Source organism: Mixophyes fleayi, chromosome 2 (assembly GCF_038048845.1).
Source record: "Mixophyes fleayi isolate aMixFle1 chromosome 2, aMixFle1.hap1, whole genome shotgun sequence".
NCBI lineage: Eukaryota > Metazoa > Chordata > Amphibia > Anura > Limnodynastidae > Mixophyes > Mixophyes fleayi.
The window spans coordinates 110,452,253-110,524,341 of NC_134403.1; the positions used below are offsets into that span (position 1 = coordinate 110,452,253).

Genomic DNA, 72,089 nt, shown 5'->3' on the forward strand with positions numbered 1-72,089 from the left:
CCAGTAAAACCTCAGTTGCTTGTATGTAGCTTGGGTGAGTAGATAGACATAGTCATTAGAAGATGGGTAGACTGTGGCCATAAAGGGAACCCCATGGTCAACAACAATACTTAGGTAGGCTGTTGAATATGAATGATGCCCACTTGGTATTAAACGGCTTAATGTGTGTCAAGAAAACGTTCACCACACTATTACACCACCAGTCTGTACCATTGACACAAAGTGAGATGGATCCATGGATTCATGTTGTTTACACATTTTGACCCTAACATCTTCATGTTGCAGCAGAAATGGAGATTCATCATACTAGCCAATGTTTTTCCAATGTTCAACTGTCATGTTTTGGTGAGCCTGTGCCCACTATAGCCTCAGGTATCTGATTTTATCTGACAGGAGTAGAATCCAGTGTGGTCTTCTGCTGTTGTAGCCCATCCTTTTCAAGGTTCCACATGCTGTTAATTAATTGATGTTCTTCGGAATATTCAGTGGCCACTGAGTGATTAGTAAAACATAATTGAAATATATTATTTTGTATCATTTTGTTAATGATAACTCTGGTAGATTTTATACTTTTATTGTAGAGGATAATGGGGGATTTTTGGAATAATTAGTAAGTGTGTGCTAATTTTTTTTAATAATTGTTAGACAAACCAGATGGTTTTTCTGTGATTAACCATTTGCCTGCACATGTTGTTCAGACTCAATTGAGTGCTGTTTGTGAAAATGTACATAGTCACTAAACTTAGTGTAATGTGACTCTCATTTTTTGCTGCACCCTGATATTATGGACAATGGACGTGCATTTTCTTTCTTTGCTCCCTGATTTTTGTGTAAATTGGTACACAGCATTGCCAAGTCCTTAACAAGGTTATATCTCTGGTAGCAGCACTTCACAAAGTGTCTTATTAGATTTTGGGGAAGGGGGGGTAAGCTTCCCTTTAGCATATCTTTGTAGGGGTAAAGCACCCCAAGATGGCCAGAAAGAATGTCTCAAAGGTGTTGCTTCAGATGTGTGTCTATTTTTGTCCTGCTGCTGAGCCAATAACCCTCTGTTTTTGGGGTGATCTTTGCTCTGCCAACACTTGGCCAAAAGCTGATACTCATGCATAATGAACTCACTTTTTTTTACAGCTCAAATCATTATATAAGCTTACATGCTTACATGGTCCTTGTTTGTTCACAGTACCTCCTGGGTGTCTCTCTGAATGAACATTCACACTTTCATTCAGCTTACATGCATGCCACAATAGCATTCTGCCCTGACTTCACACCCAGTATTATATTTGTATAATCTCAATATCGACCTCTGTTATTGCACCGGTCTATCTGTATGGGAAAAATCAGACACACATAAATCAAAGCACAGACTCCACTCAGACTGGCTCACCATGTCAGCTCTAAGTTTACTCCGAAGCTCAGAGACAGTACTCCCAAATGGATTAAACTTAATTGTTGTTATAAATGCCATGATGCACATTATGACTCACACTAACACTCTGTCCTAGCTGTTGCTAAGAAGTTGGGATGCTATGTCCTGTTTGCCGCCTGCCTGTTATATAAGCCACCATGCTACTCACTAAGACTCACACTGATTCTATGTCCCGGTTATTGAAAAAATGGTTTATCTCTGCTCCAGTGCTTGATCATTCCATGCTTTTGATGTTGGTGCTGGAGCCATTTTCTCTCAAGTGGATCCAACAGATAAGAAGTTACATCCTTGTGCCTTCCTTACCCATAAGTTTTCTTCAGCAGACTCAAATTATGTTATTGGCAATCCTGAATCTTTGCATTTAATTAGGCCTTTGAGGACTGAAGACATTGGCTAGAGGGAGTCAGCCATACCATTACCATTTTAAAGACCAAATATAAATGTGCCATATTGAGTCAGCCAAAAGGTTAAACTCCAGACAGGCACGTTGCTCATTCTTCACTAGGTTTAATTGTATTATTACTTTAAGACATGGCTCACAAAGTTTATCCTCTGTATATCCACTTCAACCCAATGGCCAATTTAAGAGGTTGAATCAGTCTTTGGAGCAGTATCTTCATTGCTATATTTCCAAATTTCATAATAATTGCGCTGAATTTTTGCCACGGGCAAACGCTTCTATATTTTTTTCTGTGCTAGCTCAGCATGTCAGGTATAACTCAATGCCACATTAATACCCAATAATCTCTCCAAGGTCCAAATTTAAAAGGACAATATCTTGAAAGGCAAAACTTATTGGCAATTTGCATAAAGCACTTTTTAATACATTTACCCCCAAGAATTTGTTGTGGAGAGAAATTTGGATTCTAAATGGGTTCATTGTAGAATTCAGTATGTGGATTGTCTAAGGACCTGATGAGAAATCTTGGATTCCTGCTAAAAATCTACATGTGGAGAAGCTGAAGAAGGCCTTTTATAAACAATTTCTGAATAAACTCTGATGTATGGGTCCTTTAACCCCTCCTTAAGTGGGGGTGACTGTTATGAGCTGTGGTGCTACTCGCAATGGCTCACACTGAGCTTCTGCCCCAGCTGTTGCTAAGCAGCCAGGATGCTATTTCCTGCCAGACAGACTGCCTCTTGCATCCCGTCTGGTTGCCAGGCAGCTGCAGACTTTTCGCACTGGGATTTCAGTCACGTACCTGCAATCACCAATTACGGTAGGGAGGCTCACTCCCAATGGAGCATTCTTATTTGCCTTAGTTTGAATAGCAGGGAGGGCTTAGCCTCCCTGACCAATATAGCATTTGTGCCTACATCTCATGAAGCCTGTTGTTTGCTGAAGTTATATATTGACTACCTGAATCCTGACCTTTTGCCTGTTCCTGGATATTCTCTGTCTGCTACCAATCTTGATCCATGGCTTTTTTTCTGGACTAGTCCAGCTTGCTGCTCGCCTCGACCTTCTGTCTTATCTACTGTTGTTCCTGATCGCTGTCTACCCTGGACCATTTGCATCTTTATTGGTTTTGCCTTCCATGTACCTCCTGGTGTTCTATATTCCCAGGGTCTATACCTCATCAATATCAGTAACCTCTGATAAACATTTACTACTCTGGATTTAAATCCTGGGACATCTGAGTGCCTGTGAGAACATCGATCTCTAGGGTAAAGTTTGGTTATTATAGGTGAAGATTTCTCTCACAGCCTGTTCTAAAAGTTCATCAAGGTTCTCAATGGGAGCCATTACAGTTGTGGACACTTGGATATCACGAAATCTCTTTCTTCCATCTTTAGGGAATCATTAACGTCTCAGGGGGCTGGAGAGAGTTCAACCTTCAGTTGGGTGTATTATCTGTATGGGGTAAAATAACCAGCAATAGCTGTTTGTTGGGAAAATGATAATTTGTCTTGTTATTTGCAAACTCAAGTATTTGGGTTTCTAGAGAATGCACATGCAAAAGGGCTGGTTGCTAATCATTCTATATTCCAATCCACACTTTACAACCAAATTTCAGGCAAAGTATTTTTTTTTACCTGAGGCTATAATAAACAAAGTCAGATCTTTGCAATCCCTCTAATGCTGGTGTCAGTAAGCAGACCTCTTTAGGTGTAAAGGTGGGAGCTTCTAAGGCCTTGGTTATGCAGTTTCCATAGAGAGACTACTGTGAACGGTTGTGAAGGAGAGCTGTGACTGCATCGTGATGCAGGTAAAATAATTCCAGTGAGTAACAGAGAGCATTACCTATTGTGTGTTCTTTTTTTACTAGTGGCCCAGGGCTAGTTAGGGTGACCTAAATATATGTCTGTTACCATGCTGAGGACATTTTCATGTTGTGCATTATGTATGAGGCAACCTCTGTATAACAGAAGTTGCCCCTTTTGACAAGTTCTTGTAAATAAATTTAGACAGACCCTGAAAAAAATGTGGTAGCTTCATGGGTCTCCTTTAAAAAGGAGCCTTTAAAAATAAACATCAGCTAATCTTAGACAGGCAGACAGTCTGGGAGACACCTCACCACATCATCTCGTGCAAGAAGCCAGTTCTTCAACTGTCCGTGCTAGAGAAGTGGAGGGAAGAGTACAAAGCAGAGCAACTATTCTAATTACTGTGGGCCTGATTCATTTTTGAAATGAGTCCTTTTGTGTAGTGCATCTTACATGAAATAGCTCTGTGCATGCTCAGTAACTGACCTTATACCAATGAAGGCAATTGCATGTAATTCATATCTGAACACTAATGACACTTATGACTGCCTATCTCCAGGTGCACAATGGGGGAGGGAAGGGGCATATTAACATAGGCAAAGTACAGTAAGAGCTTGCTGAGGGCATTTCAACATAGATGCAGATGATTCAAGTTGTGGGTTTCTCGTAAGTACACTTGGTTTCACCCGTATCATTTGTACCAGCTGCAGGACAGGTGTAAGTTGCACAGCATAGTCTTAGCTATAAAAACTACATATATATGTTCCACTAGATAGAACAGAACATGAGTCCTTAAGGAAAGTAAGACAAAAAAAGGAGTAAATGTTCTCCGGGAAAAAACAATGCAAGAGGTGCAAATTAGTTTATTATTTTGCACATGTTAAATACTGGCTGTTTTTTTCATGTAGCACACAAATACTTGATAGCTTTATATTTCCACTGAAATGTAAAGTTAATTTAGGACATGCCCTATCCCAACTATAAATCTGTCCCCATATTTTAAATTTACCTTCCCCTCCAATGCAACATGGTTTTGTCAAGGTGCAAAATCACTCCTTTTTTATGCTTTACTCTCCTTAATGACTCAGGCCCTATATGTGCAAGTCAGATATACTATAAAATACCTTGTATGTACTGTACACATTAAAAGCTAGATTTAAGAGAGGAATCAGGATCTTGTCCCAAATGCAAATATTCATAGGCTTCCTTGTTTTACAATATAAGGAAATGATGGAAAATCCACAAATTTTGGAACAAGATTTTACATCTCCTCAATGGCTTTTTGGGTACCTCCCTGCCTCCTGACAAAGTTGCCATCCTTTTTTGTAACTTTGATCATGGGACCGCATTACTACCCCCAAGGGAGATCCAAGATGTAAAAGTATTCCTAACTGTGGTACTTACCATTACCAAATTAGATATACTCCGACATTAGATTACTGCTGCTCCTTCTTGTCACGCCTGAGGATCTGTCTGTACCCAGACTTTGTGGTGTCTCTGGAGTTAGGCTGGTGACTAAATACACAAAGCTGTTTGGCCTGATTATGTTCCTTTGCAAGTAGATGAAAGGATACGTACAGGTGGAGTTGAGCTAGCAGAAGAGACCTGACAGGAACTGAATTGCTGAACCCGGAAAGGAACCAAAATGCTACAATTGGAATGGAACTGGAATGCTGAAAACTGGAATGCTGGACCAGAATGCTGGAACCGGAATGTTGGAACCGGGATAGCAGAACCAGAACTGATTGCTGGAAATAGCCTGGAGCCGGAATGCAGACTGCACTGTCTGAGCTGGAAGGATAGAAAGACTGCAGACTGCTGGGAGCCAGGTTGGCATTTGGAAATACAACATTGAACTGGCAACAGGTAAGTGCTCCAGGAATTCCTTTTACAATTGTTGCTGATTCCTGATGGGAGACTGTGGTCGGCTGGGCAGAAGCAGCACTCTGAGTTGCTGAGATGGATCAAGTGACTATATCCAAGATGGCAGCTCCCAGGAACTGGTTTTGGAGGGAAACTTGGAGAGGAGGCTGCTATCCCCTGATTGGCTGAGAGGAATCATGTGACCGAATCAAAGATGGCAGCACTCATACCCTGATTCTGGAGGGATCTCTGGAGTGGAGACAGACTGGACAGCATCTTGCAGAGAGATCTGAAACCAGCAGAGCCTGAGGACCGCAGGGACAGCTTGGAAAGACAACATAGAGGTAAGCGACAGGACCTGAGAGCCTGGTGTTTGACACGCCTTCACTTTCTGAAGTTAAAACCTTTTGGACTCATTATATTTTGACAGGAGGGCAGCCCTTCCTGATATTGAGAAGGGAGTGATAAAATTCTATGCTAAATGGGGCCGCTTTATCGCTTCAATATCCAGGTGGTATTTTCAAAAAGTAGTATTATAAAACTTTTAGAAAATGCCACCTGGTTTTTACATAAGGCGCTGGGGACAGCACAACCCAAACTAACCTAATCTAGTTTCCACCAACATATACTCATCATCAACTTTAAAGTACACCTGAGATTTGGCATTGATTAGCTTAAAAAATGGACCTTGCTGTCACCCCCATCCCCACCCCCCGGTCCAGTCTCCTTCTTCCGTAAGGGGATATGGGGACTTATGTGACCTAGCTGACGGTATCTGGTGTGCTTAGCAGGACTGGTATACTATATCTATCTATCTATCTATCTATCTATATATATATATATATATATATATATATATATATATATTATATACTATATCTGTCATTTATAGCTACTCAGGACATTCACTAGAAGTTTGATTGTTTTTATTGTTTTGGTTTGCTGTAAATGTATATGTGTACACTTGGGCATGGCATCAATATTTCATTATTTCTAAATGGCTCTGAGATATAATGATGTCATTCTCTTAGGACATTGTGTCGCAATAATCTTAAGTATTTTATAGTTTGAACATGTTTTGAATGTCTTGTACATTATGTACTTGATCGACACAATTTGGATGTCTGTATGCTTTGTACTTTATATGAAAATCAATAAAGCAGAGGTTTTTTAAAAAACAAAAATACCAAATTGTGCAACTACAAGATATGTTACCTACAATGCCGAACAGAAATAAGAGGTGTCCCTCCCCTTAGTATCGATAAAATAAACAGAACATTCTGGTGCAAAGTAGGATAAGGTGTAGTAGGAATGAATGTAATGATAGGTAAATAGCCTGATGCAGATTAAAACAAGATAAATGTGAACTCAATGATATATATATAAAAGCAATAATAATAAAATAAAGAATATTTCATATCAATCAAAACCAGTGCACTGATCAAATGCAGCGAAAGTTGACAAATAGAGGTAGATGAATCACTCACCCATGGAGTTTGGTAACTGTCTCGCATGCGTGATAGGACTTACTGGAGGACACAGGAGCGTGACGCCCGCTCACACACCTGGGAGTTCAGACGGATGCTATGCAGAAGAGGACCGGATCTCGACAGGTAATCACAGCAATCAAGCGCCACACAGCCCAAGGTAAAACTCAGCAGGACTGATCTGTCCGAGACAGTTACCAAACTCCATGGGTGAGTGATTCCTCTACCTCCATTTGTCAACTTTCGTTGCATTTGATAAGTTTCATTGCATTTGATCAGTTACCATTCCAGATCAGGACTTAGATGTTTTCCATCAAATTTTCTAGAGCAGAGGCGATTGACCTTTAAAGGATACAGATACCAGATCTGTTTCTTTAGAGCCAAAAACATTGACATTTTGCTTACATCTGCATGCACACTTATGATACGAGTGTTCATGTTACATAACGGTTGCGGATATTCATCAGTCAACCTGTATAATACTATTTTTTATGTCCATATGGCTATTTTTATGGTCTAATTGTGTATATTATATACAGTTTTCTACCAGTGCACTGGTTTTGATTGATATTAAATATTGTTTATTTTATTATTATTGTTTTTATATATATCATCCAGTTCACATTTATCTTGTCTTAATCTGAATCAGGTTATTTACCTATCATTACATTCATTCTAACTACACCTTATCCTACTTTGCGCCAGAATGTTCTGTTTGTTTTTTTAAAAAAAGCTTGATTTATGTATTTAATGTAAAAAAAATGTTTTTTTTTCTTTGAAAATCAATATTTATATTATTAATTATGCTGTTATTAGTTGTTTATTTATTTTATAATAGAATTTTTTTGTAAGCCTTCTGATGTGACCGTGTATTGCAAGTACGCTTGCAATGCGTGTCTTGTCTGTCTAAGTAAGGCCAGTGCGGTTTAGACAGAGCGTACTTACACCCTGATTCAAATCAGGTACCTTGAGAACAACTTTGATTTGAATATGATCAGAACTATGCACACATTTTATGTTCTTTTTTCACATACAACTTACGTGGCAGTTGCGTTTGGACATGAATCAGGCCTTGTGTGTTTGGAGGGTCATAAGGCACGACAGGAGGGAGATAAAGAGGGAGAGGAGGAGATGTAGAGGGAGAGTAGGTCGATGAAGAGAGATAGGGTGTGGGAGTCCCAAGAGATAATGAGCAAACCAGATAGTTGACTAAAAAATAATTTTGCTAAACTGTGTTTCTAGGTGGAATTAAATTTTGATGAATGAAGATAAGATAAGTGACTTTGGGAAAATATTGACCATATAATTTAGTTCAAAAAAACATAATTTCCTTTAGGAATAACACTATCAAGCGTTATTTTGTTTCTAATGATTGCCATAGTACAATCTGTCCAATCAGTGGGACAATATGCATAAGGACACCTTAAATTCTTCCTCTTGTCAGAGTCTAATGTTGTAAATAAGAACATATGTGCCGCTGGACCCGTAGGCTGCTACAGGAGCTACAAGAGCTGACAGGTATGAATGTACCTGCAGCGTCCTGTGTAGTAGAGCAGGGAGGGGTTTTAAAATACACCCGTAGTCAACAAGGAATGGATCTTGAGATCGTTTCTTGTTGACTACAGGTGGAAGCAGAGTATATTTGCGACCAAAAAGGCACTTACATGCCTAAATGGCTCAGGCCATCATAGCATTGTCACTGGGCCTTAGGGAATGCCCTCACATCATGTAATACACATATGGGTTATTCCTGTACTCTAGAGAAATGACAGAACACATTTTGGGTGAACTTATTGCATATCCCGTGCCAAGATTATTTTCTTCTTATATTAACTTCCATTGAACTTTAGGAAAAAAGTGAAAAATTCCACATTCAAAATAGAAATATAAGAATTGATTGAGGAGTATATATTTCTATATAAAGAGATTGATCTTTTTGTTCTACAGAGGTAGATTGCAGTCATAGTATGGTGTTAGAATGTGCACGCTTGTTTACATAACATGTAACAAAGATGCCTATACGTGGTCCTTCTAATGAGAAGAAGTCCATGTTTTGGGGTGTATTCATTAAGTAGATATTGTTATTTATAACTACAGTACTACCTAGGAAAATACTTTTCTAACATGCCACCTCCACCCAGCCAGAGCCTTGGGAGCTGCTACATGCAGCTATTTGTCCAGGGGCAATAAAACTTTCAATTTTTAAATGGTGTCAGAGAGGAGTATGAGCAGGAGCAGGGCCGGTGCTAGGGTCCACGGCGCCCTAGGCATTTTTAAAAAAGCGGCGCCCCCCCCCCCCCCGCGCAAAAATCGCCACCTTCCTCCCTCCTCCCTCCTCTCCTTACCTTGTCTCACCACTGCCGCCTCTCTGCTCCGACTCCTCCCCTCCACTCACTGACACTAGTAAGTGGAGGGGAGGAGACGGAGCAGAGAGGCGGCGGTGGTGACAAAATAGCCTCTTCCCCCCCTCCCCGTGCATCTGAATGCTGTGCGGCGGCCGTGACAGGTATGGTCAGCGGTCGCCGCACAATTTTAAAGTATTTTAGAATTCTGTGGCGCCCTCCAGGCGCCCTCCAGAGCCCGGCGCCCTAGGCAAGTGCCTAACCTTGCCTAATGGGAGCGCCGGGCCTGAGCAGGAGCACCAATCACAAGCTGCAATATTTTGATTGATGCCTGTAATTGGTCCTCCCAGTCACATCCCACGTCTCCTGACTTTTGGACAGGGCTCTAAGAGAAGCAGAGGACCACTGGAAAAAATGGCAGCACGGAGCAGTCTCTGGTCTCTTGCTAGGGGGAGAGCACAGATTATGGAAATATTTTCTGTGTTGTAGTGCAAATTTTTAGTGGTGAAAATAAGGTGAAATCTATCCAAAAACAAATCAGTGTTGTTAAATATGATTTTTTGTTAAGGCCTCATAAGGCCTTTGTTCAGCCATTTTATTGTAACTTGCATAGAAATATTATTTGCTAGAAGAGATTATTCATTTTTCTGCTGATGTGAGCCTGTGCCCTTGAGGTTGAGCTGATACAAAACACCAAAATAAATGTATCAAGGTATGAAACAATGAACATTTTGATATCCAGCTCGTAGTATGGCAGCTGTGCCCTTGGTGTTGCACATAGCATACCTGCAACTCCCCTTGAGATAAGAAACAATAGGCTCATCTGTCCTTAGAAGGGGGAGACTAATAAATGCTTCAAGAATACGTGAGAAAGGTAATCAGTAGTGCCTCTCATAAACTAATGGTATAGAATTGTATGCATATGACGTAGGATTCATTTATTCAGTAGGCTATAAAAACTTGTATCTTTGTATCAATAAACTAGAGAATATTCCTTGTATACAGAACTTGGTCTGTGTCAATTCTCTCCAGCTGATTGAAGCGCTTCCAGATATACTTGACACCACAGGCAGACTTGGGTCAGAATTTTAGATCTAACAACTTGGAGGTCGCCACGGAGATTCGATGTCCAGCAGGCTACAAGACAGACAACGGAGGTTTCCCAGCACATTGAACCCCAACATCCGCGGTCAGTAGATTTCTACTCATTGGTCTTCCTAGTGTGGGTCACCTCATGTCTGTATGAGGCACCTGACACGCAAATTTGTGAGTCTCAAGTATCATCTGATTAATATAATACAGTATTAACCCAATTTGTTTACTGTAATTGTATTGTTGATTAGATTTTTGAAAGATGATTGAATTTTGAGTGCATGTGTTTGTACCTATTGTATGATGTATAAAGCATAAAAGTCACATAAGACATTGATCAAAGAAGCATGTAATGGAATAGAGGGATTTAGAGAGTTACTGTTTTGAACATTGAGTGAACATTTTAGACACCATCCCCAGAGATGTATCAAAGAAGGGAGATTCTGTAATCTGCCCAAATTGTGTAAGAGAGATTTCCAAAAGACCTTCATACCAGATACTGTCAAAGAAGCTATTTAGCACGGACATCCAGTACAAGGAGTCCACAGAACGGGACGTCCAGTGCTAGGACAACCCACAGAAACTAGATAAGAGTCCCGATTTGGACTCAACAGAATACTGTCAATATGGGTAATATAGATAGTAAACAGATGACAGTAGCTCCCTCATAGATATGATGCACAAAGACTTTAGGAAATGGGGGAGTAGAAGGTCTGCAGGGAATTTTTCAAGAAAGCGGGGATAGCCAAAGATATGTGTGGATGGAGAAACAAAGGTGTTGCAAGTGGTAATGGGACAAGAGCAAAGGGGTATTGAGATCAAACCCCAAGAGATTGTTTGAAGTGGCACAGAAAAGTTAAGAGATCTGAAAAGTTGAAATATATGTGGATATGCTAAATGCATCGGAAGCTGAATAATGAATCAAGTAGGTTGTATATTATAAATGTATGTTTGATCCTGCACAGCTGAATGAGTGACATGTGCCCCTTCCTTATTCTGTGTAAATGATTTCAGTGTGTTGAGATAAGAAGCACACTGTTTTTTGTTATCTGACAATGTATTATAACAAAGGGAGGCATTTTTCTGACAAGAGGCAGAGAAAGTATACAAACAGAATAAAACATTGGCACAGTTATGCACCTAGGTTGAGATTAAACCAGGTAAAAACGTATGTGTAGTTTAAAGTTTGTTAACTCACATGATTTCCTCTCAGAAAACAGACAGGATGTGTCTGGGCAAACAGAGCCACTGATGGGGGGTTTCTTTTAAAGAGAAGGTGGGTGTGTCACCTGTCCATCAAGCTAAGGCTGGGGGAGGAGTAACATGTATAAAAGCTTGTTTGTGCCATTTGTTCAGGGAGATCAACGCTGGGTAAGCTGGCTGGTCTTGAGAGAGCTGAGCTATGTCTAGCTAGCGTTTAGGGTCTCCAAGTATTGCTGTGAAAACTGTACGGTGTCAAAACATTTACCATCCTGACAATAAAACTACATAAAAAGGAAGAAGTTGTTCGCGTGTGCTTCAGCAGTAGCGGGCTCTTGCCACAAGTGGTGCCAGGAGTGGGATACTCCGGGAAGCAAGTTTCCGCTACCCAACGCGCGCAGACGTCAACATGGAGGAAGTACTGAGAACCCTCGTGAATGTGGCCGCTGCGCAGCAACAGCAGCAAGCTCAGATGCTACGAGTTGTGGAAAACACAAGGCTCTTAAGAGAAGAGTTAAGCCAGGTGAGACATGACAGAAATGAACCACTGTTACGGACTTACCTTATCCCCGCCGCTCCGTCCAGCCGCACTTCCGCATTCAGGACCATGTGACCGCACCCGGAGGCGGTCACATGACCACAACCTAGAGGCGGGGATTTTGAATCCCCTTCTGTATAAAAACCTCACTCTGACACTCGCTGAGTGTCAGAGCAACACTTACCTGTTCCTGGCTCCTGCTCTTCGTGGATTGCAGTGTCTTCCTGTTTCCAGTGTCTCCTGTGTGCTGATCTCTGCCTGTTTGACTTCCCTGGCTCTCTAATCCCTGTGTACCGACCCGGCTTGCTGACCATTCTCCTATTCTTGTGACCCGTGTACCGAACCTGGCTTGTTGACTCCGAGTTGCCTTCTGATTCTGCCTGACTCCATTCCTGTGTACCGAACCGGCTTGTTGACTCCGCTACCACCGCTTCACTCCGCTGTACTACATCTTGAGGCGAACCTGGGGACCGCGACCTGCGACTCCTGGCAGCGAAGCCCACCCCGCCTTGCGGCGGTTCTTGGTGAACACCGGGGAGATCGTTAGACTCCGCACCTCAGGTAAGCCAGCGCTAATCAGGTTTAGTAATATAGTATCCAGAATCTGTTACAGTTTGCTCTGACCATGGATACCACAGATAAAGATCTGTTGGAGCATTTAGTAGGAAGGATGGATAAGCAAGAAGCTAACCAAGAGCAACTTTTAAAATTCCTCAATAGTCTATCCACTCGCTTGGATGTTGTCCAGAACTCCCTAGTGGCTGGTGGATCACCTGGGCCGGCAGTGGCCCCTGTACCTCAGGCCGCAGCAGCAGCTTCTTCCTCGCAGCTACGGTTACCTAACCCACCTAAGTTCGATGGAGACCCTAAAAATTGCAGAGGATTTTTAAATCAATGCTCCATACAATTCGAGCTTCTACCTGGGAACTTCCCCTCCGGAAAAACGAAAGTGGCCTATGTGATTTCGTTATTGTCCGGTCAAGCTTTAGCATGGGCTTCCCCCTTATGGGAGAGGGACGACCCCATTCTACATAACTTCAACCTCTTCTTGTCCACCTTCAAGAAAATATTTGATGAGCCAGGAAGGGTGTCCAATGCCGCTTCCGGTTTACTACGTCTCCGCCAGGGAAACCAGTCTGTGGGGCAGTATGCGGTCCACTTCAGAACCATGGCCTCTGAACTTCGCTGGAACGATGAGGCTCTAGTAGCTACATTCTGGCAGGGCCTTTCAGACCGAATCAAAGACGAGTTGGTATCCCAGGAACTCCCTACGTCTTTGGACGACATTATCTCCCTCTGTGTCAAAGTTGATTTGCGTTTCAAGGAACGTAATTCCGAGAAGGAACAGTCGCGGCGTAGCATGATTCGCTTGGCCCCCAACTTCCAAACCCCTGTTCTTCCCCCTGAAGAGCCCATGCAACTTGGGAGGACCCGCCTATCAGCCGAAGAGAGGGAGAGGAGATTTCGGAACAAGTTGTGTTTATATTGTGGAGAGAGTGGCCATCTTCTGAGTGCTTGTCCCAAACGCTCGGGAAACGACAGGGCCTAACGAGTTCTGGAGCTGTGTCGTTGGGCCTATCTTCTCAGTGTCAGTCAGTTCCCAATAGTAATGATTGCCTGTCTATTCCCATTTCCCTTCAGTTAGGACAAAAGACCTTCCCGCAGTCGGCTCTTCTAGATTCCGGAGCCGCAGGAAATTTCATTTCTGCCACAGTAGTTAAACAATTCGCTATTCCCACACAAGCCTTGGAACAACCCATCTCTCTGATGGCCATTGATGGGGGAAGAATCCCTGAGGGGTCCATCCTGGTACGCACTATTCCTCTTCTACTTCAGATAGGAGCACTTCATCGGGAGAAGATTTCTTTTCTAGTAATACAGAGATCTACCAACCCAGTCATCCTAGGACTTCCTTGGCTTCGTGCCCACTCTCCCACCTTGGACTGGAAATCTGGTCACATATTGTCCTGGGGACAGTCCTGCTTCTTTCGCTGCCTACAGAGAGTGGTTCCCCCGAATAGTCCCAGACGTACCCAAGAATTTCCTGTGACTCTCCTGCCTGAGCCATACCAAACCTTCTCTGATGTTTTCTGTCAACAAGAGGCCACTAGACTTCCCCCTCACAGAATCTGGGACTGTGGCATTGATCTGATACCTGGTAAACCCATTCCCAGGGGTCGTGTTTACCCCCTTTCCCTCCCGGAATCTAAGGCTATGGAGGAGTACATCCAAGAAAATCTAAACAGGGGCTTCATCCGCAAGTCTGCCTCCCCAGCTGGGGCTGGCTTCTTCTTCGTAAAAAAGAAAGATGGGGGCTTCCGCCCTTGCATTGATTACAGAGGCCTGAATGCCATTACCGTTAAAAATCGGTATCCACTGCCACTGATTTCTGAACTATTTGACCGGATCAAGGGTGCCACCATCTTTTCTAAACTTGACCTCAGAGGAGCGTATAACCTTATACGCATTAAGGAGGGGGATGAATGGAAGACGGCGTTTAACACCCGAGACGGCCACTTTGAATATCTGGTCATGCCTTTCGGGCTATGCAATGCCCCAGCCATATTTCAGAGCTTTATGAATGAGCTGTTTCAAGACCTCTTGTACCAATCTGTAGTCATCTACTTGGACGACATTCTCATCTTTTCTCAAGATCTAGCATCTCATCGTACTCATGTATTGGAGGTCCTCTCTCGTATCCGAAAAAATCAGTTATTTTGCAAATTGGAGAAATGCACCTTCGAGCAGAGACAAATTCCCTTCCTGGGATATATTATTTCGGGCACCGGTCTACAGATGGATCCCACAAAATTGAAAGCCATACTTGACTGGCCCCAACCTTCAGGCCTTAAAGCCACTCAACGCTTCCTAGGATTCTCCAACTATTATCGTCAATTTATCAAGGGGTACTCCTCTCTCGTGGCTCCCATCACAGCATTGACCCGCAAATCTGCTGATGCTGGTATTTGGTCCTCTGAGGCTATCCAAGCCTTTATATTATTAAAGTCTCTCTTTTCATCCGCACCCATTCTTCAACAGCCAGATTGTTCTCGTCCCTTTGTCCTGGAGGTAGATACCTCTTCTGTTGGCACAGGAGCCGTACTATCACAGCGAGGTCCTTCTGGAAAACTTCATCCCTGCGGATTCTTTTCCCGTCGCTTTTTACCTGCTGAGAGGAATTATGGGATTGGTGACAAAGAGCTCCTGGCCATCAAATTGGCTCTCTCCGAATGGAGACATTTACTAGAAGGAGCGCAATTCCCTATCACCATATATACCGACCATAAGAATTTGCTTTACTTACGCACTGCTCGATGTCTAAATCCTCGACAAGCAAGGTGGTCCTTATTCTTCTCACGCTTTGATTTCAACATCACTTTTCACTCAGGATCTAAGAACACGAAGGCAGACGCCTTATCTCGCTCTTTTGATCCAGCTGACATGGAATCCTCGGAAGATAAGAAATTCATTGTAAATCCATGTCAAGTATTGGCAGCTACACACCTGAAAAAGGGTTGTCCTCCAGGCAAAACATTCATCTTGCCACATCTACGCACCCGGCTCCTTCACTGGGCTCATCACTCACTCTTCTCTGGGCATGCCGGCATTCGCAAGACCTGGGACTTATTGTCCCGAAGCTACTGGTGGCCTTCCTTGCTGGAGGATGTGAAGAGATTTGTTGCTGCTTGTTCCAAATGTGCTCAACACAAGACCTCTAGGAAGAAGCCTTATGGATGCTTGCTCCCATTACCCATTCCTGATTACCCTTGGTCACAGATCTCCATGGATTTTATCACGGACCTTCCCCCTTCCAAATCCTGTACTGTAGTGCTTGTGGTCACGGATCGCTTCTCTAAAACAGCCCACTTTATTGCTCTCAAAGGCCTTCCTTCTTCCTCCTCCTTAGCCGATATTTTTATTAAAGAAATATTTCGCCTCCATGGCTGCCCTCAACATATTGTCTCCGATAGGGGATCACAATTCATATCAAAATTTTGGCGGTCTTTTTGCAATAAATCCGGGATTAAGCTTGACTTCTCTTCCGCATATCATCCCCAGTCCAATGGGGCTACTGAGAGAACCAACCAAGAATTAGAGAAGTTTCTAAGAATATTTATCTCTAGTAACCAAGACAACTGGGTGGACCTTCTCCCTTGGGCCGAGTTCGCCCATAACAACCATTTTCATGAGGCCATCTCTAACTCCCCCTTTTTTGTTCTGTATGGCTGCCATCCTAGACTACCCACCTTCTCTCAAGTCTCATCTTCTGAAGTTCCAGCAGTGGACTCTCTGGTTCGTAACTTCTCTGATATTTGGGAACAAACCAAGACAAACTTAAAACAAGCAACTACTCGTTCCAAAAAATTCTACGATAAAAGGAGAAGAATGACTCCAAGTTTTGCAGTTGGTGACAGGGTATGGCTATCCACCCAGAACATTCGTTTAAAGGTTCCCAGTAAAAAATTTTCTCCCAAGTTTATTGGCCCATTTGCTATATCTGAGATTATTAATCCCGTAGCCTTTAGATTGAGTCTGCCTCCCTCCTTACGCATACCCAATGTCTTCCATGTCTCCTTCTTAAAACCGATGGTAACCAACAGATTCTCCACCTCATCCAGAACTCCTCCTCAGGCTGTGGATCGGGATCAAGTTGAATACGAGATTAAAACTATCCTAGATTCTCGTAAAGTTCAAGGTGCCATACAGTTCTTGGTGGATTGGAAGGGTTACGGCCCTGAGGAGCGCTCATGGGTAAGAGCCATTGACCTACATGCTCCCCGTCTACTTAAATCCTTCCATAAAAAATTTCCTTTGAAACCCTATTAGGTGTTCGGAGTCCACCTTTATGGCAGAGGGTACTGTTACGGACTTACCTTATCCCCGCCGCTCCGTCCAGCCGCACTTCCGCATTCAGGACCATGTGACCGCACCCGGAGGCGGTCACATGACCACAACCTAGAGGCGGGGATTTTGAATCCCCTTCTGTATAAAAACCTCACTCTGACACTCGCTGAGTGTCAGAGCAACACTTACCTGTTCCTGGCTCCTGCTCTTCGTGGATTGCAGTGTCTTCCTGTTTCCAGTGTCTCCTGTGTGCTGATCTCTGCCTGTTTGACTTCCCTGGCTCTCTAATCCCTGTGTACCGACCCGGCTTGCTGACCATTCTCCTATTCTTGTGACCCGTGTACCGAACCTGGCTTGTTGACTCCGAGTTGCCTTCTGATTCTGCCTGACTCCATTCCTGTGTACCGAACCGGCTTGTTGACTCCGCTACCACCGCTTCACTCCGCTGTACTACATCTTGAGGCGAACCTGGGGACTGCGACCTGCGACTCCTGGCAGCGAAGCCCACCCCGCCTTGTGGCGGTTCTTGGTGAACACCGGGGAGATCGTTAGACTCCGCACCTCAGGTAAGCCAGCGCTAATCAAGTTTAGTAATATAGTATCCAGAATCTGTTACAACCACTTGGTCCTGTTCTCCAGAAAATGTCGCAAGATGATGACATAGAAGCATATCTGGTGTCCTTTGAGAGACTTGCAAAAAGGGCAAAATGGCCTCCTAAAGATTGGACTGAGAGGATGGCGCCATATCTGACTGGTGAAGCTTAGCGAGCTTATATGGACCTAGATGAGGAACGGGCTTCTGACTATCTGTGCCTAAAGTCTGAGATATTGGCTCGCATTGGAGTTTCCGAGCCAGGCCGAGCCCAGCGCTATCACCAATGGTGCTATGTTCAAGAAAAAACGGTCAGAGCGCAAGTGGCTGAGCTTTCTAAAATTTTAAAGAAATGGCTGCAGCCTGAGGAGAATTCGCCTTCTCGGATTATTGAAGTTCTGGCGATAGATCACTGCATCCGGGGGCTGAACCGCGATTTGCAAAGGTGGGTTCTGCAATCAGACCCACAAACTTATGAAGAGCTTGCCACCGTGGTAGAAAGGTTTTGTGCGCTACAGCAAATGACTAAAGAACCTGCATTTGTGCCAAAGCCGCTGCCACGCCAAAAGCCAGGTTTGACAATCTTTGCTACAGGGCCCAATGGCAAAACTGCTACGGACAGAGGGCCAGGTGCAAAGCTGTCTAATCTGAAGTGTTTTGAATGTGGTGAGCCAGGCCACTTTAAGGCAGAGTGTCCTAAACTACTGGAACCCATGGACTGTTCCGTTGCACATATTGGGCCTGCTTTTCCAAGCTGTTTAACCATGAGTCCCACATCAGGAAGTCCTTGTTTGTTCCGGGTGACTGTGCTAATCAACCAAAACCTTGTTCTGGCCTTGGTTGACTCGGGGAGTGGTTTCCAGCTCTGCCTTACCCGAAACCATAACTTCTCGGTTGCCCACGGTGAAGGTTCTTTGCGTACATGGCATGACAGAGGAGTATGAAAGAACAATACTAACAGTCACAATCAAAGACAAAACTGTTATGGTGGTAGCTGCCATAGCACCTAAACTCCCATATTCACTCATTTTGGGGCGAGACTTCCCACTGTTTAATGATGTCCTCGGTGAGCGGATCCGGCCGGACATGCCGGCAATTGATGCAACGGTCGGAAGCCCGGTCTTAAAGGAACCGCCTAAGAATCCACAACATCTGAGCATCGATCCTTGGGAACCGCCAAACCGGAATGCCATCCTGGGAGTCACAGCAGGTGTTCTACAAAAGCATCCACCTGCGGGGAAACATGGACAGTCCAAACTAGCATTGGTCGGTGATGTCGCAGATGAGCCCACCACGCCTGTCAGTGAGGATACTGACTGGTCCGCAATACCAATTTTGTTTCCTTTGCAGGACTTTGCTCGAGACCAACTTAATGATGCCACTTTGGAACATGCATTTAAAAGTGTGACTGAGGAAAATGGGGTAGCAAAAGCCGCCCAGCCTGCAGAAGGTATACCATATTTTATTGTTAAAAATAATTTTCTGAATAGAGTTGCTACTGTACAGGGGGATAAAGTAGAACAATTAATGGTTCCTCAGGTCCATGTAACCCTAGTGTTAAAAGCAGCACATACACATGTCTGTGGGGGACACCTAGGGGAGGATAAAACACGGGAACGAGTTCTGCTTAGGTTTTACTGGCCCGGTGTACACATTGCAGTGAAAAAGTATTGCCGGTCCTGTCCCATTTGTCAGAGAACCTGTCCCAAACCCATGTACAGGGCACCTCTCATTCCAATTCTAATAGTACAAGTTCCCTTTGAGCGGATAGCTATGGACCTTGTGGGGCCACTAGAAAAATCCGCACGTGGGCGCCAATATATACTAGTGGTGCTTGACTATGCAACCAGGTATCCAGAGGCAATTCCCCTACGAAACATAAAGTCCAACACCATAGCTAAGGAACTTGTATTGATGTTTACACGCTTGGGAATACCCAAAGAAATTCTCACAGATGAGGGTACTCCATTCATGTCCAAACTGATGAAGGACATGTGCCAGTTGCTAGGGGTTACAGCACTTCACACCTCTGTATACCATCCACAAACAGATGGCTTGGTGGAACGCTTTAACCGCACATTAAAGCACATGCTCAGGAAAGCAGTGGCTCAAGAAAAAAAAGATTGGGACACTCTTATTCCCTATTTGATGTTTGCCATCCGTGAGGTACCTCAAGCTTCAACAGGGTTTAGTGTCTTTGAGTTATTGTTTGGGAGACAACCCAGGGGTATCTTGGATATGTTAAAAGAAGGGTGGGAGCAGCAAGGTCCCAGGGAGCCAAATCTGGTACAATTTGAGTCACAAATGTATGAGAGGCTAGGAAAGATAGGGCCTATTGTGCAGCAACATGTTAAAGAGGCTCAGGAATGACAGAGGAAACATTATGATAAAAGTGCTGTTGTTCGATCTTTCAAACCTGGGGACAAGGTCCTAGTCCTGGTTCCCACCCAGGAAAGCAAACTTTTCGCCCAGTGGCAGGGTCCATATGAAGTTCTAGAAGCTGTCGGTCCTGTCAATTACAGAGTTCGCCAGTTAGGTAGGAGAAGGAAGGAGCAAATATACCATGTTAACCTCCATAAACCTTGGCATGATGAGGAAACCTCTCCTCAGGTAGTGAGTACTGCCATTGAAAAGTCTGAAGTGCCCATAGAGCCAGCTTTGTCCATTCAGCAGAGACAACAGACTGAAGAAATGATTCGCCGGAACAGGGATGTCTTCTCTTCCATTCCTGGGCGCACTACCTTAATCGAACATGACATTGTCACTGCGCCAGGAGTCATTGTAAAGCAGAAGCCTTATCATATTCCAGAAGCCAGACGGGTGGACGTGAGGAAGGAGGTCGAGAAGATGCTCCAGTTAGATGTAATTGAAGAGTCCACTAGTGAATAGTCCCATTGTGCTTGTCCCGAAACCCAATGGGACATTTAGGTTCTGCAATGACTTTAGGCGCCTAAACAGTATGTCGCAGTTTGATGCCTATCCGATGCCACTTGTGGATGAACTAGTGGAAAATCTTGCTGGTAGCAATTATTTAACAACCCTTGATCTAACAAAGGGTTATTGGTAAGTTCCCCTGACTTCCACGGCCAAGCCAAAGACTGCATTTTCCACCCTTGATGGTCTCTATCAATATAAAGTCCTACCCTTTGGGTTGCATGGGGCACCTGCCACCTTCCAAAGGGCCATGAATAAATTGCTACGACCTCACACAGCTTATGCAGCCGCTTACCTGGACGATATAGTGATTTATTCTTCAGACTGGGGATCACATTTAGCCAAAGTTGAGGCGGTCTTAGCTTCATTAAGGTCAGCAGAATTAACAGCTAACCCAGAGAAATGTGCCATAGCCATGAGAGAAGCCAAATATTTGGGGTACATTGTTGGTCGAGGGCATGTAAAACCCCAGCTAGACAAAGTGGAGGCAGTCAAAAATTGGGCAAGACCGGAGAAAAAGTCGCAGTTAAGAACCTTTTTAGGCTTAGTAGGTTACTACAGGCGGTTTGTAAGCCACTTCGCCACTAGAGCTGCTCCACTTACGGACATGTTAAAAAAAGTTGTCCAGATAGATTAATCTGGTCTGATTCTGCAGAAACCGCCTGGTCTGATCTTCGGTTAGCTCTTTGTTCCTCTCCAGTTCTACAAGCACCAGATTTTACCCGGAGGTTCTTCCTCCAAACTGATGCTTCTGGTGTTGGCTTAGGTGCAGTCTTGTCACAGGAGAAGAATGGAGTAGAAAACCCTGTCCTGTACCTAAGTCGGAAGTTGGTTTCAAGGGACGAATATATGCGCTCCTCACAAAGTCCGCGTCCCCTTACTTGGAGACGCTAGGGGGAGGGATGTGTAACAAAGGGAGGCATTTTGACAAGAGGCAGAGAAAGTATACAAACAGAATAAAACATTGGCACAGTTATGCACCTAGGTTGAGATTAAACCAGGTAAAAACGTATGTGTAGTTTAAAGTTTGTTAACTTACATGATTTCCTCTCAGCAAACAGACAGGGTGTGTCTGGGCAAACAGAGACACTGATGGGTGTTTTCTTTTAAAGAGAAGGTGGGTGTGTCACCTGTCCATCAAGCTAAGGCTGGGGGAGAAGTAACATGTGTAAAAGCTTGTTTGTGCCATTTGTTAAGGGAGATCAACGCTGGGTAAGCTGGCTGGTCTTGAGAGAGCTGAGCTATGTCTAGCTAGCGTTTAGGGTCTCCAAGTATTGCTGTGAAATCTGTATGGTGTCAAAACATTGACCATCCTGACAATAAAACTACATAAAAAGGAAGAAGTTGTTTGCGTGTGCTTCAGCCGTAGCGGGCTCTTGCCACAGTATGTAAAATTGAAAAAATAGGTGCGGAGTGCTGATTGATGATAACATGTTGAAGCTAACTTGTATTTAGTGTAATGCTGGGACTTGTAGTTCCACAGCAGTAGGCTGGAAGATGTCAGTTAAGTTTTCTTTCTCTGTATGTGAGTTTTGTCTCCGTCTTACTGCGTGTGAGGGAGATCCGTGATAATTCTCGCTGTTTGTTCTCTGTCTTAGTGCTCTGTAAGGGAGATGTGTGATTTAGTTTAAATCACAATGTTTGTCTGTCTTGTCCGTTTTTTACAAGAGACATGTTTCAAGGTTGAAAAAGTTGTACATTCATTGTTTAATTGATAAGCTTTTAAAGAGATACAAAAGAAGTTTTAAAATGTTTGGTCCGATTGCACGGACAAGATTGTAAATAATGTACATTATCACTATTATTACTAGTGTCAGAACAAACCTGGCTGGGATCCAACAAGCCGTGTCTGTATTTAAACAAAGTAATTTTGTTTCTGAAATTGAGAAAAATAGCTTTCTCTTTAATGAAGTTGAGAATTGTGGGAGTGAGCTTACATGCAGACATTAAAATCTGTTTTTATCTGTGTTAAAATGGCGCTGATAAATGTTCTCAGAAATCAGGAGGGTTTGTTATGCCTTTAAAGAAATGTTACGAGATAAAATGTCGTCTGTGAGCGAGACTTAAGTGAATGTATTTTTACTTTGAACACGAAAATCACAGAATATAGAAATATGTGTGAATATTTGGTCACGGGAGATTTTTTTTAGAAAATGTTGAATGATTTACAGACACAATGTGTTGTGTCTAACGAGAGTACTCTGATTTATGAGACAGTGCTGCTTTTAAAATGGTTGAATACTTGGAACAAAGATTCCAGTTTGAATATTTCTAAACCCAGAAATTTAATTAGTGTCATTTAAAAGGGCGGTACTAAGAGATGATGAGAAAGGAGTGGCTTTGAAAACTCGCCCAGGTCTCGTCACTTTGACATTCCCTGTTTGTGAGATTAGGAACTGCCCCTTTGAGGAAATATTTTTTTTCAAATCATGGAACGCATAGCGTCACAGTTAAGCTTTTAGCAGCTGTTCACTGGTTACCTGATAACAGTATACACGCATGTTACAGTTACAGTCATTCCTAGTGAATAAATGTTAATCTCTATGCAAAAGTTTTTTTTATTCACAGGTCTCCAGCTGCAAAGACCCATTAGGCAATCCAGATTGCATTGATCCAACATCCAATGCACCATCTTTACACCACAACAAACATAAGTATAAACTAATGAAGGATTTAAATAACGTAGACTCTGCTGAGTAATGATTACCTTGTTTTGGAAAGAGATATTAGAGTTTATGTGCTATTCGCATAGCAAATGCATGAACCAGATGATTTTTCTGTATGTGCAGAAAGCAAAAGGTTTTTATTTGTATCCTCATTACAGTTTTAAGTCAATCAGTGTTTGTAAAGACATTTACTGCCCTTATTTACTGTGCTATAATTGTCATATACTGTAAATAATTCTTTGTATCGTGGGTATGGTAATGCATTGATGGGAATTCAATATTTTTACAGAAATGAAAAAAGATTTAAGACTTTAAGAGCTATTGTATGTGCTCCTGCATTAGCATTTCTGGATGATAGCAAGGCATTTATACTCTCCTCTGAGCAGAACCAAATGTTTAACCAATTTTAAGCTGAAGTAACTTCAGCGCCAGCACTGTCTTTGCCAGATTATGACAAGCCTTTCACATTATTTTGTTATGAAGTCAATGCACATGTACAAGGGGCACTGACACAAATACATGGTCGCAAGCTAAGGTCACTTGCACACTTCTCTGCTTTAGTGCTTGAAAAGAGTATAGATATTGTGCTAGAACACCCAGTTACCTTAACGGTATCGCACGCTGTGACAGAAACCAAGCACAAACAAAACATTTGTTACCGGCCAGATTTACTAAATATGAAGATATACAGCACAATGGACATTCCCTCCTATTGTGAAATGAGTGACATATAACACTTGCCGAGCGCACTGTGTATTTTCTTCCTCCCTTTCCTTTTTTATCCTTCCCTAAGATATCCAGAATTAAAAAACAAAAAAAAAGGAAGCACAAGAGGCCCCAGAGCCTCTCATGTTCACAGATATAGGTTAAGATCTTCAGACAAGGGGAATCTGAGTAAAATGTATTTTACTAGTTTTGTAAAGGTCCAAGGGAGACCAGAGAGTGGAGTTCATTGATATTAGCAGGAGGAATATAGATTGCACGTTATTTTCCTTTGCTCTACGCTGTAGATGTGTATTAGACTAGAAAGGAAAGCAAGGTTTGGAAGAACCAGACTCATGCCAATAATAATGTAGAGATCATTATACATAATTAGAAAATCCTAATATGAAAGTTTAACCCAACCAAATAAAGAAAAGAGCAACCTATGACTCTAGGGGTTTACACCCAATACAGAAATGTATTTGTGAGTATTGTGGCCCAACACATTATTACATTTACACAAGACAATAGGTTAATATTGGACTACCTGACAGCTTAGTCTGGAGGGTGCTGCCTGACCCTAAATATTTAAATTGAAGCCCAGGGTTGCACCTTTTTAACTAGTGATGCAAATGATCCAGAGAAAATGCTTGATGAACACTTACAAAAATAAGACATGAAATATAATTTTTTTAAGGAGCACACTGGAGATGCTTATCTAGAAGGATAATTTTCATGGCTGTACCTGGCCGATTGGGTCAAGGGTTTAGGAGGATGGTTATCAGGTCTTATACATGTTGTACTTCAAGGACTGTTATTAATTCTTAGTATTATTATATACACTAATAGAACTGATGATGTGGCTTATTGACAGGTGTATTAGAGCTAAGTGTTTTTCTTCCAGAAAAATTAAAGTTACCACATCTGTCTTAACCGCTGTACTGTACACCCCATCTAATGAGTGTAATCCTTGTGGAACTCAGAAACCAAGAACCTTTTCCTTGGATTCCACATGCTCCTTACTGAAGCCTATCCTTATGAAGTAGCACTGCTAACTCCCAGTAACGTTACATTTAAGCAGTGCACAATGTTGAATCCTGCTGCCTTATTGCAGCAAGTTTCAAAAGATGGGAGAAGTACCTGTATATATTGGGGTTACCCTAGGGATTTGGGGGAATTCCATCCCAGCTTGAACAAAAAGGAAAAAAAAATGCAAACAAAATTTTTCTGAACATGATTGTATAGAACTAATGAAACAAGAATCTCTGGTTTTATCTGACATTAAAGATAAAACATTACCAGATGCAGACATCACTCTTTTTGTAGATGGTTCACACTATTACATAGATCCTGTCCCTTATACAGGGTGTGCTGTAACCACACACACAGAAATAGTGATTCAACACTATTCTCCCCGTCATCCGTGCCCTTCCTCTTGGGCTCAAGCGCTTGCTGGTCTTCCCTCCCCCTCTCTCTAGCTGTGCTTTGAGCTTACAGAGTTACTGTGCTTATTGTTTATTGTACCGTGCTGTCCCACCTTGTATTGTACTTGTTTGTCCCTGTACGGCGCTACGGACACTTTGTGGCGCCCTATAAATAAAAATTAATAATTAATAATTCAACAGACTCTACCGAGTCACATCAGCAAAAGAAGCTGAACTAAAGGCCCTGACACTTGCATGCATATATGCAAAAGGATAAAGAGTAAATATTTACACTGATTCAAGTTATGCGTTTGTAATTGCGCATGATTATGGCCATATATGGAAAAGTAGGAACCTTATGGGTTCAGCAAGCAAACCAGTCAATATGATGAACATACCAGGGCACTGTTCACTGCATTCCAGCTGTCCTCCAAACAGTGATGAAGGTGAAGACACACACAGAGATACTACCCCCGAAGGTAAGTGAAATAGACTGTTAGACCAGGCCGCACGAGAAGCCGCCATAGCCCCAGTACCCCAAGGGGAGTCTATTTACATGGTGACCTCCTGATCCCAAGTTTTACCAGAGCACACTCCAACTTATGGAAAGACAAGCAACAGAAAATAAGAAAAAGACTTGGGCAAAACATGGAGCACTAGAAGTGCAAGGAGAGTGGTGTAAAGGTCAGAGTTTATGTCTGCCAAAAGTATTTTATCCCATTATGGCCAATATAGCACACGAGAAAGTGCATCTGGGAAAAGATGCTAAGGTTCTACTCACTAAAAGGTTATGGATAGCAGCAGGGTTCGCCCAAGCAGCACAGTCATTAGTGGCAGGATGCCCAGTCTGTGCACAGAATAACCCTGGTAAGTCTGTCCCAACTGCATGGAAAAGCACACCCCAGACATTGTATCCCTATAAGAGGATACAGATAGACTTTATATAACTTCCCAAATGCTCGGCCTTTGAGAATGTGCTTGTCTGTGTCGACTTCTTTAGTCACTGGCTGGAGACATGGCTGTATAGAAAAGCAAATGCTAAAGCATTAGCCAAGAAAATTGCTAATGAGGTAATCTAATGATATGGGGTACCAGAGGTCATTGTAAGTGACAGAGAGATACACTTTAAGAGGCAAGGATTCCAGAAACTATTAAAAGACATGGGAATCATATCTTCCCTTCACACCCCCTACAGACCCCAAAGTTCAGGATGTATGGAGCGCCTTAATGGTACACTGAAATTGAAAATGCAGAAAATAATGGCTTAAACTGGCCTGCCATGGATCTCATGTTTACCTGCACTCAGTAAAAAAACACTGCTAGGAAAGACACAGGTTTAACACCATATGAGATACTGTTTGGCACAGCAAACAGAACAGGCTGTTATTTTCCATAGCAACTACAGCATGTATATAGTGATTTGTTGAATTATGTTGCCTTATTACAGAAACAACTAACTGAAATACATGGTCAAATGTTCTCCTCCATTCCAGACCCTAATTTTGATACAGGCACCCATAAACTGTATCCTAGGGAATGGGTGGTCGTGAGAAAGCACATCAGGAGAAGTCTTGAACCCAGATACAAAGGTCCTTATCAAGTCCTGTTGATGACTCCCATGGCAATGAAAGTACAGGAAAGAAACACCTGGATTCACGCATCACACTGCAAAGTCTTCAAATCAGGGGAGTCTTGTTCTAATAAATAGAAATGACTGTCTCATGGTATTGATATGTCTTGCCAGAATAACTGTGACTAAAGTAGGGATCAAAGCCTCCCTAACCCAGTGTGAAACAGACAGATAAGTGACAAATTGCCTATGCCACTGTGAGAAACATATAAGAAGGAGTGCTCAACAATTTGCACTCATAGTAGAGTAAACTCTGAAAATGCCTTTGTGTAGATGCATAACCTCACTGGTAAAGTTGTCAGTAATGATTCATGTTTGATATTGGAAATATTGGCATTGTCACTCACCGGACCGTGAGTGCCTCTACGCTGGTGCGTCGTTCTCTAGCCTTCCTGCCGGCGCCTGTCCTGAGCTGCGGCCGTCCGCCATCTTGATGGACTGCGCAAGCGCAGCACCCAAGAACTTATGACCTTTGCTTTTAATCTAATTGGAGTATCAGGCACCTCTCCCTATTTAAGGCACCTGTGCTCATTACCTCGTTGCCTGATCTTGAGTCTCATTCCCTGTGAGTCTCTGACGGTGTCTCCTGTGTCCTGCTAGTGTCTTCAGCTTCCTGCTGATTACCTCATCGGTGGTTTCCATACCCGCTACTAATTCCTGTATCCTGCTCGTGTCCTCAGCTGGCTTCTGGATTACCTGCCCTGCTCATCAGCGGTTCTCATACCCGCTACAGACTCATGTATCCTGCTCGTGTCCTCAGCTGGCTTCTGATTACCTGCTCTGCTCACCTGTGTTTCCCATACCCGCTACAACCGTTCAGCGTCCCTGCTGTGCCTGCATATTCTCGTGGACAAGCTTCTCTACTCATCAGCGGTATGCTTACTTGTTATTGACTATCAACTGTTACCTTGCATAACCGCTTAGGACAAGCCTCTCTACCCTGCAGCGGTATCGATACCCGCTATAGACTATTTGTTGTTACGCTGCATATCTGTTTGGAACAAGCTTCTCTACTCAGCAGTGATATGCATACTTGTGATTGACTATCAGTTATTATCCCGCATATCCGCTCTGTGCAAGCCTCTCTACTCAGCAGCGGTATACATACCGTTATAGACTATTAGCTGTAAACGCTGCATATCTGTTTGGAACAAGTTCGTCTGTGCTCTCAGTGTCTTCATACCGTTATTGACTCTTAGCATGCCTCCACTCATCTTCGTAGAGAAGAAAAGATATCCGCACTAGGTCTATTTCATAACAAAGTCTAATAATAGGCTCTAATTATTATGGCCTATCAATCAGGATGATTGAATTATGGTACAAAACATCCTGAGCGGTGCACCCTATACACCAAAGTTATAATGAAATGTCAAAGAGAGGAAAAGTAGGTGACTGAGGGGCACTCAGAGACGATGTATGAATATGTATATGAAATAAAATAAAAATCAATTTTTAATGATATGCCTTAAAACTTGTGTATTAACATTCCATCCTAAACCCCAAAGCTAGCGAAATATTTAAAAACAAAAAACAAAACAATAATTGTTAAAATTGCAGATCCACTGCAAACTTAGCTCAGTGAATTGATATAGATGAGTTCATATAGAAATTACACTATTAAGGAAGAATTCCCTATTAACAATATTGACCTCTAGGTATCTTAAACGATATATAGGATCAAAAGGATGCCATTGTAGATCAAAATAAACCCCTTGATAAGGGTTATAGTGGTGGCTAACTAATATATCATAGTCAAAATTATTAGGAGATTGAATAACATTTCAGAGTAAGCCCCTATTTGTATAGTTAGTTATTAAATAGTAAAGGGTAACTTGGGAGAAATGCCAGTGAACCTTTAGAAGCAGTCCCCCTAGTGGTCGCTGGTATAGAGAATCTCAGGTTTGTCCTGTATCTACTAACTCTGTATATGAAAACAAGGTGTGTTTGTTGAATAGACTCAGGGAACAGCGTGAGAACCCTGATGATAGTAACGCTAAATATCCTACACTGTTTCTCCCTAAATGCCCTATGTATTCTAAAACCGCTAATTAGTCAATCAAGGGTAGGAGAGAATAGTGAGAGCGTGAGTAGATGATATTACATATTATGAACACTGAGCTAAGAACTTGTGATTGACTATCAGTTATTATCCCGCATATCCGCTCTGTGCAAGCCTCTCTACTCAGCAGCGGTATACATACCATTATAGACTATTAGCTGTAAACGCTGCATATCTGTTTGGAACAAGTTCCTCTGTGCTCTCAGTGTCTTCATACCGTTATTGACTCTTTGCATGCCTCCACTCATCTTCACCTGATCTACTCCTCACTTACTAGCAGTGGTACAACTTGCTGTAGGCAGACCACTGACTTCCCCGCTACCTACCTGCACCTGGACAAGTCTTCTCACCATAGCAGTAGTACAACTTGCTGTACGCAGACCACTGACTTCCCCGCTACCTACCTGCACCTGGACAAGTCTTCTCAGCATAGCAGTGGTACAACTTGCTGTACGCAGACCACTGACTTCCCCGCTATCTACCTGCACCTGGACAAGTCTTCTCACCATAGCAGTGGTACAACTTGCTGCACGCAGACCACTGACTCTTGTCCAACCTGGTCTCCGTGGTTCAAACCTGCCTTTCCACTATAGATGCAAGTCGCTGACTCATCTACCAATATAGTTGCAAGTCGCTGACTCATTTACCAGTATAGCTGCAAGTCACTGACTATCATCAATTCCATTGGCATCCTCTCTCCATCTGCTGTTATATACGTTCCACTATTCACCCTGCTGCCAGAGGACTGCTGTGCAAACTCCGCCTCTCTGGTAAGCATAGTCAACTGGTAAAATCCTGGGCAAAACCCCTAGTGCCCGTGACAGTAAGATCAGGCCATGACAGACCCAGGATCGGAACCAACAGCTAAAGAGATGCTGCAGTACCTGGTTACTCGGATTGAACAACAGGATGTTCGACAGCAACAGTTGTTTCAATGTTGTCAGGCTTTAGCCTCCCGAGGAATCCCTGAGCAAAATGTAGCAGCTACTGTTGATCCTCCAGTACCTCCATCTTCTTCCCCAGTGCCATCCCAGGTGTCTACCGCTTCCACGCTACACCTGCCTACTCCTTCTAAGTATGATGGAGACCCCAAAACCTGTAGGGGTTTTCTTAACCAATGTTCCATTCATTTCGAACTCCAACCTCATAACTTTTCTACTCATCGTTCCAAAGTGGCCTATCTCATCTTTTTGTTTTTTGGACAGGCTCTCACATGGGCCTCCCCTCTGTGGGAAAGAAATGACCCCTTATTGGAAGATAGTGCCATGTTTATTTCTACGTTTCGAAGAATTTTTGACGAACCTGGTCGTGTTATCTCTGCAGCTTCCAGTATTCTCCGACTACACCAAGGATCTCGGGCTGTAGCTCAGTACGTCATACAATTTTGGATTCTTACCTCTGAGCTTCAGTGGAACACTGAGGCGCTGATAGCTGCATTCTGGCAGGGGCTTGCCGACAAGATCAAAGACGCACTGACCTCACAAGAGTTACCCTCCTCCTTGGACGATTTGATTTCTCTATGCCATCGTGTAGACATGAGGTTTCGTGAGAGAGATTCCGAAAGAGTAACTTCCTCCAAAGCGCCTGTTCGCTCAGTATCCCAAGTTCGTCATCTTCCACCTCTAGTAGAACCCATGGAGGTAGGTCGCTCTAAATTAACATCTGAAGAGAGAGAGCGACGAGTGAAGAATAGACTCTGTATCTATTGCGCTGACTCTACTCACATGCTGAACTCATGCCCTAGAAGGTCGGGAAATGCCAGGCCCTAACCAGTTCTGGAGAGGTACGGTTAGGGTCTCTGGAGTCCTCTCCATGTTCTACGGATGCTAAAGTCTGTGCTTTTGATGTTACCGTTTCCTTTGCTACCAAATCATTTATGTCTCAAGCACTTCTAGATTCTGGAGCTGCTGGAAATTTTATCTCTAGTTCCCTAGTGAATCAATGGTCCCTACCAGTGATTCCTTTAAAAGCACCTATAGCTGTTACTGCTATTGATGGATCACGTATAATTAATGGACTCATTACTCAAAGTACGTCTCCATTGACTCTTCAAATTGGAGCCTTACACCAAGAGAAAATTTCTTTACTGGTCCTTCCTGTTACCACCAGTCCCATCGTACTTGGCCTTCCATGGCTTCAACTTCATTCCCCTCAGATTGACTGGAACACTCCTCAAGTCACTTCCTGGGGTCCTGATTGTCGTCATAGATGTCTCTCTCAAGTTGTTCCACTCAAAATACATCAGTCTTCCATTTCACCTTGCCCGCCGGGTCTCCCTCCACAGTATGCTTCCTTCGCGGATGTATTCGATAAGGTTCAGTCTAAACGCCTTCCTCCCCATCGGGCGTGGGATTGTCCGATTGACTTACAACCTGGCAAGAACCCTCCTAGGGGTCGTGTGTATCCACTTTCGCTACCAGAAACTCAAGCAACATCTGAGTATATCAAGGAGAACCTCCAGCGAGGATTTATCCGACCTTCCACCTCTCCCACTGGAGCGGGGTTCTTTTTTGTTAAGAAGAAGGATGGATCATTACGACCCTGTATAGATTATCGTGGACTCAATGCCATTACCATCAACAATCGGTATCCTATTCCACTAATTACCGAACTCTTTGATCGCATTAAGGGAGCCCGGATCTTCACCAAGCTTGATCTTCGAGGCGCTTATAACTTAATCCGGATCAAGTCTGGAGACGAATGGAAGACAGCTTTTAACACCAGGGATGGCCATTATGAATATCTAGTTATGCCCTTCGGGTTGTGTAACGCCCCCGCTGTCTTCCAGGGTTTCGTGAATGAGATCTTCCGGGACTTGTATGTCTGTGTCGTCGTCTACCTGGACGACATATTAATCTTTTTCCAGGATCTGCCCACTCATCATCAACATGTGGCAGAGGTCCTTCCATGACTCCGAAGAAACTCTTTATTCTGCAAATTAGAAAAATGTTCCTTTGAGTTATCCCAGATTCCATTCTTGGGATATATTGTGTCCAGAGTTGGTCTCAAGATGGATCCTGAAAAGGTGAACGCTGTACTACGTTGGCCCCAGCCAACTACTCTCCGAGCAATTCAAAGTTTTTTAGGTTTTGCAAACTATTACAGACGTTTCATTCAAGGTTTTTCATCCATCGCCTCTCCAATAGTGGCTCTGACCCGGAAGGGAGATAACACTAAACAATGGTCCTCCGAGGCCCTTTGTCACGGTTCTTATGAGGAGACTCGGTAGATGTAGCGAAACCAGGAGATTCGAACAGTTTGGCACTACTCCAACAGGGCGCGGAGTCTAACGAGGAGACGGTGTTCACCAGGAACCGCCGCAAAGCGGTATGGGCTTAGCGGCGTCACCTCGCAGGTCGCGGCCCCTACTAGAGTACTGTACGGAAGTCCCTGGGAAGACTACAGGCAGTAGTACTGTAGGAAGGATGATCGATACACTAAGTAATGGTAATGAAGATAATGCAGATCGATGTAACTCTGTAAACCACTGTGTGGTGTAAAGTTCAGGAGAATGAGCGTCCGCTCTGAAGACAACTGTAGGGGAGATGTCCAAAGATAAGCGTCAGCTATGCAGACCACTATGTGGTAAAAGTTCAGGAGAATGAGCGTCAGCTCTGAAGACAAATGAAGTGAAGATGTCCGAAGATGAGCGTCAGCTCTGTAGACCACTATGTGGCGGAGAGTTCCATAGAGTGAGCATCAGCTCTGCAGGCCACTATGTGGCGGAGAGTTCCGTAGAGTGAGCGCCAGCTCTGCAGACCACTATGTGGTAAAAGTTCAGGAGGATGAGCGTCAGCTCTGAAGACAAACGTAGTGAAGATGTCCAAAGATGAGCGTCAGCTCTGCAGACCACTATGGGGTGGAGAGTTCCGTAGAGTGAGCGTCAGCTCTGCAGGCCACTATGTGGTAAAAGTTCAGGAGGATGAGCGTCAGCTCTGAAGACAAACGTAGTGAAGATGTCCGAAGATGAGCGTCAGCTCTGCAGTCCAGAAAGGAGGTAGATAACTGGAAAGTAACAGGAAGCCACTTCAATCACCAGGAGGTAACACAAAGAACAGGCACTGAAGATAGAGAGGAGGTACCTTTTAAACTTACCGCCAGTGAGAAGGACCAATCAGCAGGGAGCATGAGAATTGGAGTCATCGCCGGGTCTGCGCATGCCCGAATCCAAGATTGCGGCGCCCGGCGGGGAGCGGAGCGCCGATGAGAGGTGAGTTTTGTCGGGTGTCAGGTGCGCTGCCTGAACACCCGGCGCGTGATACCCTTCAAGCGTTCCAGTTCCTCAAGGAGTCCTTCTCTTCCGCCCCTGTTCTTCGACAGCCTGACGTGACTCTTCCTTTCTTCCTAGAGGTAGACTCCTCTAATGTTGGCCTAGGGGCCATACTATCCCAAAGATCGGAGCAACAAAAATTCCATCCTTGTGCCTTCTACTCTCGAGGTCTTCTACCTGCGGAGAGAAATTACACTATCGGGGACAAGGAATTGTTGGCCATAAAAGCAGCATTAGAGGAGTGGAGATATCTGCTGGAGGGAGCTCGTCATCCTGTAACTATTTTTACGGATCACGAAAACCTGTCATATTTGCAGTCAGCCCAATGTTTGAATCCTCGTCAAGCAAGATGGTCTCTTTTCTTTTCCCGTTTTGAGCTTATCATAACCTTCAAACCAGCTTCCAAGAATAGAAAAGCAGACGCCTTGTCTCGGGCGTTTGTGGCGTCCTCAGACGTTGAAGATGGTCCTGACCATCCTATATTAGATCCCAAATGTGTGACTCTGGCCACTTCTTCCACCAAGGTGCTACCATTTTGGAGAACCCTCGTGCCTCCATCTCTACGGAGGAAAATATTGTCCTAGTATCATTCCTCACGATTTTCTGGACATTCAGGTGAATGCAAGACCTTAGAAGTCCTTTCTCAAAGCTACTGGTGGCCCTCTATGAGGAGAGATGTCAAAGAATTTGTGGCCGCGTGTGAGGTGTGTTCCCAGTTTAAAACTCCCCGCAGAACACCGGTGGGATTACATCAACCACTACCCATTCCTTCCAAACTGTCACTCACCGGACCGTGAGTGCCTCTTCCCGGACATTTAGGAACCGTGGCCGTCCGCCATCCTGAGGGTCTGCGCATGCGCAGCCCTTTTCTATACTTCAGTGTATACTCCTTTAACTTAATTGGCAGATCAGGCAACCTCCCTATATTAAGCACCTGTGGTCACCACCACGTTGCCTGATCTTGGAGTCTCATTCCTCATGAGTCTCTGAAGGTGTTCCTGTATTACTCGTGTATTCAGCGCTGCTGATTCCTGTGGTTTCCAAACCACTTCTACTACTGTGGTTCCATACCACTTCTACCATCAACTGTATCATCATGACTGTTTGCTGATTCCTATCCGCTGCCTCCGTGCACTACAGTCTTCTACACCACTTCAACGTTATTTTATATCAATGTGACTGTTTGCTCATTGCTATCCGCTGCCTCCGTGCACTCCAGCTTTTACCTCACTCACCTGCTTCTCATCAAGTCTGTTTGCTGATTTCTATCCGCTGCCTCCGTGCACTACAGTCTCCTGCTTGCAACTCGCCTGTGTTCAACATCGTGACTGCCAGCTGACTACTATCCGCTGCCTCTGTGCACTACAGTCTCCTGCTTGCAACTCGCCTGTGTTCAACATCGTGACTGCCAGCTGACTACTATCCGCTGCCTCTGTGCACTACAGTCTCCTGCTTGCAACTCGCCTATGTTCAACATAGTGACTGCCAGCTGACTACTATCCGCTGCCTCTGTGCACTACAGTCTCCTGCTTGCAACTCGCCTGTGTTCAACATCGTGACTGCCAGCTGACTACTATCCGCTGCCTCTGTGCACTACAGTCTCCTGCTTGCAACTCGCCTATGTTCAACATCGTGACTGCCAGCTGACTACTATCCGCTGCCTCTGTGCACTACAGTCTCCTGCTTGCAACTCGCCTGTGTTCAACATCGTGACTGCCAGCTGATTACTATCCGCTGCCTCCGTGCACTACACTCTCATCTCATCTTTGCTGTGACTTCCTCGAGACTGCCGCTTTTCATTACCATCTGCTACACTTCGTGATCTACAGCTCCTGCCCTGCGCTGCACTCCTGTTTCCCATCGCTGTTGGTTCCTGTGGTTGCTACTGGTTACCTCCGTGTGCCGCTGAGTCCTGCCGCTGTGGTCAGCGCTATCGTCCATCTCCTGCTGATCCACTCTCCACGCCTTCACGTGTTCCACTGGTCTCTACCCTCCTGTCAGCATTGGATTTGTATCTCTTCTACTACCCTCTGCTGGATCATCTCCATTCTCCTGGGTTTCCTATGAGTCCAGTTCCACGTGTTGCTGACTCCTGTGGATTCGTGTCCCTGTCGGTCTACTCACCTGTGCGCTGCACCTGCTAGACCGCTGCTTCTCCTATCCAGGGACTTCCTATCCAGTCGGCCTCCAGCCGCTCAGGTACCGCTGCAATCCCATCTGACTGCTACTGCTGAACCACGGTATGCATACTTCTCATTGACTGTGCTGTGTATTGCATATCTTGCTGGACTGTGTTTGGTTCTCTCTGGAGTCTGCTATCCGCTGAGTCTATTGCCATCATTGACTGTGTTATCATTGTGCTGGACTACTTCAAGAGACTTTCTAGATTGCAGACCTGATCAGTCATTTACATATATATATATCTATATTGTGCATATTACTGTGGATCGTGTATAAGGTGCCTGTGTATATCCTGTGTTGCAGTCTTCCCCCGTGCACCTCCTCACATATATATTCAGTGGTACAACTTGCTGATGTCAGACCACTGATCCCTGTTTCCGGTATCACCTGTTCCATTATCCTCTCACATAGCAGTGGTACAACTTGCTACCGCAGACCACTGACTACCTGGATACCTCCACTTGGATTCCATTCCTTCACTCAGACAGCGGTACAACTTGCTACCCGCAGACCGCTGACTCTCATCACCTCCTTGTTTCTGTTGGACATTCCTCCTCACTATAGCAGTGGTACAACTTGCTATCGCAGACCACTGACTACCTGCACGTGTCCTTGTCCATACAGTTCCTTGTGTATCATTACTTCATTATTACCAGTGTTGCTAGTCATAGACTTTCCTGAGCATCTCATCGGCCATCATTTCATGTTCCGTGATCACCCAGCTACCAGAGTACCCTATTACCATCTACATTGCTCTGGTAAGCCTACCATCTGGTGATTCCTGGGTAAAGACTCCTAGTGCCCGTGACAGTAAGATCAGGCCATGACAGACCCAGATGTGGAACCTACCGCCAAAGAGATGCTGCAACATCTGGTTAGCCGTGTGGAGCAACAGGATGCCCGCCAACAGCTGTTACTTCAGTGTTATCAGTCATTAACCTCCCAAGGAACATCTGGACAGACTGTGACAGCTACTACTGAAGCTCCTGTGCTTTCCTCCGTTTCCCCATTGCCATCCCAGGTGTCTATAGCTTCCACGCTTCACCTGCCTACTCCGTCAAAGTACGATGGAGACCCCAAAACTTGTAGGGGTTTCCTTAACCAATGTTCAGTCCATTTTGAGCTCCAACCTCAAAATTTTTCTACCCATCGTTCCAGAGTGGCCTATCTTATCTCTTTGTTTTCAGGACAAGCCCTGGCTTGGGCCTCCCCTCTGTGGGAGAGGAACGATCCAATATTACAAGATAGTGCCAAATTCATTTCTACATTCCGAAGTGTGTTCGATGAACCAGGTCGTGTGACCTCCGCTGCTTCCAGCATCCTCCGTCTGCGACAAGGATCTCATACTGTAGGCCAGTACGTCATTCAATTTAGGATCTTAGCCTCTGAACTTCAGTGGAACACTGAAGCCCTAGTTGCCGCCTTCTGGCAGGGGCTTTCCGATAAAATTAAAGATGCACTGACTACCCAAGAGCTTCCTTCGTCACTTGAAGATTTGATCTCTCTATGCCATCGTGTTGATATGAGATTTCGTGAAAGAGAGGCTGAGAAAACGACTTCTGCTAAAGCACCTTTTCGCTCTAACCCTCAATTTCGTCCAGTGTCACCCGCTGTGATTCCCATGGAGATTGGACGTTCCAAGTTATCTTCTGAGGAGAGGAAACGAAGAGTCAAGAATAGACTCTGTATCTATTGTGCTGATTCCACTCATGTCCTCAGCTCCTGCCCTAAGAGATCGGGAAATGCCAGGCCCTAACTAGTTCTGGAGAGGTGAAGTTAGGGTCCCTGGAGTCCTCTCCATCGTCTATGAAATCTAAAGTCTGCGCTTTTGATGTGACTATTTCCTTTGCTACCAAGACCTTTGAGTCACAGGCATTGATTGATTCCGGAGCAGCAGGAAATTTTATTTCCAAATCGTTAGTTAATCAATGGTCTCTACCAATGATTACCTTAAAAACTCCCATTACTGTGACGGCTATCGATGGATCACGTCTCATCAACGGTCTCATCACCCAGAGTACGTCTCCAGTAACCCTTCAGATTGGTGCTCTGCATCATGAAGAGATATCGTTTTTAATTCTTCCTGTTACGACAAGTCCGATTGTCCTAGGCCTTCCATGGCTTCAGTGTCACTCTCCCCAGATTGACTGGCGCACCCCTCAAGTCACGTCTTGGGGGCCTGAATGTCACCATCATTGCCTTTCCCAAGTCATCCCTCTCAAGGTACAGCAAGCTTCCATCTCAGCTATTTCACCGGGACTCCCTCCTCAATATGCTTCATTTACCGATGTTTTTGATAAAGCTCAGTCTGAACGTCTTCCTCCTCATCGTTCTTGGGATTGTCCGATTGATCTTCTTCCTGGCAAGACTCCTCCCAGGGGCCGGGTCTATCCACTCTCGTTACCTGAAACTCAAGCTACATCTGAATATATACGGGAGAACCTCCAGCGTGGGTTCATTCGACCTTCCACCTCGCCCGCTGGAGCTGGGTTCTTCTTTGTCAAAAAGAAGGATGGATCATTACGCCCTTGTATAGATTTTCGTGGACTCAATGCCATTACTATCAAGAATCGGTATCCCATTCCGTTGATCACTGAGCTATTTGACCGCATCAAGGGAGCCCGTATTTTTACTAAGTTGGATCTTCGTGGTGCCTACAATTTAATCAGAATCCGTTCCGGTGACGAATGGAAGACGGCGTTTAACACCAGAGACGGGCATTACGAATATCTGGTAATGCCTTTCGGGCTATGTAATGCCCCCGCTGTTTTTCAGGGCTTCATCAATGAAATTTTTCGGGACTTATTATATGTATGTGTCGTCGTCTACCTGGACGACATATTGATTTTTTCACAGGACCTGCCTTCTCACCACCAACATGTGGCAGAAGTCCTCTCCAGGCTACGGAAAAATTCATTGTTCTGTAAATTAGAAAAATGTTCATTCGAATTACCCCAGATTCCATTCTTGGGGTATATTGTTTCCGGAGTTGGTCTGAAGATGGATCCTGACAAAGTAAATGCTGTACTACATTGGCCCCAGCCAACTACTCTTCGTGCCATCCAGCGTTTTTTAGGTTTTGCCAATTACTATAGACGCTTCATTCAAGACTTTTCTTCCATTGCATCTCCTATTGTGGCCCTGACTCGAAAAGGGGCTAATCCTAAGCAATGGTCTACTGAGGCTATTCAAGCCTTTCAAACATTAAAAGAGTCCTTCTCTTCGGCTCCAATCCTTCGTCAGCCTGATGTGACACTCCCCTTTTTTCTAGAAGTAGATGCCTCTAATGTGGGCTTAGGAGCTATTCTCTCCCAACGCTCGGAACAGCAAAAATTCCACCCTTGTGCCTTCTATTCTCGGGGTCTCCTACCCGCAGAGAAGAATTATACCATCGGAGACAAGGAATTACTGGCTATCAAAGCCGCATTAGAGGAATGGAGATACTTGTTGGAGGGAGCTCGCCATCCGGTGACGATCTTCACGGATCATAAGAACTTGTCATATCTCCAGTCTGCCCAATGCTTGAACCCTCGTCAAGCAAGATGGTCTCTTTTCTTTTCCCGTTTTGAATTAATAATTACCTTCAAACCAGCTGCCAAGAACAAAAAAGCTGATGCCTTATCTAGAGCCTTTGTTACGTCCTCTGATATAGAAGAGGTTTCCAACCATACCATTCTAGACCCCAAATGTATCTCACTGGCTGCTTCATCCACCAAAACGCTACCATTTGGGAAGACCCTCGTGCCTCCTACTTTAAGGAGGAAAATCCTTTCGTGGTTCCATGCCTCTCGTTTTTCTGGACACGCCGGTGAACACAAGACTTTTGAGATCCTCTCTCGAAGTTACTGGTGGCCTTCAATGAGGAGAGACGTCAAAGAGTTCATTGCTTCCTGTGAATTATGTTCGCAATTCAAATCCTCCCGCAGAACCCCAGCAGGGTTGCTGCGACCACTACCCATTCCGTCCAAACCATGGACCCATATTAGTATGGATTTCGTTACTGACTTACCACCTAGTAAGAACCATAACACTATTTGGGTGGTAGTGGACAGATTTTCGAAGATGGCTCATTTCATCCCTCTGTCTGGTTTGCCTTCCTCGTCTATCCTGGCTGAACATTTCATTAAAGAGATCTTCCGTATCCATGGATGTCCATCTGAGATTGTGTCTGATAGAGGAGTACAATTCGTGTCCAGATTCTGGCGAGCCCTTTGTAAAACCTTGGGCATACGATTAGCACTCTCATCTTCTTACCATCCACAATCCAATGGACAAACCGAACGTGTCAATCAAGATCTTGAGACTTTTATAAGGATATTTTCATCAGCCAATCAAGACAACTGGGTAGAGTTACTCCCTTGGGCTGAGTTCGCCCATAACAACATGTACCATGAGTCATCATCCAAAACTCCATTCTTTGTGGTCTACGGTCACCATCCGTCTTTTCCGGAATTTCCTGCCCTCCCGCCCACCCAAGTTCCTGCGGTGGAAACGGTTTGTCAGACCTTTAAAAATATCTGGTCTCAGGTCAGAACCTGTTTAAAGAAGACATCTGTCAAATATAAATCTTTCGCTGATAAGAAGAGGCGGGCTATTCCACCACTAAAAATTGGAGATCGTGTCTGGTTATCCACAAAAAATATTCGTTTGAAGGTTCCATCCATGAAATTCGCCCCTCGTTTTATTGGTCCATATAGGATCATTCAAGTTATCAATCCAGTATGTGTGAAACTCCTTCTTCCTAAGAGTCTTCGGATTTTTAATGCCTTCCATGTATCTTTGCTCAAACCTCTTATTATCAACCGTTTTTCAACTCCTCCCTCAGCTCCGCAGCCAGTTCAAGTTCATCAGGAGGAGGATTTTGAGATTACCGAGGTACTAGATGCAAAAATTTCGCGAGGAGTCCTCCACTTCCTCGTTCATTGGAAGGGCTTTGGTCCTGAGGAGCGCTCTTGGATCAAAGCTGAAGATCTTAATGCTCCTGCCCTTTTGAAGAAGTTTTACTCCAAAAATCCGGACAAGCCCGGTTCCAGGCGTTCTGTGCCCACCTTTAAAAGGGGGGGTACTGTCACTCACCGGACCGTGAGTGCCTCTTCCCGGACATTTAGGAACCGTGGCCGTCCGCCATCCTGAGGGTCTGCGCATGCGCAGCCCTTTTCTATACTTCAGTGTATACTCCTTTAACTTAATTGGCAGATCAGGCAACCTCCCTATATTAAGCACCTGTGGTCACCACCACGTTGCCTGATCTTGGAGTCTCATTCCTCATGAGTCTCTGAAGGTGTTCCTGTATTACTCGTGTATTCAGCGCTGCTGATTCCTGTGGTTTCCAAACCACTTCTACTACTGTGGTTCCATACCACTTCTACCATCAACTGTATCATCATGACTGTTTGCTGATTCCTATCCGCTGCCTCCGTGCACTACAGTCTTCTACACCACTTCAACGTTATTTTATATCAATGTGACTGTTTGCTCATTGCTATCCGCTGCCTCCGTGCACTCCAGCTTTTACCTCACTCACCTGCTTCTCATCAAGTCTGTTTGCTGATTTCTATCCGCTGCCTCCGTGCACTACAGTCTCCTGCTTGCAACTCGCCTGTGTTCAACATCGTGACTGCCAGCTGACTACTATCCGCTGCCTCTGTGCACTACAGTCTCCTGCTTGCAACTCGCCTGTGTTCAACATCGTGACTGCCAGCTGACTACTATCCGCTGCCTCTGTGCACTACAGTCTCCTGCTTGCAACTCGCCTATGTTCAACATCGTGACTGCCAGCTGACTACTATCCGCTGCCTCTGTGCACTACAGTCTCCTGCTTGCAACTCGCCTGTGTTCAACATCGTGACTGCCAGCTGATTACTATCCGCTGCCTCCGTGCACTACACTCTCATCTCATCTTTGCTGTGACTTCCTCGAGACTGCCGCTTTTCATTACCATCTGCTACACTTCGTGATCTACAGCTCCTGCCCTGCGCTGCACTCCTGTTTCCCATCGCTGTTGGTTCCTGTGGTTGCTACTGGTTACCTCCGTGTGCCGCTGAGTCCTGCCGCTGTGGTCAGCGCTATCGTCCATCTCCTGCTGATCCACTCTCCACGCCTTCACGTGTTCCACTGGTCTCTACCCTCCTGTCAGCATTGGATTTGTATCTCTTCTACTACCCTCTGCTGGATCATCTCCATTCTCCTGGGTTTCCTATGAGTCCAGTTCCACGTGTTGCTGACTCCTGTGGATTCGTGTCCCTGTCGGTCTACTCACCTGTGCGCTGCACCTGCTAGACCGCTGCTTCTCCTATCCAGGGACTTCCTATCCAGTCGGCCTCCAGCCGCTCAGGTACCGCTGCAATCCCATCTGACTGCTACTGCTGAACCACGGTATGCATACTTCTCATTGACTGTGCTGTGTATTGCATATCTTGCTGGACTGTGTTTGGTTCTCTCTGGAGTCTGCTATCCGCTGAGTCTATTGCCATCATTGACTGTGTTATCATTGTGCTGGACTACTTCAAGAGACTTTCTAGATTGCAGACCTGATCAGTCATTTACATATATATATATATCTATATTGTGCATATTACTGTGGATCGTGTATAAGGTGCCTGTGTATATCCTGTGTTGCAGTCTTCCCCCGTGCACCTCCTCACATATATATTCAGTGGTACAACTTGCTGATGTCAGACCACTGATCCCTGTTTCCGGTATCACCTGTTCCATTATCCTCTCACATAGCAGTGGTACAACTTGCTACCGCAGACCACTGACTACCTGGATACCTCCACTTGGATTCCATTCCTTCACTCAGACAGCGGTACAACTTGCTACCCGCAGACCGCTGACTCTCATCACCTCCTTGTTTCTGTTGGACATTCCTCCTCACTATAGCAGTGGTACAACTTGCTATCGCAGACCACTGACTACCTTCACGTGTCCTTGTCCATACAGTTCCTTGTGTATCATTACTTCATTATTACCAGTGTTGCTAGTCATAGACTTTCCTGAGCATCTCATCGGCCATCATTTCATGTTCCGTGATCACCCAGCTACCAGAGTACCCTATTACCATCTACATTGCTCTGGTAAGCCTACCATCTGGTGATTCCTGGGTAAAGACTCCTAGTGCCCGTGACACAAACCTTGGACCCATATTAGTATGGACTTTGTCACCGATCTTCCTCCGAGTAAAAAGTGCAATACCATCTGGGTAGTGGTGGATCGATTTTCGAAAATGGCACATTTCGTTCCTTTGACCGGTTTACCTTCCTCATCTACTCTGGCTGACCATTTTATCAAGGAGATCTTCCGAATTCATGGATGTCGATCTGAGATTGTTTCGGATAGAGGAGTTCAATTTGTTTCCAGATTCTGGCGACCCCTTTGCAAGACCTTGGGTATTCGATTATCACTTTCATCCTCCTACCATCCTCAATCAAATGGACAGACCGAGAGAGTCAACCAAGATCTTGAGACTTTCATAAGGATGTTCTCCTCAGCCAACCAAGACAACTGGGTAGATTTACTTCCATGGGCTGAATTCGCCCATAACAACATATATCACGAGTCATCTTCAAAAAGTCCATTTTTGTGGTATACGGTCACCATCCGTCTTTCCCAGAATTTCCTGCCCTCCCTCCCACCCAAGTTATTGCAGTGGAGAGTGTTTGTCAGAGTTTCAAAAATATCTGGTCTCAGGTTAAATCCTGCCTAAAGAAGACATCTGCCAGATACAAGTGTTTTGCGGATAAAAAGAGGCGAGCTATTCCACCACTTAAGATTGGAGACCGCGTAAGGCTTTCTACCAAAATATTCGCTTGAAGGTTCCGTCTATGAAGTTCGCTCCCCATTTCATTGGTCCATATAGGATCACTCAAGTGATAAATCAGGTGTGCTTCAAACTACTATTACCTAAGAACCTTCGTATCTCCAACGCCTTCCATGTGTCATTACTCAAGCCTCTTATCATCAACCGTTTCTCTGTTCCTTCTTCAGCACCTCGGCCAGTACAAGTTCATCAAGAGGAGGAGTTTGAAATTACTCATATTTTAGATGCTAAAATTTTGCGAGGAGTTCTTCGCTTCCTTGTGCATTGGAAGGGCTTTGGTCCAGAGGAGCGTTCTTGGATCCGCGCAGATGATCTTAACGCTCCAGCTCTTCTAAAAAAATTCTACTCCAAGTATCCGGGCAAACCCAGCTCCAAGTGTTCTGTGCCCAACTTTAAAAGGGGGGATACTGTCACTCACCGGACTGTGAGTGCCTCTGCACTGGTGCGTGGTTCTCTAGCCTTCCTGCCAGCGCCTGTCCTGAGCCGTGGCCGTCCGCCATCTTGATGGACTGCGCATGCGCAGCACCCAAGAACTTATGACCTTTGCTTTTAATCTAATTGGAGGATCAGGCACCTCTCCCTATTTAAGGCACCTGTGCTCATTACCTCGTTACCTGATCTTGAGTCTCATTCCCTGTGAGTCTCTGAAGATGTCTCCTGTGTCCTGCTAGTGTCTTCAGCTTCCTGCTGATTACCTGTGCTACTCATCGATGGTTTCCATACCCGCTACTGATTCCTGTATCCTGCTCGTGTCCTCAGCTGGCTTCTGGATTACCTGCCCTGCTCATCAGCGGTTCTCATACCCACTACAGACTCCTGTATCCTGCTCGTGTCCTCAGCTGGCTTCTGATTACCTGCTCTGCTCACCTGTGGTTCCCATACCCACTACAACCGTTCAGCATCCCTGCTGTGCCTGCATATTCTCGTGGACAAGCTTCTCTACTCATCAGCGGTATGCTTACTTGTTATTAACTATCAACTGTTACCTTGTATATCCGCTTAGGACAAGCCTCTCTACCCTGCAGCGGTATCGATACCCGCTATAGACTATTTGTTGTTACGCTGCATATCTGTTTGGAACAAGCTTCTCTACTCAGCAGTGATATGCATACTTGTGATTGACTATCAGTTATTATCCCGCATATCCGCTCTGTGCAAGCCTCTCTACTCAGCAGCGGTATACATACCGTTATAGACTATTAGCTGTAAACGCTGCATATCTGTTTGGAACAAGTTCCTCTGTGCTCTCAGTGTTTTCATACCGTTATTGACTCTTTGCATGCCTCCACTCATCCGCACCTGATCTACTCCTCACTTACTAGCAGTGGTACAACTTGCTGTACGCAGACCACTGACTTCCCCGCTACCTACCTGTACCTGGACAAGTCTTCTCACCATAGCAGTGGTACAACTTGCTGTACGCTGACCACTGACTTCCCCGCTATCTACCTGCACCTGGACAAGTCTTCTCACCATAGCAGTGGTACAACTTGCTGTACGCAGACCACTGACTTCCCCACTACCTACCTGCAGCTGGACAAGTCTTCTCACCATAGCAGTGGTACAACTTGCTGCACGCAGACCACTGACTCTCCTGTTTCCTTCCTTCACCTGCCCACGTCCAACCTGGTCTCCGTGGTTCAAACCTGACTTACCACTATAGATGCAAGTCGCTGACTCATCTACCAATATAGCTGCAAGTCGCTGACTCATTTACCAGTATAGCTGCAAGTCACTGACTATCATCAATTCCATTGGCATCCTCTCTCCATCTGCTGTTATATATGTTCCACTATTCACCCTGCTGCCAGAGGACCGCTGTGCAAACTCCGCCTCTCTGGTAAGCATAGTCAACTGGTGAAATCCTGGGCAAAACCCCTAGTGCCCGTGACAGGCATTAGTAGCAAATGGTTTTGCAATCCTGTTGATCGTATATGTTATAATAAAACTAAATATATTTCTGATTAAGAAGTTACTGACACTTGATTGTTGTCTCTCCAAAAAGGGAACCACTGAAAATCCCGAACCTCTGATGATCACAGAAATTACTGCTGAAACCTGACCTGACTATGAGCGTCATGAATTATTTGGACTAGCAAAGCCAAAGAACTGCACAGTTTGCAACAAGAAACTACTAAAGACTGAACAGAGGACATGCAAGGCCTGCAGAACTACTATAGACTCATTAAGTACCTACTAAGAAACCATCTTTTAAAGAAACCATCTTTTCTAGAAATGGACGTTTGCCAAATTGCATCTCCTCATAAATCAAGATAGGACAGGGAGGATCACAGGCTTATCAATAGTGGGGGACGAGTTGACAGTTTCCTAAGGGGACCAACTCTATGCATGTGGCCTTCTACATGTGTATACGTACCTGCTTATTAAGAATGTGGTTCTATAGATAGGATTAGGTAGGTAGGAGGAGAAAGGGCCGAAAATTGAATAAAAGATGGGAAATGTTAAATATGATTTTTTGTTAAGGCCTCATAAGGCCTTTGTTCAGCCATTTTATTGTAACTTGCATAGAAATATTATTTGCTAGAAGAGATTATTCATTTTTCTGCTGATGTGAGCCTGTGCCCTTGAGGTTGAGCTGATACAAAACACCAAAATAAATGTATCAAGGTATGAAACAATGAACATTTTGATATCCAGCTCGTAGTATGGCAGCTGTGCCCTTGGTGTTGCACATAGCATACCTCCAACTCCCCTTGAGATAAGAAACAATAGGCTCATCTGTCCTTAGAAGGGGGAGACTAATAAACGCTTCAAGAATACGTGAGAAAGGTAATCAGTAGTGCCTCTCATAAACTAATGGTATAGAATTGTATGCATATGACGTAGGATTCATTTATTTAGTAGGCTATAAAAACTTGTATCTTTGTATCAATAAACTAGAGAATATTCCTTGTATACAGAACTTGGTCTGTGTCAATTCTCTCCAGCTGATTGAAGCGCTTCCAGATATACTTGACACCACAGGCAGACTTGGGTCAGAATTTTAGATCTAACAGTGTAAAATATTCATAGGAATACAGTTAAACAGTTATTCTCAATTTATGTGACCAATATAAAAAACTGTACATTTTGGTCTGGTCATAAAGGTACAAAAATTATTCTATCAATCTTTATATATCTGCCTATAAGTAACTATGTTTGTATTTCCAATTATTGTTATCCCAATTCTCCATATATTTATTGTTGCATTTTGTAATTATTTCACTTAAAATAAATAAAACGTGTATGTAATATCTGTTTTTAAGAAAGAAAGCTAGCAACAAATAATTTATTAAAATGAATAAAGCTCCAATTTCTGGTCCATCTAATGATTCCAGAGAACACAAGGAAAGTTCATGATAAGGTAGACATTCTCCCACATATAAATAAATAAAAACAGCATTGTTCATCTGCTTCATATTAAACAACATTTTCCTTTCAGATCCTATAAAGAAAATTACCTTGTAGTACCATCACAGGACCACAAGAGGTCCTGCAAAACCAAACTACAGACACAAAAAATACAGGAGGTTTGTGATATAATTGTATACAGCTGAGATCATATATATTATTTCCTTTTTTTAACCATTACAATATTGTAATTGTCTTTTGTGGTTTCTAAATATTTTTGCTATTTGTAGATAATGTATATATATTTATTTTTGCCTTTTAAAACAACGTACATGCGGTATGATACAGTACAGTATGTTACTTTATGCAGTTATTTGCACCCCAAATATAGCACACAGAATTTAGAATGATCACTGTGTTCCTTAAGTACCAGATGATCATGATGATAATGATGATGATGATAGCGGATGCTTTTGCATACTAAAAGAAGTCATATGACATCATTGCCCTGAAATCACTGAGAAGTCTCTCAGGAGAGAGCAATGTAGGAAGGATCTGTTACAAAATCTCTCCCTATTGCACTTTTTACTGTTTCCATTATATCTAGTTTATGACGGATCTTTTAGTGCTTGTAGTAAGGGATACGTCAATATATTCAGAGTCTAAACAGAGTCTATAACAGTAATAATCAATGTGAGGATTAATGAATACAAAAATGTATGACTTTATTTCAGAATCCCATCCATTTTATTAGAATCAAAGAACACATATTTGGTATATCTATATTTTTGGTGAAAAAATTAGCAGGGATTTACTTTAATATAAAATAAAAGTAAGAGAGGAAAATAGGAATAACCCATTTTCAACTTGGTGAAATTGATAATGTCAGGACAGACTGTGTGCTACAGCTCACGTACAAGAGAGCGTGGGGTGTGGTCACGTGGGTAGTAGGTGGCCACTTTACTCCAGTCCAAATCTCTTCCCATTATCTTAGCTTTGTTCCTGTCCTGTGGTAGCACATGTGTTTCTACTAATTGTTTAACAACCCTGTTCCTGTGGTATAAGAGGAATATACATTTTCTACAAACTATAATATAAAAATCTGATCAGAGGCTGCAGGCCTTATATCATGGTGATTCTGTTCATGAACTTTTGCAGCCACAAAATTGGAAAAAGTGTATCACAGATATTGTATTTATGCACAGACTACTAATAATGGAATCAAACTGAATGATGTGTTTGTGATCCTATACTGTATGTAAATCTCAAGGATTTTGTTTTTATGCTAGACATTAATCATAACTCATTAAGACAGGTAATGGCATATGGATAAACTGGATGGAACCTTCAGTGGATGGGTGACGTTCCAGCAGGGTTTAAATAGACAGCTTACACTTACAATATATTTCACGAGACAGTAATGTCTAGAGATTGCTAATGGCAGATAATGGCATTCCCATAATTAGAGCATGCATTGTATTGTTGTGCTGTTTTACAGTTTTAGGTTTTTCCCTCCAGACAATTTTAAGAAGATATTATCTTCCATGTATAGAGTGTTACGTTTCTGGCTGTTAGAGCTAACGGATACCAAGATAAACTTTCAGAACAGATGGTATAGAGGTCTTCACCTTTAGCAGCCGCTTTTCACGTAGAGCTATAGGTACTTGGATGCCCCAGGTCTTAAGTTATTGCATAGTAAAAGTTTATCTATGGTGACTGCAGCGCAGATGGGAAGGACAAACTGGAGGCAGGAGGCAAATAAGGGAGACAGTTCAAAGATTGTGGTTCGACAGCAAGCAGAGAAACAGGGACAAGCCAAAGATCAGTGCAGGTAGCAAGCAAGGAGTTATCCAAAAGACAAGCAGAGGTCAGGGGCAACCAGAGTTCAGGCAGGGTCCAGAGTCAGGCCAAGAGTCAAATGTGTAGTCTAAATAGAAATCAGGCAGAGTTTCCACATTCAGGACGCTATAACCGACAGGGAGGCTATGTCCTTAAATCTTAGAGTTGCCCAATCAGAAGAGACAGCTAGGTAGCCTAATCAGCCACAGGAGGCTAATTAATACATTCATTGGGCATGCACCCGGCTGGCCCTATTTGCTGGTATGCGGCACTGCACACAATAGCGTCACTGCCATGGTGAGGGCCGGGATAAAAAGACCAGAAGTGATATTCCATCCACCGCCATGACAGACGGGATGCGATCCGACAGGAGCAGAAACAAGCCAGTGCGGCTCGTAACACTGGCATGATATTTGGGTAAATGACCTAGTGCAAATATGGGACTTATCGTCTAGTAAAATGAAAAAAACTGTGTCCTTGGGATCCCTCTCTGCCTTCCACTCCTCCCTCCCAGCTACAGTGGGCCCACGAATCAAGGGTCTGACAGAGGGACCCCCTGACTCATGTGCCTGTGTGCATTGCACACTCTGCACCCATTAAAGATACGTCACTTGGTATATCTGGTAAGCACAGAACAATGGAGCAGAATTTATTTTAGTGTATGATGCAATAAGAAACAGAAAACATTATGCAATTAACCCTTTTAGGGATTTAGGGGTGTTAGGGATCTTAGAGTTAGGAGTTAGGGTTAAACCTAACCCTAACCTTAACCCCTAAAAGAGTACTTACATTACATAAATGACAGGCGGGTTCATCCACCGCCGCTTTAAGCCAAGTCGTGGTTGCTGATGACGTCATTTTCTCCAGCCGACAACACAGGGAGTCGTGATCTGAAGTAATCTGCATTCCGGTAAGCAGTTTTTTTCACAGGTCGGTGTACTATTCATTTGGAATCCTCATGTCGTTCTGTTTTGTGTCGGGGTAGTCAGTACTGTGAAACTGACTACCACAGGTCCTGACAGCAAGAGTTTAATACAAAATTAGCTTTGTTGCCTCACAATACTGGAGCCATATGTTTAATTCCTACCAGTGCCCTATCGGTGTGGCGTTTGTATGTTCTCCTGTTTGTGTGAGTTTCCTCCGGGAGCTCCTGTTTCCTCCCACACTCTAAAGATCTGGTAAGTTAATTGGCTTCAGAAAAAATGGCCCTACTGTGTCTATGTGGTAGGAAATTTAGGTTGTAAGCTCCAATGGAACAGGACTGAGGTGAGAGATTCAACTATTTTATTCACAGTACAGTGTAATAGGACTGGTGCTCTATATTTAACAGGTAATAATTAAATTAATCTATACTTAGGTCATTAGATTAAATCTTCTTTGGCTCTGGACCAGATATCTAATAAAACTTTAAACATGTTCACTTCTAGTTTGCTTTAATTTTGCTTCATAATAAAGAAACATTTAATATACATTGTTTATATTTTAGCAACTAACACCACTAGAGGGCACTGTTGCTCTATTGTAAAACATTCTAACAAAATTAAAATAACTCTATATGCTCTTTGAACAACTATATTGTGTCTGATCTGCTTTATGTCTTTTTATACCTGATGCAGGTTAAAAAAAAAATTATTTAAAGAGTGCCTGTCACCCACACATAACTGCACATTGAACAGATATCTGATGAGACAACACATAACTGAACATATGTTACATTTATAGTGTATTACAGCTGGATAGTTTCTTCTAAAGTCCCTTTTTGCATGCCTGGATGAAGTTTGTCATCTTCTGGGCAGGTATTCATAAGCACTAATGAGAGAGTGATCGTGTACTGGCTGAAGCACACTCAATAAGGCACTTTCTGTGACATCATACAACTGTAGGAAATTTGGTAGATATCAGCAGATATTGCTGAATGGCTCTGAACAGTGGTGGAACAACCGTCACTGCATGGTCTGCAGTAGCTTCATGGCTCGGAGGTGAATGTGTCTAGCAATGACACTTAACCCTCCCAAGGCCCCAAGTCTGCTCTTAGAAGTTCGGAGCTGAGGCTTCTTCTGAGCATGAGCCAACGTTGGGCACGGTAATGTAGTGTTCAATCCACCGCTCTGAATAGCCACAGATTATTATCACAATATGTTCAGTTCACTTGACATTCCACAGCTACTCAGTTAAATAATACTTCAAGCATTGTAGCAAGAAGTGCAGGCAAATAGACAGTTTCATATATAATTGTAACAAGAATGGTGTATGTGTTAATAACTGTACATTACAATAAGACTTTTGCGATTAATCTTAAGTTTGTCAAAAGATTTTATTTGTCAAGTGTGACATAAACAGCATTAAGGACCACTTAAAAATAACTTGAAAAAGCATTGAATAGCATTGAAAATATACCGAATGTAACATTGTTGTCTACCTGATTGCAAGCTATTGTATTCTGTTATCCATTGTTTTATGCACCAAGTTCCTTGTGTCCTTCAATAACAGGAAGTCATATGTGCAGACTCATACCCTTATTTCCAATATGTTTTGTCCGAGTAAGCTCTTTAAACATTTATGTTGTTTAAATATTTAGCAAGATATTTTGTAACTTGATTGTTCTTTTATATAAACCATTTTACATTTTAGGTTCAAAGATCTGCTAGTACTTTGTACAAAGATGTTTATTAGAAGTTGTTGATGGCCACATACACTTTATAGTTAATGATATATGGGTTAATGTTTCACTTTCTGTAAATTATAAAAATATTAGAAATCAGAAGATCGCCGAAACCATGTGAAAGTCTCAGGAGTAAAGACTACAGTATTTCTTATAAGAAACATAGAAAAACTCTTTCCCCCTTACTGTACATTGTCATTTGTAACTTTTGCTTCTGATCACGCCACTGTGAAGCAAAGTCGGGAGTCTCACAATCTCTTCTGAGTTCCTCACTGATTCAGGTAGCATTCAAGATGCTGACAAGCTGCCGACATTAGTGAGACATACAGAAAATATGTTTGAGCACCATATAGTATAAGAGATCACGTGATTGGTAGTAACAACTACCAATGCGCAGCCTGCTGGAATACTACTTAATATGTATAGTCAGTACTTTCTGATGTAATGGTGTATAATAGAAATACTGAGAGAGCTTTTATAAGAAGAAAAGGTTTTTCACTACCCTTTATAGATCTGTAGAAGCATTTCTACTGAAATGTGGAAACCTTCTGAGGCAGCCTACATATAGTATATATAGTATAGTACATATAGTATATAATGTTTGTTTTCAGTGTCCCAGTAGAATTCACATTAATATATACAGAGAATATGAAAATGAAGGTGAATGTTCGCATCCCCTCCACCAACACATCGCATGTAAATCATATGCATTCCTATGTCTTCTCAAATGCCACATGTTATGCATAGACACACACAATGTTAATTAAAATTAAAAAGTCTAGTGGAATATTTTATGTTTCCTGATTCAAACGACAAATGATTTTATCCTCTCTTCCAGTAAGTCTTACATTTATTGATAATAAAATATTTTAATACATTTTATTGTATATTTTTGAATAAAAAATAATACATACTACATATTGTACATAATAATACAAGTAAATTATCAGGAAAAGGACTTGATCATATTTTGCTTTTGGCAATTTAAATACTCTGGCTAAATACAAGCCCAGAGAATAAAGCTGGGTACACACCGATGCAATCTTACTTCAGATGCCATTTCTTTAACAATTTCACCAACAATTGAAAGTAGAGATGCTCAGGCTCGGTTCCCCAAGAACCAAACACATCCCAACTTAGCAGATCCAAGTACTGAACTGAGCCGGCTCTGTACTTTTGTGCGCCCATGGAATTGAAAACGAGACAAAACGTCATTGCTACGTCGTTGGATCTCGGATCTTGCGAGCTTTGGATTCTATAAGTACTGCCCTTCACTGTGATCCAGCGCCATTTCACAGAGGGACACAGAAGGGGTAGTACAGTTCTTGGCAGTCTCTAGTGCAGTTCGGCAGCGTCATAGGTAGAAAAGAAAGAGAAGGGGTAGAAGTGTTCTTCAAAGTCTCCAGTGACATTCAGGAGAGCTCCATTGCTCCATTGCTAATTATCATTGCTGAAATACAAATAATAGGTCTGGCAGGCTTGGTCTTCTAAATCTGCAGTCACATTGTACTGTGTTATATAGGTAAAACACAAAGAGGAGAGCTCCATTGCTCCATTGCAAATTGCACCATTTTTCTTTACTGACACTGCTGTGTGGCAATTTTTCCTAGATGTGCTAGGAACTGCCGTGTGTTTGAGTCATTGCTCTGTCGCTTAGCATCCAGCCAAGTCACTGCAGTCTTTGTTTCAAAGCGTATGAAAATAATATTGTGACCTGTGAGGTGGTCAAAATTGACTGCAAATAACAGTGTTATTGAGGTTAATAATAATGTAAGGGGGAAAAAAAGCAAAAATATGTGATTTTAGCAAAAAAAATAGGGATTTCAGGAAAAAAAATCGGTATCCAAAACCAAAACAAAAAAACACGCAAGGGCGGTTTTGCGAAAATCAAAACCAAAACCAAAACACGCATGGGCAGTTTTGCCAAAATCAAAACCAAAACCAAAACACGAAGTTAATCCAGATCCAAAACCAAAACCAAAACCAGAACACGGGGGTCAGTGAACATCTCTAAAGTACTGAGGAGCATGCAGATTAATGCGTACACACCTACATAATTCACCTTCACATCTGTAATCTTTATCTCTAATAACCATCTGCTGAAGAGATAAAACATGATCGTAGGAGCGTACACACTCTTGCAATATCTGACCAAACGGTCATGAATCATGTGATCGCATAGATGTGTACTCAGCTTTAGAATAGACAGTGAGATATGCATTCCGTACAGTGTACTTGGTCAGTACTGAAAAACAGGCACATTTTCAGGTACAAAAAATTCCAGGGACAAATCTTTCAACCATGAGATAGTTCCTGGAAGTAAGGAATAGTTGGCAATTCATCATAATTAGATAATAACCCAATTGGCAAGCTGTAATGCTGGATGACTTTAAGAAGAGATGAGCAAAGTTGCAGAGATATTTTGCACCAATCAAATTTTTGCTGCTGGACAAGACAGTTACCATATCTACAAAGTTCCGGTGATACAATTGTTGAGTTCCTCTTCTTGCTTCACCATTCGGTAGAAAGAAATTACTGCTATGCACTATGTGCACATTTAAATTTCACAAAACTTACAGTCTGTGACTGCATTTGGAACAAGTCATGACAGACGATGTTCTTCTGTGTGGTGTGGGATTCAAGAGGGAACAGTTAAGGCGAAACTTTAACTCAAATATTTCCCAGTTTAGAAAAGTTTGTTTATCTTTATTTTAAAATGCAATTATTTTATCCCTAGTTTATTAGCTGCTGTGATATACATCAATGATGTATTACAATCCAATTACAATGATGCATTGCAATTCAAATTCAGAGATAAACTTAACTATACATTTTTGGATTCCTTTTCTGGTAACCGGCACAGGCGGCTAGCATTGAAAATGATACTGAGAGGTAACTAAGCCCCAAAATTAAGATATATAAACTATATTAATAGCCTTAACTGATGGGAGTAATTCACTTATTTGTGAAATGTTAATGCTAGTCTGTTGTAAACTTTCTGGGCCTGAAGTCCGAACAGAAATTGCATGCAAGTTGCATTTTAAAAAAGAGCACAGAACTGAAGCATAGTTCTAACAATATTCAAATTAAGCGTATCTCAAGATACTTTTTCATTTGAAGCTGCATGGAAGTTCGCTCTGTCTTAACGTTACTTGTTGTATGTAGACAGACAGAACAGGCTGCAGTATTCGCACAAGCAAATGTACAATATAAGCTCACATCAGAAAAAATAAAAAAATGTTTATAATATAAAATGAATGAGCAACTCATAACATTAATAAAAATATGGATTTCAAAAAAATATATTGTTTTTTAACATTAAATATATAAATAAAGATGTTTTTAATGAATACTATACATACAATGTATTTTTATCTTTCTTGTATACACACGTTCTGTGATAGTTAGTGGCACGCATAAGTGTAGTTTTTAAAACAAAGACAACAGACGTGTCACTCATTTCTATCAGTCAGTACTTACTCCTGCCCTGTAGCTTGTGCAAATGATATGACTGAAACCAAATGCATTTACGAGAAACCCAGGACTTGAATCTGCAGTATCAGTGCCTGAATGCCCTCACCTGGGACTGGTCACCTCCTCTTGATTGCCGTCTGTGTTCAGTTGAACTCCTTTGAGGAGGGGCAACATAAAACACAACCATCCACACAGAGCTATCTAGTCTTAATGGTGTGCCTCTCATACCAGCATTATTCTACAACTTAACAAAGCAGCGCCTTGATCCTAGCAACAAACCTACATGCACTATACTATCTCACACAACGCACTTCACGGACATAATGGACAGTAATACAATGGTGTGAAGGAAACCAGAAGCCTACCTTAAATGGGGGCCTGACACCTGGATCTTAGTTATTATTTTAGACAAATGCACATGCAATACTGTGTGCACTACTGTTAGATGCACACAGTTCTGCCTTCACGAGCAGTACACGGTGAAGCAGGACATACATCCCAACTGTACTAAGGGAAACAGTCACCCAAATTCAGGACTGTCCTTCCAGATTCAGGACAGTTGGCAGACTGTTCTGCTCTCCCCTACCTGTTCTTGTCACTGTCACCACTTGTGAATGCTGGTTACTTTAGTTCATTTGCTGGTTGTCTGGATCCTGGAATGTTAGAGGCCCTATTTGGAAAAAAAAATGGGTACATGAGATTTCGAAAACTAGCCCCAGTGTTAAATCAGTAGCACACAAATTTTAGAATTAGGCCTTCCTCCATCCCCCAACATTAAAATACTATAATTCACATTTGATAAATAGATCTATTTCCCTCCAACCAGCCCCAAAATTAAATTAATAGTATTCCCATTTAATACATAATCATTTTTCCCTCCCTCCAAACAGCCCCAGCAATAAATTAAATACTTACAATTACAAATAATAAATAGCCCTCCTCCCCAAAATCAGTCTCATATTCATTTACTAGCCCCAAACCACCTCACCTTAAATTAATATGACCCAATATTAAATTAAATAGCCCCACCAATAAATTAAATTTCCACACCATCACCCCACAAATAAAATAGCACTCATTAAATAATTAGCCCCCACCAGCTCTCCACCATTAAATAGCCTACCTCCCACACTATATTAAGAAGCCCCTTTCCTCACATATATTATAATACTGCCCCCACACTCACATACTATAGTTTATATACTATAAAGAAACTGTAATCAGTGCTGAAATAGCAGTCTAAGCCAATAAAATTGATTGATGATTAAATCCACGGAAATAAAAAATGTTCACATTTATTAAACTTCATTCAATAAAAACAGCAAATTAAAACTGCTTGTGCAGTTGTAATTTTGTGAAGCAAAAATGTCTATATAGGACAGAAGATAGTTGTATATCTAACAATCCTCGAAGTATTGAATACTGATTAAATGATCCACTGGTAGGGAAGAGTTCAATCCCAACATGTAATAGGGAATGTTCAATTGTCAAGCTCCTTAGGTAATAAGCACGATGGGAATATTTTCTCACTTATAAGAGTATATCGAGTGTAGCAGCAGACGGCGGAGTGATGTGTCACAGATATTCCGTATAGAAAAGTCATCCAAACCCGGTATCATAAGCAAATGATAACAATACATATGAATAAATATATAAATACCATAGGTTCCCTCCGTTTCTGTTAGACAAGTACTGGAACTAGCATAAATTATCCAGCTGAAGTTTCAGAACCCGCGTATCGGCTGTAATCTCGGACCCACTACCCCTGAGGAAATCATCTGTGTATGATGAAACACGTCAGGTTACATTGAGAATTATCAGGGATGCTTTGGATATTTATCCATTTACTTCATTCTTTATTTGTTACGGAGTATGTACTGTAGCGGTCTTACCCTTCATTCCGTGAGGTGAGAGTGGGGGACCGCATCGCAAGACAAACTGTGTAGGAGGGCTAACACCAATACCCCTTGGCTAATAGAAATAACCTAGGTGGGTCCGATTACTACTGAGGATTTCACCGTCTACTCGGTCAAGAGTGCACAGTTTCTTTATAGTCTTTCAGAACTCACAGGTTCTTCATCAGCTGCGCTGTAGCGGTCCTATGCCAATCTAGCTAGTATAGATCATAGTGATACAGCGCCGGACTATTTCTACTAGAATTATAGTTTATATACTGCCCACACACTCACAATATATACTGTCCACACACACACACACGCACTCACACACACAATATATACTGCTCACACATACACATTATATACTGTCCACACACACTATATATATTGCCCCCACACACACACACAATATATACTGCCCACACACACACACACAATATATACCACACACACACACACACACACAATATATACTGCCCACACACACACACAATATATATACTGCCCACACACACACACAGAATATATATTGCTCACACACACACACACAATATATACTGCCCACACACACACCAACAATATATAGTGCCCACACGCACGCACACAAATATATACTACACACACACACAATACATTCTACACACACACAATATATACTACACACACACACACACACACACACACACAAAATCAACACCCTCACTTACCATATTCCACCCGGGCATCTGCGGCGGCACTCCACTGCTCACACATGGGACGGATGTCACGTGGACCGGTCCCATGTGACAAGCCACACAGGATGGGAGGAGGGGAGGAGGGGCTGCCAATGGTGAAAGGTGGCTGGTCCTGGAGGAGGGGCCAGCAACCAAATAATAGAGACTTAGGGGTAAATGTATCATACCCCGGTTTTCTCAACTCGCGGGAGATCGGCATCTTCGCAGCTTAAATTTGAAGTGGCACTGCCTTGTAAAGGGAAGTTCCCTTTACAAGGCAGCGCCGCTTTAAATTTAAGCTGCGAAGACGCCGATCTCCCGCGAGTTGAGAAAACTGGGGTATGATACATTTACCCCTTGGACCAGTTCATGCACGACCCAAAATAGTAACTTTCTGTCCGGCCCAACCCGTCCCTGGTCCTGGGCCTATCTGGTGCCCCAGGCCTTGCTTGAGCCCAAACCTATAGTTCTCCCTATCTGAGACTTGAGCCTAGTGCCCAGTATTAGTCCAGGGCTTTGTGCCCACTGGTAAAGAAAGAGGGAGATAAGAATGTGAGTGTGGGCCCAGTAGAGGTGGTGTCCACAAGGGCCTTACCTGGCTTTGGGTGATGCCTCTGTTGTCTTCCACTGCTTCCCACACAGCCGTCATCCTCAAGGCTCAGCTGTGGCTCCTGTCTCCTCTTCTGCCTTCTTCTAGTTTCTTCTTCTCTTCTCGGGCAGTGGCGCTCATAGCCCTGACAAGGGCTCCCTGTCGCCGGCTTCTTCGGGTCTGCTTTTTCGTCATCTTCATTCCGGACCTCCTCTCTTCAGACTCTTCGCCGATGAACTGTACAATGTCGCTGGTTGTGGCAGCTTAAATAGCCGTTGGCACACCAACATCATGTGGTGACATAGTGATCTTGATTGGCTTGCTGTGCAGCCATTGCTGGAGAGCCTGGAACACACCAAAGGGCCTCACTGGACTTTGGACACCTAGGTGAGTCCCCCAGGGTGCAATTTTCCACAATTGCTTTCATTGGTCCATTTCTGAGCATGCGCAAGATGCGCTACTCAAATTTACATTCGTTCAAACATGTCGCTGTCAGTGTTTTCTCCAGGATAAGGTGCTTACTTAGTTCAATGAGCAGCATGCAGGGTTTTAACCAATGCTACACCAAAATTACAGAAGTTTGAATTGTAATACATCACAAACAAAATCATATTCTGGCCTTGGATATTTTCTTATGTATGCACATTATTCAGTATAAAAGCAAGTTTTAATGGCGATTCCTTTGCCGTGACCCTGAGACAGGCATCCATGATTCATGATAGATAGGATTATAGTTATCCCTGCTGCTTTCTGTTTCTATTATAGGCACTTTGGATATGAACGTAATCAAATCAAGCAATTATAGAGTTAACAGGCCATGTATATCCAGCCACATATGATTTATACATGCGGCATACATAATAATTAATTGCAATTCAGCTATGCAGCATGTGTAATTCATATGTGCCTGGATATAAATGGCAGATCTGATAATGTGCCTAGCAGGTTGCTCATATAACTGATTTGGCTTTGTAGAGCTACCCACTGAAAATAAGAAGGAGGAGTGCCATCCTGATGTTGCCTTATCAGGAGCGATTGTAAATTGTGACTATCTAGGGACAAGGTAAGCAATGATCTTTTTAAATTACAAGGACCAGAATACATTTACACATTATAATATTAAATAATGATAATAATAATAATTGGTTGTGTACATAGTCATCCTCTTTTGCGTGTGTTAACGTCTGGTGCTGTGTTTTGGCCAAAACATCTTTGGTAAAAAGTCATAACTTTTGCACCAAATGACATTGCAGTTCTTTTAAAACCAGTTCAAACTATTTGAGCACCTCTAGTTATCACTACAGTATTTTTCACTCTGTCTCAACGACTTATCAGTTTCTCTTTGCTGCAAAATATTAGGCTGCTGTGTATCAAATAGTGTTGATATCTTATTTTATGTAGCTGGAACAAGGTTATTTTGGCAAGAAATTTTAACCGGTAAATTGTGGCTGCTGTACAAGGGTTGCAGCAGGTAATTTTTAGAATGAATTACAGCTGATCATCCTATATCTTAAAAGGCTCACTTGTGCCTGCTTCCCCTTTCCCAAGCAGCTAGATTGTACTATGTGCAATGCTTATTCGTTATAGTGTCTTTGGTTAAAGGGTTATTGATTAGGTAGGTTGCTTATTATTTTGAACCATCTATCAGTACTCTGCACACAATGTTTTGATCACCCAATATTTTTTTCTGATCACATTTGTCATAGAGTAGATGGAATATTGGTTGTAGTAGAAGTGTCCAAGGTAGAAAATTGAGTAAGAGAAGCAGGCACTGGAAGGTCTTCCTCCATAGGACCACATTATAGTGAGTTGCGGTTTTTACTAAGTTGCCAAGAAAAAACTCAAACTTCTGCATCTCCTCTATCCACAAATTCTGCCCTCAGTGTGCACTTCAAAATAAAACAATAGAGTTCAGTGCTTATACACTCATAGACCTGGATAGTCCATACTAAAGAAAACCCCTGTGCCCAATTAATTTTTTTTACCAACCTGTTTCACACTATAATTTTACCCTGCTATTGGAATCCTGACCCCCTAGACTACATCTTAGCTGTAGAGGAAAGTATGTACCAATCATCCCTTCAGACTCTGAAAGTCCTTTATGTAAGTGCAAAATGTTTACTGCTCAATGAAAGATAAGATTTAACCCGCCATGGGCCTCAGTTTGTACAAGTGCCTTCACAAAAATGTTGGCACACATGACTTTGTAAAGCAAGATGGCAATGGTTGTAGAGGAGCAGAGGTTTGCACAAGCAGAGGGAAGGAGTTGGGCAGAGTGAGGGTGTTTCTTGCAAAGTAAAAAAAGAAGGTAATAAGATTGTGTGATAGCATGTGCTGGAACAGAAACATCACCCAGCTCTCAACCAGACATTGTCAGGATTTTGTGGAATACTACATTTAAGTTTTTGACTCTCACTATTGTGGACTGTAGATATCCAGGCAATTATTCATCCATCGGGGGATGTTATCTGGACACAAATCCACCCAGTTCTTAAATAAATCCAAGTGGTTTGCACGTATCCAAATGGAATACAAAACGCATGCGCTGCCATTTCCTGGCCAAGCACCACCTTACAGAGAAGACAGAAAGTCTGAGCTGTTTAAAACCCTTTCTACATCATAAAATCATGAAATGGGGTAAAACAGGGAGGCTCTCTTCATCAATGAGTATTAAGACAGAGACTGGTTTGAGCCACTATTGTTTTCCCTGGAACTGTGACAAACTTCTGGGCACCAAAACAGCAGGAGGGACACCATGATCAGATGCCTGCACTTCCCTCCCAGATCCATCCCCTTGTGAAATGCTGACCAATAGGTTCTGTGATTTTTTTAACTGTTTAAAAAGACCCTGCAGGGGAACCTGAGGATGTCCTGGATTCTGCTGAGCTTGGTGTTAGAGTGTCATCTCTAGTAGCTCAATCGTGTTGCCAAAGTTTTGTGTTACAGATGCATGTTCTGTAACCATAATGCTGTTAGGAGCTGCTCATGGATCAGTTCATCTGGTGTGCCTATAGGAGTAGGGTGACTGGGGTTTAGCTCCCTACTACCTTGGTAGAGAGCAATGGCATCCCCAAATTTAAATGTAGCGAAGTACAGTTTTTCCAAGTATTAACATTGTTGTCTATGAGCCCAATAGCTTGACCAGGGAACAGAAAAAGACAGTTTGGCTAGAAATAAAAACTTCAAAGGGTTCTGGGGAATCCATATGCTTTGTTGTTGCTGCAATAGCATCAGGACCCCTGGACCTTAGTAACAGCTTGGTCGGACAACAGTTTCAAAGTAGGAGATATTAGCCAATCACTTGGCTGGAGAGTGAGAACTCCCTTCATGCTGTTTTACTCTCCTTGAATCTCTATAGCAACTGCCTCGGGACCACTGTTACTTTGCTAATCTAGCTGTAGTTCATTTTTACAGCTTAGACTGTATTAGTATTGCGGTAAAGGGATAAAAGACACTGGAGTTCTGTTGTGGGTTGTTTGAAGTTTGGTGAGGTGGGTGATATTTTAAAGTATTTATCTGATAGAGTTGCTATTGAATACAGTTGTTTCTGTCATCTGTAATAAAGATATAGCTGTGCCCCTAGATACCTGGACTCCCATTTGGCTTTTGCCCTAACGTCCTTGGTATCCTGCCAGATGGTAATTATAGAGTTCAATACTCACTATTTGTTATACACTTCCTAAATTACCTTGTTAATTACTTGCACTCTTTCTTTACTTTTCCATTTCTTTATACCACTTCATAATGCACAAAACCCTTACAGGTAACCACACTTAAAGTTCCTGTTACCAAAATACAATCATAGTGCAGATATTATATGTGCTGTATAATACTAACATATAAAGTCCCAATATATTGTACCTTGAAAATGAAATTTGTCCATTGCTACCTTTAAAGCTTTAGAAAAACATTACAAGAACAATCCAAAAGTAACAGGTGCACCATCAGAAGGGAGTAATCAGATGCCTGTTTAACCCCAATTACATCGCCACTGTGGTGAGAAGACACATTCAAAGTAAATCTGGAAAGCACTATAAATAATAGAAAACTGCAAATCTATCAAACGGTTTATTAGACAACAAGATACAAATCAGAAATACACTTACAATCTGATGAGTCACAAACAAAGCAGCAGAACACTTACAGGTAGCTCTCTGCTGGCTAGCAGATAGAGGCTATCCTGGAATTAAGCTCTCAGAAGTGTTTGCTGGATAATATTGACTCTTGAGCTGGTATGATTTAGCTTTAACTAATGTGGCTTCCATGCCCTGGAATGGAGAACCTCAACATCAAGTTTGCAGTTTGAAGTTAGTTTGAATTTTGAGACTGCAGTTTGCAACAAACAATAAAATGTTACCTGATCAAGCTCAAATGGTTACATTTTATAGCATTTGTAACGGTTTCAAGCTGAACAACAACCATAATGGTGTTTGAGTTTAAAGTTTGTGTTTGCCGTTTGCATGAAAAAACATTAAAAATACTACACACTTTGGCCATTTAAACTCTAACAAGCTTGAACATGTTTGAACGGACTGAAACCATTTTACATTCTTAGGGCTAGATTTACTAAGCTGCGGGTTTGAAAAAGTGGGGCTGTTGCCTATAGCAACCAATCAGATTCTAGCTTTCATTTTTTTAGTACTTTCTACAAAATGACAACTAGAATCTGATTGGTTGCTATAGGCAACATCCCCACTTTTTCAGACCCGCAGCTTAGTAAATCTAGCCCTTAGACTTTTTTGCAAATTTTCAAACTTATGAGCCAACTTGAATTCTGTACCAACTCTGATCTTGCAGACTTCATTGTAAACTTTTAATAGGCACTATTTTGTGCCTCCCTTTTGCACTTTGGCAGACAAGTGAATTTCTAGACATACTCCAAGCAATATAATATACAGAAGTGCTACATGTAAAAAAGACAGTCTTGATATACCTCACTCTCATGCTCAATATAAGCCATACATATAGCTTATCCAAGCAGTATTTAATTTTAGCAGAAAACCATAAAAGCTGATTTTACTAAAAGGGGTGTATGACTGGATCACTATTAAATAACTTTTGGTAAAAATGTATTTAAAGCTAATAGCACGGAGCACTTATTTATGTATGGCAGTGGCAGTATTTTTGATATTGTGTATATTGTGATATAGGAAATTGTTATTTCTGAGACCAGGCTAGAAACTGTTTTTTCCTGTTTTCACCTTACTAAAGGATATGCCTTATTTCTGATGCATATATCTGATACAATAGGCCTTTGTGGATGGAGGTCTTGTGTGTATTGGGATGTATTTAGTATAGAAGTGTCATTGTTTAAGATTTGTAAGGTTGCTAGTGGGAACCTCCAATTAGGCAAGTGCAAGGAAGTCTGATAGCAGGAATGGCTAATGAAGTTTAGTGGTGAAGTGTCATGTCTGATCTGGCCAAAGGCCCAGCAGGGAGTCGTTACTGTGTGGTCTTTTGCCAGAGGGAATTTCATAGATAAGTATAAATTTTGTTAGCCTTGAAATGCATGTAAATTCATGTTTGTGTCAATAGAGTATATCCTGTTTCTAAAATATAGACTATTTCTGAAATGTATAAAAGATGAGATCTGTGAGCATGTAAGTGTTCTTCTGATTTTCATCTGACCTGATCACACTGGTATCTTCCACCAGTGTGTGTGAAGAAATAAACCATCTTGCTTCAAAGACCTGCTAGGAACCATCTTCAATATCATTGTATTCCTGTGATCTACAGATTAGACCCTAAACCTAATCTGTTCTCCTGCTGTCTCTGAGGTTTTGGACCCAAGTGTTTCCAGTACCACCGCTCTGTCTGCTACCCAGCAGCCCTGGTCCATGTGATAGGCCAGGGGGGATCCATTCACAGCATCCCTGATCCATAGTAAGAGGTCAGGAGGACCAGCCCAGGTACACCAGCAACGAGACACGCTAGCAGCGTCAGTGACCCAGAAGAATCCCGGTACTGGATGCCGGTAAGGAGTCCAGTGGTGGCAGCCTTTGTAAGCACCTCCTATTGTGGCAAGAAAGCGCTTTTTGGATAACGAAAGGGAACGGTGGAAAAGTAAGGCCAGCCGGTTCCGGCAACAACAGACAGGGTGTCATAGGCGGTCCATCCTGTCACAGGGTGGTAGTAGGAGAAGGTTGGAGTTTGATGAGACATTTACACTTGTGCATGTTGCACCTCTGGAGATTTATCTGCCTTTTTGCGCACCTAGGGTCGGAAGTAGAGTCAGATGCAATTTACACTTAACTCGTAAGTGTAAATTGCACCTTGTAATTTACATAGTATTCCATATCAAACAGATCTTCAAATCCGTGCAACTCAGAATACTGTGCAAATTGCAAAAACACACCTCTTTATCTGCCTTATGGGCCTGTGTGCATGATACTCTTAAGTGTATCAGTTACAGCAGCCCTGTAAAGCAGATTACTGAATAAATAAATTAATGTAACAAAAAAAAAAATTGTGCTTCACCCCCCCAAACTGCACAAGGGTTGGTTATTCTGTTTTGCAGGGGATGCACACTTTTTTTTTATTTAATTTTTTTTTTTTCTTTTTTAATGCTGCAAGGTATGTTGCACCAGCAGAAAGCACCCACAAAAGATACAACTCCTAGAGAACTATCTGCAGCTGCTTTCAACTCAGCATAGCATGTAAAGTGTGTGAACACACCCTTACATTGCTAGGCTTGCCCACTACCTTCCCTATTCCAGCTCTCAAAGCGCAGAGAGGTTGAAGAGGGAGATCTATCTCAGTCTGAGTGCAAACTGAGACGGATCCTTGGCTAAAAGTGCTTTTTTATAAGAATAAGCTACTTCCCTGGCGCTCCACCACTCTACAGATTATCTGTAACTCTTCAAATGTACTCTTATATAATATTTTTATTTACAAAACACATATACATGTAATATCTCTGGCCAGAGTATAGTTAGGTTCTAATTGAACCTGTAGGATAAAATTTACAATGAGCATATGTTAATGAAAGAAGTGTTTCTAATGACCATAATATTGTGGGAATCCGTTCTGTTTCAATCTTTATGGGCAAATAATGATACAGTCACAATGGGTTCTAAGTGTGCAATTGCAGTCTTGCCCCAGTGAATTCTCGCGTGTTTTTCTTCCGTTCCCAGCAGCAAGAGCTCTGACTGTGGTGTCCCATGTGCACAGGGCCGGATTAACCCGAGGTCTAACTGGGCTACAGCCCAGGGGCCTCGGGCATCCCAGGGGCTCTTGACAGAGCTCAGCAGAATTATTGATCAGGACAGGGGCGGGGGTGCCCCCAGCCCGATCAATGCTGAGCTCTGTCACTGCAGTCCTCCTTTTCGGGTGCTCAGTAATCTCCTTACTGAGGAGATCTCGCAAGAGTGTCACGAGATCTCCTCAGTAAGCAGCTTACAGCGCGAGGTGGAAGGAGGACTGCAGTGCCAGGAGAAGGTAAGCGCTTGGGGGGGGGGGGGGGCGGTCGGCTAACAGGGGGGCCAGTCTGCTAACCGGAGGGGGTCACGGGGGAATGGGGGCCCCCTTAGCCCAGGGGCCTCCATTCCGTTAATCCGGCCCTGCATGTGCAGGATCCGCTTGCGCATGCGTGTCCTTCCTTCCTTCCTCCGAAGGGTAACCTGATCTTAGCTTATTGGTTCCGCTTTGATAGTAGAGGAGATTCTTTCCTACTCGGGCAATGCCAACAATACTTCAGCTCTCCGGATAATAGGAAATGGTAGTATTGAAGTTCAGAATGTATATTAAGCAACGCGTTTCCCCTCATAAACTGAGGCTTCCTCAGGGATAATTTTGTTAAAAGTGTTTCACTGTTCAGTTGGACTTGCGTCTGACTCTACATCAGGTCCTCAGTCTATACTGCGTAGTGTGGAAGGCAGATGTGCACCTTACAGAAATTACAGAGGAGAAAATATCCTTTGTAACATGTGTAAGTTCAATATCACTAAAATATCTTAAATCTTTGCTCTCTCATGTGATAATGAGTGTTAGGAAGAAAAATGTGTACTTACCTTTGAGTGTAGAAGTCAAACACATCTACCTGTCACACTGTCATGCATAACAGCAACATGCAAAACTCCTATTCATATTTCTATGGGGTGAAAAGGACATGAATGTGATTGGAAATCATACTGCACAGTTAGGAAGGACCTTGTAAAATATTTAATATATCACCCTTTCTATTCTTCTGCTGTTCTGAAATGTAAAGAGCAAGATCCTGTTTTCAGCTATCAAAAAATAAAACATTTCCTGAGACGTTTTTGTTAATTATATTAACATAGCCTGAAGTTCAATGATTTCATCTGTGTTCTGACAGCACGTAGCCTGGAGGAAATTAATTGTTTACACTCATATGTTTATATGTTTACTATTTACATTTAAGTATTTTCCTGTTAGATGTTAAATAACTTTGACCCAAGCATCTGTAGTAGATGAGAGAACTAGGGATTAAATAACTTAAATTTCCAGTCTATATCTTTCTAATGTATATGTATTTTAAAATGGGAACAGTTGTCAGGGATGGCTAAACTGTAAAACAGAGTTGGTTGCAGTGGAATAGACAGCAAAGGAATGAATGGATGCATTGTGGGTGAAAATGTTCTATATGTGTTTACTTTATTTTAATACTGTACACATATGAAGCCCTCTCTCATGGATCTGGTATCAGAAAAGCCAGAGATGAAGGAATTAAAAACAAGCCAAGGTCAGAGGAGGCAGAAGTGCAGCACAGTTCAACAAGCTGAAGTCACTTATTTCAAGCAGAGAACAGGCCAGTTTGCTACTTAAGTAACAGTAGAGAGGATTAGCAAGGCGATAGTGCAAGTATAAAACTCAATAATCAGGCAATAATAAAACAACAGGAATTTGCTTGGTATAAATAGCAGAGTGCTTCCTCTGATTGGATAATGATTAGGAGCAGGTGTAACCAATGAATAATTAGAAATCCCTGGAAACATTCTCTCAAGAAATGTAGTTCAAATAAAATAAGTAACAGATCATAATGCAACAGACTAGCAATGCAGAATACATGCCCCTGGCAGGATGATTTCCAAATACCTTGTTACCTTAGTGTAGCTGCAACACATGTGTTTATATGTGGAGTTATTTTAATAATTAAAGGTGTGCTGTAACAATAACATTTTTTTATTTAATTTCTTTGGCTGAATTAATGAAATTGGCAATGGATGAAGTTCATATAATCTTACTTAATGCTGCAGTGGTACATTATTCCCTGGGACACATGAAATGGCGGATGTGTTTACCCCATTCCAACAGGACAGCCGCTGCAGTGCTACGGAGTATTTGATCTGGGTGTCACTGAAAGAAGTAGAGGTGAAGTTACTGTACATATTGTGACGGAATTGGCCAAGTAAATACTTCTGGTAGCAACCTTTCAACCAGTGCTGTGTTTGGGCACCAATTAATTGTCTCCAGCTAGCACATTTAAACTTTAAATATAAAACTGTTTTAATTGACAACATAAAAATCATATTCAGGACAATGCTTCACGTATTAACCCAGTCAGTATATCAAGCAGTTTCCCTCCAGCAGTCTCTTTGTCTTCAGTCCCTCTGCAGGTTAAACATTGGTCCTCTACTCAGTTCATCTGAGCATCTTAAAGCTGCTCCACAGACTCTCACTTGGCTGTTTCCTCAGCTCTATCCACAAAATTGTCTTCTCAGGCATCTTTCTAACTCTGTACTGGTGATCCTGCTGAACCTCTCCAGTCCTGCAGGACACACAGGTTCTGCCATCTACAGGTCTCTACTTAGCTGCCTAAACTCCACCTGCGCTCTATCCTGTGGCTCCAGACCACTGTGTAACCACCTTTTCCATCCTGTGGAGGAGGATTCTGCATTCCTAGGCCTGAGCAAGCGGCTATCCAGTGCCAATTAGCCTATAATCACCACATAACCCCCTCCCCAGATCACAACATCAGGGTAAGTGATTTTGGGACAAGGCCATTCATGCTGAAGTCACTCTTCTATGACTTTATAAGGATGTTTCCACCTCTTTAAGGCCATTCTGGTTCTTCTCTTACCCATTGGCATTATCTTCCACATTCCTATATCTTTCTTTTGTTTTGCCCTAGTGAACTTTGCATGTCTGTAGCTCATCAACTGAGACAAATTTCTGGTACTAGAATAGAATACCTTCTTTTGTCAAACATTTCTCTTTGGCCGGTATCACAATCCACTTGTGCAACTTCAAACCTTGTCTCATCAATTTCTTTCTCCTGTCTCACAAATTTAATAGTTTCCCTGAGAATTCAATTCTTCCCTGAAATGAACATTGATTGCTCCTTCTTGTACAGAGCTCAAAATGTGTTAATGAGGGCTTCTACCTAGTCAAGCAACAAACTGTTCTGCTTTTCCAAGTCTTCAAAATGTTACTGGCTCTTAGATACCTCGTCCTTTAGCGTACATTCTCTCTCTTCCCAAGGAGCCTTACACTCCAGCAGCTGAGATTCTGTCTACTGTGTTGCCACTATTTTTTTTTTTGACATGTGGTAGCAATATTATCCAACTGCCCCATGGCAGCTTGAAGAGCTTCAAAATCAGCTGCAAGAAGCATTAACTCACATTGATACTTCTTCTGTGCGTAGAAACTATCCTTGCTTATTCTAGACATTCCTGTCTGGCTTCCTGCTCATTGTTTATAGTGATAGTAACCCTCTGCAAAGCAGCTTGGACTTCAACTTGTAGACTGGTCAGACTTTGCTTGATATGAAACACTTGTTGCTCCATGTTTTTAATAATCCCTAAGATCCTGAGTTTTATTACATAGTTACTTGTTAAATCTTTCTAGTTTGACATTAGTTTCCAATGCCTCCTTTATGGAGCAAGCCAAGGGCACAACTTTGACCTCTTTATCCTGAGCTCCTAGCTTCTGCTCAATCACATTCTTCTGCATATTTAACATAATAAACTCTTGTAGAGACACTGGGGGTCACTGTTCTTTCTGTACCCTTGAGAGGATCTCTTTAAATGTTTTTATCACAGCATCTCTGTCTTTTACCGACTCAGCATGAGTGTAAAACAAGTGAATGGATTTCTCTTTTATGTCAAAGCACTCTTGGAGTGTCTCAGTTTTGTAAAACTTTGTTCACATTCTTTATCTCTTACAGTCAGATGATATTTCTGTAATTCACACACTACACGTCTCTCTTATAAGAATTCAAATAAAGAGTCAATTCCTTTCAATATCAGGGTTTGACGGTCCACTTTCTCCTGTGCATGCTAAATTTCACTATGAAGTTCCTGTAAACATACTAACCACTCATCTTCTTGCTGAATCAACACAAGTTTTTGGTTCAGCAAGAAAACTTCTTTGCCTTTTTTGCTGCAATCAGAAGAATTTTGGGCTCTTTTTTCAGGGCAGTCTCTTTTTCCCTGCAAAACACGCTATTTAAGATCCTTCATTTCACACTATTTTTCTTCCAGACAATTTTTTAAAAGTCTGTTTTTCTGTCACTCTCATTTGTTCCTCTTGTCCACATGACTTTTTTTAAAAGAACAACAGGTATTTCTGTAGCATTTCAATAGTCATTCCTGAACTTTTGAATTGTCATCATGCTGCGACATGTCACATATGTCTTTTTTTCAAGCATTTGATTTTCCTCCAAATATGACAAAAGTCCCTGTCGAAGTCAGCAAATTGGATAAAGTCATTTCAATTAAAGTCTAGCAAACTTGGTTGTCTTTGTCTGAAAAGATGCGTACGGTACGCTATGACGTACAAGGGCACGCTACGGCGTGAAAGGGCGTACGCATCCACTACATGTGGCAGCAACAGTAATCGGTCTTTTACCATACATTCGCACAAACACGCATACTTATAAAATAGTACACATTAATGGTAATTGCAACACATAGTCAGTTATGTCGAAATATAGTAGTATTTATATGTTATATCAGAGTTACATGCATATTAGTGAAATACACGGAATGGGTTAAAGGAATAACATCATGAGTGGTATCATAATGAACCTTATTACATATCCTACTGTTTGGTTCACTCTGCGAGGGAATCGCAGAGTGCATACGCAAGTTATGAATGATAGGGAATTATGAACTACTTAAGACTAAGGAATCCGGGCTGGAAGAGCAGAGCATACCCCCTGCAGAGATGACCCCCTCCTTTGGATTCCTTAGGATGAACCAGCCAATGATTGACGACCCCTTGGACATTCCTGAGACCCGGACCAATAGATGCAAGCTATACCATCTTCATTGTATTACTGTATTTGATTGTGTATATAAGCAGCAGCTTGTGATCCAGAGTGCAGACATCTTGTCCCCAGACATCAGGATTGAATGACTGCACTGGATCCAGAGCGCCTGCGATAAGTAACGGCTGTATTTACTATTACTTCGCTTGAGCATATTATTCCACTTATTGCGAATAAATCTTTGTGCTTTGGAAACACAAATCGAGGTTCGACAATCGTTATTGGTTAGCGACAATACGCACATAACAATTTGGGGGCTCGTGAGCTTTGGAGGTTTCGTTGCCGATGATACGCAAGACCAACGGATTTCGGTTCCTCAACAAAGGGTGGAGACGCGTCATAAACGGGTAAGAACGCATGGTGTTCAAAACCTGAATTTTACTCTGTGTTGCGAAACCGAATGTCCGTTTTGCATTATCTAGGGCACGCTAACTAGAACCTAGGGACAAAAGAGAAAACTGTTTCTTTTTTCTGTCATTGTGCGTTTTAACTGTATTGCATTGCTTAGCGTATGTGTATTTCCTGCTGTGCGTACGCGAACTTCCGGTAGACTTGCCACGTGGTTAAACAATCGTTTTGATAGTTATTGTACATGTATAGTATAATTACTTGTGAAAGCCTCTGAGATATTATTACTGTTGTTGGGAACTTTTGATTTTCTGCGCAGAAAAGGTGTATAGTGTGTGATGTTGTAACGTAGATACACTGTTTTATTGTGGATTGTGCTCAGTTGCTGTCTGACGAGGCGGATTGCGCAACTGAAGGACGGTATACAGGGCAGGTATACCGAATGCGAAAACCGGGTTTTCGCAAAGCGCTACCAATAGATCGCAAGGTTTGCTAATAATTAGTATTGGTAGGCAGTGCGATCCGATCGCACTGTTAGTGCGAATTGGTGGAGCAGCTAGGAGGAATTATACTGGAAAGGCAGGTTGATTGTATTAACTTGCGCTCCCAGCGATAATAAACTCAGCAGATTTTTGTGGTTGAGCCAGGGTATCGAGGAGCTGATAGCCCTTGGGGCCCACAGTGATATTTCTGTATTAGGGATCCTCGCCAGGGGCGAGAAAAGCGAGTGAACACGGCTAAAGGAAATACGTTCACCGAGCATTATAGATCTCTAGCGGTGAGTATAGCAACAGAGTTGAAATTATTAGGTGGAAAGAACAGAGCATTGCGGTGTGTCTGTATTTCACATTTGGCTGGAAGGAACAGAGCATTGCGGTGTGTCTGTGTTCCGGGTAGAAGGTATATTGTTCAACATGGGTGCTAAGCATACGCTAGAGATGGTCAGTGTACTGCCTAAGGAAGGCCCTATTGGTTCAGCGAAATTTCTCATGTGTAAGAAATATGGTGCATACGCAACTGTGTATTGTGACACGTGGGTCAAGATGACCAAAACTTGTGATAGGCCTTTCCCAACAATAGGAAGTTTTAATGCAGAGGTACTAAATACCGTAAAAGATAAAGTATGGTTGATTACCTCAACGAAAGTGAGGAATAAACATAATGATTGTTTAAAATTGTGGCAAATGGAAAGTAACACGTGGCAGAGCAGCGAATGCAAACCGGAAGTAGGCGTGACGAAAAGCGCGCGCAAGGCGGATGTAACCGTTGCGAAGCGTGGCGAACTCAGCGCAAGCGCGCCCCCGTCACCTTATGTGGCGGGAGGGGTAAGTACAGCCGTTGTTAAAACTGAAAATAGAAAAATTGCTAAGTTGTATCCTGTTTTAAACCAGTTTAAATCAAGTGTATCTGAAAGTGAAGATGAACCCACTGTGATTTCGGCCATTGCCCATGCCGTTAGTGTACTAGAGGCTCAGCGCAAGTATGAGAAAATGGCTGAGATAGGTGAGAGTAGCGTGATCACTAGGAGTGAAAGCGTTCTAAATCTAGGACCAGTAAATCCTGTAGTGTCTCCTGAAGTCAGTGTACCAGAGGGTGCGTTCCCGGTCCGCACAATATCAGTTCCCAATGGGAAACCGGATAAGGATGGTGTAGTTCCTTTAAGAAATGTTACAATGCATTGTCCCTGGACTAGATCAGAATTACG

The 72,089-nt window shown here is 42.7% G+C and overlaps 1 long non-coding RNA gene across 1 annotated transcript; it reads left to right on the forward strand.

Annotated features, from left to right (window-relative positions):
• Positions 1-10,238: 10,238 nt before the first annotated feature.
• On the forward strand, positions 10,239-46,298 carry LOC142141379 (uncharacterized). Its single transcript, XR_012688657.1, has 3 exons — positions 10,239-11,346; positions 45,287-45,871; positions 46,144-46,298. It is a non-coding gene; the product is annotated as an uncharacterized LOC142141379 (long non-coding RNA).
• Positions 46,299-72,089: the final 25,791 nt, after the last annotated feature.